Here is a 57037-nt window from a genome sequence, read left to right on the forward strand (position 1 = left end):
TGCGATTCCAGCTCAGTAGTCCTCAAGTCCAGCCACTTCTGCCCCTTTCAGACTGAAGAGACTGCTATTCTGTTCGTTCTAAAAGCCTTCCAAGGCTTGAAATAGATTTGAGCTTTGCCAAACTCGAACGTTGGTATCGATTTACAGCTGAAACTTGACAATTGAAGTTGCTGACAGTCTAGTCTAGCACAGGCATACCCAGTCCAGCCTGGATCAGAAGCATATATTCAGGCAGAAATGGGAGTCCAGCCTTCTTTTTGTCTTTCTAGAGCTGGTTTTTCCCTTTTGAGTTTTGTAAAAGACAGTTCTACCTAAAAACAGTTCATTTTCTAATCATTTATTCTGGCCAAAACTACCAGTTTTATACTGTGAAAAATTATGAAGTCCTCATCAGTTTGGGGCAAGAAAAGAACTTACTTGGGAGATATTCCTCACCCAAATTCACAACTGCTTGGTTAGAAATCAGTAACTTAGGTCGCAAGTTATCTATTTTTAAAGTCTGCTATGATTTCTCATTGCTAGCAGTGGCATGCTTGCACACTAAAGAAAGTTGACTTGTTGACCAGCCAATGGTTTTCAAGGCAATGGGGAACTTTGCCCTGCCATCACAAAAACAAACATAAAACGGGTGAACAATTTGGCATGCCTAGTGTGACTTCTCAGTATACATACTCCTAGATAAATTTTTCTAAAGTATATGAATATTGGAAGTTCTAGCCAAAACCAACGCTGCGCCATGGAAGGAAATCAAGTAGTTCTCTGAGAAGGACTGGAGTCATAAGAAAGTGATGCGATGCAATCAGCCCATGGCAGAACCAGGAGCAGACGTTCCAGGTATGGCTCCAGAAGATGAAATCAGATATAGGAAGCTGTGTTCCGACAGGAGGCCGCAGCGCAAAGGAGCCAGGATAGTCTAAGCAACATGACAGCCATGATGCAATGGCAAGTTAACAGGCAGTTCAGGAAGGACCGTGAAGCTGCTATGGCCAAGATTCCAAACCCAGATGTTGTGGTCCAGCAGCTAGACCCCCTTACGGCCCTTCACCAGGATTGGCATGGCCATACCAAGAAAACCCTCTCATCGCACAGATGGCTGAAATACCAGGGCATTGAGAGATCCAAGCTAGACAGAGGGGGAGAGCCATTCCCGTCCAAGAGCATGAGGTTCCAGTTCAGCAAGAAGGCACTGCACCAGTTCAGGTCCCCTAGAATCAGCCAGAACCTCCACCTATTCCACAACATGTGGCACAACGTGATCAGCCCTTGGCACTTCTGCCTAAGGCACTGGCTGTGTTGCCCTACAGACCCAGAAGGATAGACCCCAATCCATTCCCTCCACCAGCAAGAGGCAGGAGAAGCAGATGGGGAATTAACCTTTTTGCCAATAATGACAAGAACAAACCGGGGTCAAACTGGAGGAATTATCTAGATCTTGAAGAAGAGGAAGAACATAAGGAGGAAGCTCTGCCCAGGCCATGCAGAATGGAGCACAGGATTAACCGTGCCCAGCCAGAACAGGGGCGAAATCCACACCCTGTCAATGCTTTGAATGACATGGGGGCACTGCAGAGAATGATCAGGGAGATGATGGAGCCTGAAGTCAGAAGAGGAGAAAGGCCTATCTATAGAAAACCATATCTAGCTTACATTGATCATATACCTCTATCCCCAGGTTTCAAGGTACCAAACTTCACCTTGTTCAACGAAGAGGATCCCCATGCTTCATCAGTTGAGCATATAAGCAGATTCTCTATCCAGTGCATAGCCATAGAAAATAACCCTCTGTGAAAGCTGAGGCTTTTTGGAAATTCTTTCTCTGGAGAAGCCTTCACATGGTACACCAGTCTACCAGCTAATTATGTTCAAACCTGGGAGCAAATGGAAAGTGTTTTCCATTACTACTATTTTAGGATCCAGCCAGAAGTCACCATCAGTCATCTTGTTGCCCTAAAACAAAGTGAAGATGAGCCTGATCAGGACTTCATAACCAGATTCAAAAAGCTCAAGATGAAATGCCGGATCCCTATGGAAGAAAGGCACTTCATCCAGATGGCTTAAACCGCGCTTAAAATCTCTATGAGAAAAAGGTTTGACGGGATGCTGTTTGGAGACCTGGCAGAACTGGCAGACAAAGCATCTAAATATAAGGAATGCTTAGGGAAGAAAAACATAAGAGGAACTCTTCCAAAGGCATATACTACAAAACCCCTTCTTCTTTTTCAGTGCATCTGGTTAAGGTGGAATCAGAAGAAGACATAAAGGACTCGGAGGAAAGAGAAATTGCAGCAGGAATGGCAAAGTTGAAACATCCCATTAGCTGCAAGGCTCTTACAAAGCCACCAAAGGACCAGAAGTCGCCACCGTTCACAAGGGGGTTTATTCCAAACAAACCAACACAAAACAAGGTCTATTCCTTCAATTTGACCAAGGTTGATGCTTTGTTTGATGAAATGCTACTACATAAGGCAATAGAGACACCCCACAGGTTGCCCAAGCCAGAAGAACTCAAGGGCAGACAATATTGCAGGTGGCACAACTCTTGGAACCATTCCACCAATAGTTGTGTTGTTTTCAGAGATATCATACATGAAGGAATAATAGCAGGAAGGCTAAAACTGGCTGAGAAACCTCCCTCAGTTACAACAGATCCTTTTCCCCAACCCTAAGTCAACATGGTCAACTTAAATTGGCCAGAACAGAGTAGAGGCAAACCAGCGACAGAAGCTAGCTCCAGCAGAGACAGAAGAGTCACAAGGGAGACTAATCAAAGGCCAAAGGCAACCATCTCAGCTGTGGTAGTATTGTGCAGCAGGTGCAAATGTGAAAGTGAGTTAGAAGTAACTCTAGACAGGTAGAGTCAGCCCGCACCTAGCGTGTTTGACAGGATTGGAACATCATACCAATAAGGCCCAGTTCCAGCTCTATCTAAAGACAGAGCCAGACAAAAGGACTATCTAAGGCTTGCTCAGTGCAACAAAAGAATGACAGAGAAGCCAAAGAAAGAAATACCAATCAGAATGCCAGGAAATGACAAGCCCTTGGCAACTATCATAGAAGGCAAATGGTATTCTGTTGGAAAAAGCAGTAGACCAACTATGGAGCTAACCAGAACGTAGAAAATGAGAGTTCAAAGGCAATACTGCACCTTCCTCAAAAACAGGGGTGAAACACAGGTACTTCCAGAGACCAATTCTGCCAAAAGAGCGAAAAGTGCAAAAGTAGCTCATCAGGCAAAACAAACAACATATCAGCCACAAGAGCTGATGAAGACAGAATCTCCAGGCAGACCTTCTATCCATCTTCCCTCATCCTCAATCAATCGGCTTGAACCCCCACAAGTACAAGGTGAATCCGAAACTATTCCAGTGTAATGACAAGAAGACTGGACTGAAGAATATAAAGAGGAGCAGTTGGACTATGAACCATCTACAGACGACCAGACTGGGCTCCTCGAAACAAAATAACAAAAGAACTGGACAGAAGAGTATGAGGAAGGACAGATGGAGTACGATGGAGAACTGGATGAAGAAACTGAGGCTTTTGGTGCAGAATTAGAGAGTTTATTGCAAGGTGATCTAGGGATTAACATGGTGTTCATCTTGCCAGAGAAATTCATGGCGGCAGAAGGACAAGAAAACACTATGGAGGGAGACGTATTCTCCGAGGAAAGTTTTGAGTGTAGGTTTGCAGAGGTAGAGGAGGCACCAGAACAGCAAACACCTACTGTCAAAACAGGCATAATTGCCATAAAATTGGCTGCAGAACAGCTTTGTTTCTCCAAACCAACCAAGGAAATGGCTAATCACCTCAGACCTCTGTTCGTATCAGCAAACTTTGGGGGTATTCCTATTCCCAAGATAATGGTAGATGGAGGTGCAGCCATTAATCTTCTACCTCACAGATTGCTGAGCAAGATGGGCAGAAAGATCTAATTCCAACGCATCTGACTGTCACCAACTTTGCTGGGGCATCACCAGGACTCATGGAATCCTAGATGTGGACGTCATAGTTGGAACCAAAGGACTGAAGATTGCATTCTTTGTGGTAGACACCACTTCTACCACTTACAATGCATTGCTTGGCAGGGACTGGATCCACCAAAGCCAATGTGTTCATTCCACTCTGCATCAGCAACTAGCCCTTTGGAATGAAGAAGGTTACATGGAGATAGTAGAGGCCGATCCACGACCATTTCTACCATCTACTATGTGTTTTGAGGCAAGGTATTATCATGATGACCTTGGCCTTTTCACATTCTTTGGAGTTAACCAGAACGGCCGCCCCCATTGTGTTATGGCCCAAAGACTCATTAAAGATGGTCTAGCCAGTTATCTAGAAGACTGGAATAGGCCTTTTGTTCTAAACCTCCAGAACTCTGATGTTTAGTTCCAATCAATAGGAAAAGGATCCAGCTGCAACAATCCGATCCATTACAAAAAGATTGTTGATATATTGGGAAGAAACGAAGTTCTTTATGCGCAATCCAGCCATTAATATGGCATAATTCACCCATGAGAGTACTGAAGAACAAGAAGAAAGTTTACAGGATGAAGTACTAGATTTTGCACTAGCAGCACTAGATGATTCTTTAGCAGAACTGGAAGATCCATTACAGGAGATAAACTTAGGGATAGAAGAGGATCCAAGACCCACTTTCATTAGTACGCTGTTAAAAGAACCACTCAAGAGTGAAATCATTACACTTTTGCATGATTTAAAAGACTGTTTTGCTTGGCATTATCATGAGATCTCTGGATTAGATAGAAAACTGGTGGAACACAAGCTGCCAATTAAAAAGGGCTACCTTCCGGTCAAACAAGCCAGAAAAGGATGTCTAAATGAAGCATCCCCCAAGGATGAATATCCTATGTCGATGGTAGATATGCTAGTAGATGGAGCTACTCATAACCAAATGCTATCTTTTATTGATGGCAATACAGGATACAATCAGATTATGGTAGCAGAAGAAGACATCCATAAGAGAGCCTTCATGTGCCCAGGACATATAGGTGCTTTTGAGTACACTGTAATGCCCTTTGGCTTAAGAAATGCAGGAGCCACTTATCAAAGAGCAATGAATTCTGTTTTCCATGATACGATAGGGCATTCTCTATAGGTGTGTATACATGATGTGGTAATTAAATCACCAGAAGAAGGAGATCATGTATCAAATCTAAGAAAGACATTTCTAAGAATGAGACAACATAAATTGAAAATGAACCCCAAGAAATGTGTTTTTGGAGTTTAAGCAGGAAATTTCTTAGGTTTCTTGGTCCACCAAAGGGGCATAGAGATTGACAAAAATAAAGCAAAATCCATCATAGAAGCTTTACCACCTCGGAATAAGAAAGAGCTGCAGAGTCTCCTAGGAAAAATTAACTTTCTAAGGAGATTCATATCCAATTCTGCAGGAAAAATCCAACCCTTCTCCTCTTTGCTAAGGTTGAAGCAAGAACAGACGTTCAAGTGGGAAGAACAACACCAGCAGGCTTTTGAGGAAATCAAGTTCTACCTCTCATATCCCCCAGTTCTGTCCCCACCAAAGAGAGGCAGACCACTCAAACTCTATGTTTCTGCATCAGAAGTGTCTATTGGGAGTCTATTAGTTCAAGATAACGAGGAAGGGAAGGAACATACAGTCTACTATCTGAGCAGAACTCTGACATAAGTAGAAATGAAGTATTCTACAATTGAAAGTCTTTGTCTAGCCTTATACTTTACTGCTGTGAAACTCATAAACTACATGCTGCCATTCACCATCTACATCATTGCCAAGACAGACCTAATCAAATACATGCTAACAAGGCTAATGTTGAGAGGCAGAATTGGAAAATGGACTCTGGCTTTGACAGAATTTTCTTTCAGATATGTTCCTCAGAAAGCTGTCAAAAGACAAGTTGTAGCAGATTTCCTAGCAGACCATCCAGGGGAAGAGATTGAAAACATGGACTCTTTGGATATAGCAAATGCAGATCTGTTGACTAGAGCTCATACTTGCCTTAACAATCCCATCTATTCAGTTCACCTCACACCTTGGAAGCTGTACTTTGATGGATCAAAAACTGATGTAGCCTCTGGGCAGGGATTGTTTTGGAGGAGCCACTAGGGATCAGACACTGTTATTCTTTCCAGTTAGATTTCCAATGCACCAACAACAGGGCTGAATATGAAGCTTTAATCATTGGCCTTGAGATGCGAGTGGAATTAGGAATCCAATCTGTAGAGATCTTGGGAGATTCTATGCTTGTGTTAAAACAGATTGCTGGAGAATACAAGTGCCTAAATCCTTCTCTAGCTGTCTACCTAGTGGCAACCATAAATCTTTTGATAGAATTCTGGGAAGCTACTTGGGAACATATCCCAAAAGAAGAAAACTTTACAACCAATGAATTGGCTCAGATAGCAACATGGGTACAAATGCCTGAAGACTGTGTGCAAAGGATAATCAAAGTAGGAAAGAAAAGTTTACCATTTGTTTGGCCAGAGGAATAGGGATAGATTTCAATTCTACCATAATCACTGAGGATGACTGGAGAACTCCCATCATAAACTACTTACAGTATCCGACCCTGCCGTCTGAGAAAAGAGTCAGAATCATGGCTTTAAATTACCTTATGTGGAATGGAGATTTGGTCCGAAAAAGCAAAGACAAGGTACTTTTGAGGTGCCTGGGAAAGAAAAATGTGCTGGTTAATTAGAAGGTATGGCTACTTCTAGCCAACCATGATGAAGAATTGCATTAACTATTCCAAGGGATGTGAGGCTTGTCAAAAGCATGGACCAATCCAACAGGCTCCTTCAGTTCCCATAAATCTAGTAGTCAAGCCATGGCCATTCAGAGGATAGGCAATGGATCTCATTGGAAAGATATATCCAGCTAGCAGCAAACAACACTGTTTTATCATTGTAGCTACATACTATTTCACCAAATAGGTGGAAGCCAAACCTGTTAAGTCCACTACATCTCAAGATCACACCTTCATAGAAGAGCAGATTATACAAAGTTTTGGCATTCTAGAATCAATCACAACTGACAGGGGATCTTCCTTCATATCTGGAGAAATGCTAGATATGGCAGAGGCATTCAAATTTAAGCTGCTCCAATCCACTCCTTATTATGCTCAAGCTAATGGACAGTCAGAATCAAGTAACAAGGTGATCATCAACATTATCAGAAAAATGCTTGAGAAAAATCCAAAGCAATGACATGAGAAGTTATCAGAAACTCTATGGGCATATAGGACTTCAAAAAGAGAAGCAATTGGCATGACCCCATATGCTCTAGCTTATGGTCATGATGCAATTCTGCCTATGGAAATAGCAGTCCAATCTCTCATAATTGCTTATCAACAGAGTCTGATTGGAGAAGACTACTCTTAAGCCATGCTGCTAGAACTGGAAGGATTGGATGCAAGTAGGATTGATACTCAACAAACTCTTAGCAGGAAAATAGGCTGTATCAAGGGCCTACAACAAAAGAGTTAAAAACATGAGTTTTGAAGAGGGAGAAATAGTCTGGAAAACAGTTCTGCCCCTTGGAAGACATATAGCTGGTTATGGAAAGTGGTCACCTACATGGGAAAGTCCTTTCATAATTAAGCAAATCCTTGGACTAAGGGCATACACATTACATGATCGAGATGGAGACATTCATGCTGCACCAATCAATGGCAATTGGCTGAAGAAATTTTATCTAACTATGTGGGATTCAGAGGCTGTGCAAACAGATCCTGGAATAGAGAAGGAACAAGATAGAATTGTTGTTTGAATTTTGTTCAGAACTGTACTTGTAGATGTTATTTTTAAATCTGTTTTGTTCCCTGCATTCTTTTATTTTCAGTTAAACTAGAAAGATATCAAAAATGCAAAAGTTCCACAAAAAATAGGATTTATATTAAATATAGTCATTTTCCATGACTAAGTTTAGTACATTCAAAATCTGAAAATTTAAAGCCCTAGCTTCCTAAGAGTTTCTTGCAATCCGGCCTTGTTAGTAGAGATTTCTTGCTGGAGAAGCATCCCTTGATGGAGAGAGGCCTCAGAAATTTCCAAAGCTGGTCTAGAAGCTACTACCATGTTCTGCACAAGAAAATGGCCTTGGTCTTGGTACGTAGCCCAGCCCCAAGTTTGTTCTGTCTCTCCCTCAGCCCAGCAAGCTGTTTTTTAAATTCTTCAATTTGTTTCTCCAGCTTGTCAGCAGCAATCTTGGCTTCTTTATATCCTGTAACCATCTGATCCAATTATGTTTTCTACTTTATATAATCAGCCAAGTTGGCTTTATGAGCAGCCTTACAGAACTCGGAGGCTTTAAAGGAGGATTTGAGATCCTCATAGCGGTTGTGGAGATTAAGCACGTGTTGCTCTCAAGGATAGGCCTAGGAGCCATGTTTTCCCTATGCAACAGGTCCAAGTCTTTCATCAGTTGGTCAACAGCTTCTTGGTTTTCATCCAAGTCCAGCTCAGTGGTTTGCCAGATCTTCACTCTGTCCACTGCCTTGGATTTTGCCTTGCCAAGAGTAGAGCTAAGCTTATCCAGTTTGTCCAGCTGGGCATCCAGGTCCATAGCTTCAAACTCTGCCAATTCTGGGTTAGCAAAGGAGGCCATGGTAGATGAACCTGGGAGGGAATGAATAGGCATCTGCAAAACAAACTCAAGTCAGTTTTCAGATAAAGTCAAAATAAGAAAAGAAAGGAGGACACAAAGATACTCACAGCCACAATGGGAGGCCTGAAAGGACTACTCACCACAGCTAGGACCCTAGCAGTCTTGTTCTCCATTACCTGAAAAGAAAAATAACAAATTAGAGAATATTAAGACAAACAGAACGAAAAAGACAAGGCATAAAAAGACTGAAAATACCTCTGGGATAGGAGCAGTAACAACATCAAGGTATTCTGTTTCCACTTCAAGCTCTGGGGCAGTAGGAGAATGTTCTGCCTTCACATCATCAAAAAAGGCCAATTCTGAGCTTGTGGGTTCTGCCCTTTGAGCTTTTTCTTGTTGTTTGGCCAAGGCAATGCTTTCTGCTATTACCTCAGCAGGAATCTTGAGGGCAGCAAGATCACTGATGGTGACTTCTGGCTGGATCCTGAAATAGTAGTCGTGGCAGACATTTTCCATCTGTTCCCAGGTTTGAACAGAATTGGCGGGTAAGTTGGTATACCAGGTGAAGGCTTGTCCAGAGAGAGAATTTCCAAAAAGCCTTAGTTTTAACAGAGGGTTATTTTCTATGGCTATGCACTGGACAGAAAATCTGCATATATGCTCAACCGATGAAGCATAGGGGTCTTCTCCATTGAACAAGGTGAAGTTTGGTACCTTGAAACCCAATGATAGAGGTATCTGATCAATGTAAGCCGGATATGGCTTTCTGTAGGTGGGCTTTTCTCCTCTTCAGGCTTCAGGCTCCATCATCTCCTTGATCATTCTCTGAAGTGCCCCAATGTCATTCAAAGAGTTGACAGGGTGCAAATTTCGCCCCTATTCTAGCTGGATGTGGTCAATCCTGTGCTCCATTCTATATAGCCTAGGCAAGACTTCCTCCCTGTGTTCTTCCTCTTCCTCAAAATCTAGATAATTCCTCTTGTTTGTCCCCAGTCTGTTCCTGTTATTGTTGGCAAATGGGTTAATTCCCCCTCTGCCTCTCCTGCCTCTTGCTAGTGGAGGGAATGGATTGGGGTCCATTCTTCTGGGTCTATAAGGCAACATAGCTAGTGCCTCAGGCAGAAGTGCCAAGGGCTGATCACGTGGGGCCACAGTTTGTGGAATAGGTGGAGGTTCTAGCTAATTCTGGGGGCTTGAACTGGTGCAGGGCTTTCTGGAGGAACTGAAGCCTCATGTTCTTGGATGGGAAGGATTCTTCCCCTCTGTCCAGCTTGGATTTCTCCACCTCCTGGTATTCCAGCTATCTGTGCGATGAGAGGGTTCTCTTGGTATGGCCATGCCAGTCCTGGTGGAGGTCTATAAGGGAGGTCTAGTTGCTGGACCACAACATCTGGATTCAGAATTCTGGCAATAGCAGCCTCATGGTCCTTCCTGAACTGCTTGTTGACTTGCCATTGCATCATAGTTGTCATGTTGTTTAGAGTATCCTGGCTCATTTATGCTGTAGCCTCCTACCGGAACACAGCCTCCTGTATCTAGTTCCACCTTCTAGAGCCAGACCTGGAATATCTACTCCTGGTACTACCATGGGCTGATTGTCTAGCATCACTTTCTTCTGACTTAAGTCCTTCTTGAAGAGCTGCCTGATCTCTTTCCATGGCACAGCCGTGGATTCTGGCTAAAACTTTTAATATTCATACACTTAGAAGATTCTTCTAGGAGTATGTACACTAAGAAGTCCCATTGGACGTGCCAAATTGTTCACCCGTTTTATGTTCGTTCCTGTGATGGTAGGGTAAAGTTCCCCATTGCCTTGAAAACCGTTGACTGGTCAATAAGCCAACTTTCTTTAGTGTGCGAGCGTGCCACTGCTAGCAGTGAGAATTCTAGCATACTTCTTAAAAATAGATTACTTGCGCCCCAAGTTACTAATTTATAAGCAAGCGATTGTGAATTTGGGTGAGGAATATCTCCCCAATAAGTTCTTTTCTTGCCTCCAACTGGTGAGGACTTTCACAATTTTTTACAGTACAAAACTGGTAGTTCTAGCTAGAATAAAGGGAGATTCACTATTATACCCAATATAGGGGCCCAAATTATAAAAATATCCTAATGAAATGGACTTTAGAAACACACCCAAAGCCCATTTACAACATAACAAATAGGCTTTTAACTTCTTATAAATTATAAAACTGCCATCAATTTCTTAAAACAAGCCCAACCCCAAAATCTCATAAAAAATACCTAAAACACTTAATAAGGCATCAAAGTAATTTAATAATTAATATTAAATTCAATAATCCAGTTGTCATTTTTTGGGTTTTTTTTGAGTTTGTTTATAAAAATTCAATGGTGTAGGGTTTATCTATAATATTAGTGCTAAGAATGGGTATTTCACTAAATATCTCCAAAATAAATGATAAGATAGCGAACTGGTTTAGGCAGAAGTGCCTTTTACAAAACTCAAAAATAGAAGACCAACTCTAAAAAGACAAAAAGAGATAGCTGGACTTCAATTTCTACCTGGATAAATGCTTCTGATCCTGGCTAGATTGGATATGTCTGTGCTGGACTGGACTATCAACACTTTCAACTATCAAGTTTCAGCTGTAAATCGATACCAATGTTCGAGTTTGGCAGAGTTTTAATCTATTTCAAGCCCTGGAAGGCTTTTTAAATGGGCAGAATTGGAACCTCTTCAGTCTGGAAGGGGCAGAAGTGGCTAGACTTGATGATTACTGAGCTGGAATTGCACTGTAATACCTGTTCTACTTGATCAAGGCTCTCCATAAATTTGTTGAGGTTTTCATATTTGTAAAACCCGAACTCTGCTTGATTTGACTTATGCTGGACCAAATTTGTAACGAGAGAAATCTCGTTTTGAATGACTTATTTCTCTAAGTCTGAACTAGAGTTGGAAATTTTGATTTGTAACTGGCTTATTTCTTGTGGCTCAATGAGCTTTTGGTTGCTTCAGTGTTTTGAAGGTTTTTGAGATCTTGATCATTTTGAGTTTTTGCTTTTGATTGATTTTTTGGTTGTCCTTTAATCTATTCATCTCCTCTCATATTTATAGGAAATGCTGGAGTGGGTTTTTTAATCTTTAAAATGGGCGGCAGATCTTCAAAAAAATCTTTTCTCTTTTCAAAGCCGTAAAAGAAGCAAGTCATTGTTTTGGCAGATAAGAACCATCAACAATCAGCTTTCATAGAGGTCTTTTCTTTGCTTTTCTGAAAAAAAAAAAAAAAAACCAACTCCTTTTGTTCTATGTTTGTTCCTTATAAAGAGAAAAACTCAATCTGCCATGATGGTCAGTTTGTTTTCCCTGTTTGAACAACTCCCTTGCTCCCTACTTATCACTTGAAATCGTAGTCTGCTTATCTTTTGGAAAGGCCACCTATTTTGGTGCAGAATTGTGTATATAAAAAATAAAAAAAAAGGTTCTGATCTTTTGGCTGCAGAGTTTCAGAGAAGTCTTTCTGTTAATGACCTGCTTTTATTAATTACCAATCAACTCTCTTGTGATAGTTGAAATTATTGACTTTTCAAAGTTAGGTAGTCACGTGGGTTCTGAGAATAGACTTTCCAAAAAATCTGTTGATCTTGTACTCTGGGTTTTGAGATAAATGGTGAGTATTTAGAGGTTGGGCCGAATCGAATTTTTTTTTATTGATCTGCTCTAGTGGTCAATTGCCATTTAAATTGGCATTTTTTACAACTCTGCCATTTCGTGAAAGACGTGGGCCTCTGATGTGTTTTTGGACTCTCTTTTTTTGAATTAAAGCCTAGTCCGCTGTTCTTTTCTGTTTTGTGGGCTTTTTGATTTTGGACAGGGTGTGCCAAATTAGGTCCAAACACTTGCACATGGGCTGAGTGAGCTCCATTGAAATTTTTTTTGAGTCCAGACAATAGCTGAACTGCTATTTGGCCCCTTCATTTTCTTGGTTTAGAAGAAATTTTGGACTATAATTTGGGATATTTTGAATTTGACCTCATGAATTGGAGATAACCTAATAAGTCATACTTGAAAAAAAAAAGTGAAGTGCATTTGGTAACTAGAGAACATTGTCCACCATCGTCTAGTATATTCACATGAACTCAAACAAGCCACCCATACTTGCATTATTGTTAATTATTTTTCATTTCATTTCCATCATTTTTCTTGATTTTTAACCATTGTTATTTTTCTTAAATTAATATTTTCATCAAAATTTTCATGTTTTTAAACTCCTGTCCTGTTGTGGACATCTACATTAATTACATAATTTACAGTGGCAACAAAAATAAAACATGGGTTATAAAGTAGATTTTTCATTCACTTTTCTCGCACGATGTTATATGATAAAGTAAAATTATACCTGTTCCCTAACAACAACGTTGATATGGCCGAGTTGGTCTAAGGCGCCAGATTAAGGTTCTGGTCCGAAAGGGCGTGGGTTCAAATCCCACTGTCAACAAATCTTTTTTTATTTATTAAAATTTTCATATTTGCGATATAAATAACCTTATCCCCCTACCTCTCTCTCTGGTGCATATATCGGAAAAGAGCAAACCCATGACGAGCTTGGCCATGGCTTCTCTCACACTCTCACTCTCAAAGCCTGCCTCTTCTTCTTCCTCCTCCTCCTCCTCTCACTTTTATCGACAATTTCGAACCAGAGCTTCTTCCTCTGCTGCTCCCGGTGTCGAACTCAACACCCTTCAATCCGCCATTGCAAAGGTTCTTCTTCCATTACGCTTTTGGTTTTCATTTATCTATTTTTATTTTTATTTCTAATTTCTCATAAAAATTGCGCCATCACTAATTGCTATGCTACACTTCGTATTCGTAATTAAAGAATTAAAAAAATATATTTTGATTTGAGGAATGAAAAATGAAACTGCAGCTTGTATTGAACTCTTCCTATTAAATCATGATTGCATTTGTTGGTTAAGGCATACTTAATCAATGTACATCCTTTATCATGAGTTAATCATGAAATTTAATATCAGAATGAAAATCAGCTGGAGAGTTAATGTAAATTCTTCCTCCTTCTCTCCCATTTACCTTCATTTCTATTATCTTTATTCGAATTCGTAGATAATTGTTTTAGTTTAAATTTTCAATCCCCTTGCTATTGCTAAATAGATAGAGAGAACATCATTGATTGTTGACGCACATATCTTTGAGAAATAGATCGAAGTTAAATATCGCTATGCATTTTATGCAGAAAGATAGCAGTGCGGTTAAAGAGGCACTTGATCAGCTAAGTGAAGTTGGTTGGGCCAAGAAATGGAGTTCTCAGCCCTATGTCTCACGGCGTACGGTCAGTCTCCGTTACAAGTGTGAAGTTCTGGGAAAGTGCTACTCAAAAAATTACCAACATCTACAAACAAACCCATGCATACATGTACTTGAATGATGATCATCTGTTCAAAGTATTGACTCTTTCAAGTTTCAACATTTATGCACCAGACATCGCTTAGGGAGCTGACAACTCTTGGAATTAAAAATGCAGAAACTCTTGCAGTTCCCAGCGTCAGAAATGATGTAAGTATTCATAAAACTAGTAATTTCTTTGGGCTACTTGCATTCAGAATGTGCGAAAATTGCATACGAAACACGTTCTTGGATGTTCATTACCTCTTCATACAGTGTGCAAGATTGTTTTGCAAAGCCTCAACACCACATTTACTTATCTATCCTTTTTATTTGTGCTTTGAACTTTTATGAAGTTAACTCTCATAGCAGCAAACCCTTACCCAAAACGCCCAAACCAATTCTGAGTAGGATTTAGAATTGTCAGCATCCTCTTGTAAATTTTTCTACCTATTTTCTTCTTACATGTCTTTCAGCGAATCTAATATGATATGGGGAAATATGGGATACTTTACATCTAAATTGGGAATGCAGCTCTTTCTATATGCATTGGTCTCAAACTACTTTTTGTAAATTTGATATCGTTCAGTGATACAGGCGGCTTTTCTATTCACCGTGGTGGGGACGACAGGATTCTTAGGTCTTCTTGCTGGCCAACTTCCTGGGGTAAATTTGATTATATCTCCTTGTCTCTGTAAGTCCACATATAAATTATACATCAACTATCTAAACAGTGTGATTAGGAGGGATTTTCGTAATCCTATATTGTTGTGTAATGAATTTTTTTTTAACTTTCTTTTTCTTTAGCAGTGTATAGTTGATAGTATTTTTCTTTATTTTTCTTTTTCATATATTGGCATTAAAAAAATGCCTTTTTCTACTCTTACACAAATATATGAAATTTTAATCTGGCAAGTTTTCTTACTCTGATCTGGAGGAGGAGATAGGAATATGGTTTTTGGATTTTACAGTTGCAATCTAACCTGGATCACATGATTACTTTTGCATGAAAGTGGAAGGCATTTTCAAAGTCCCTTTCTTGTGTCTGTGACCACACATTAAGCATGTATTGTAGAGCTCTGGCTATATAAGCAGGGCTGAAGAATCCAATTATTATGTAAGCTACTTTTTTTTTTTTTTTGGATGAGGACCTATGTCAGTGCAATTGTATTGCTGCCAGTCTAGCACAAGGCGTTGGGGGACAGACTGGATAATCGATGGCCACTTTCATTTGATAGTTGAAGTAGACAAGAAGACCTCTGTCCAGGATGTCACAAATTAATTAATTACAGATTGTCAACATTTTTACTAAAACAAAGAACTTAACTTCCTTATGCAAACAACTTGAATTGTAGTAGAACTAAGATTAGGATTGAAAGTGAAATGGATTCTTTTTCGCCTTTGTATCAGCCAAATCATTGCCTAGTATTTGTCAACTGCATTTTAGGGATAAAGGTTTACTTGAGTTATTTCCAAATATCATCATTCTTCTAGAACTATTAGCTTAGGTCAATTGTACAATTTTCTTTTACATTACAGAGAAAAGAAGTTGAAAAGCTTCTAGCTCTACTAACATTTCTTGGGTTTGCATAATACTGTTCTTGTAGGACTGGGGCTTTTTTGTGCCATACTTGATTGGGAGCATCTCTCTAGTAGTTTTGGGTGTGGGAAGCACTGCCCCTGGGTAAGACTAAGGTTTAGATGCAAGTGAATTTTTATGCCTTGATGACTTGTGTATTTTTAACAGCATTTACGAGTAATTATCAATATTGTATTTTCTTTATATAAAGTTATCTTCATCTGTACTTTAGGCTTCTTCAAGCTGCCATATCTAGCTTTTCATCATTTTTCCCAGATTATCAAGAAAGAATTGCTAGACATGAAGCTGCTCATTTTTTAGGTACTTCATTACACCACATATTATATACTTAATATCATTAATAATGCATAGATTTTTGTTGCTTGCTTGACATACTGATAAAGTGATTTTTTTTCTTTGAACAGTTGCTTATTTGCTGGGCCTTCCTATTCTGGGGTATTCTTTAGATATTGGCAAAGAGCATGTCAATCTTATTGACGAAAGGCTGGAAAAGCTGATATACAGTGGGCAGCTTGATGCAAAGGAACTAGACAGGTACTTACATGATGGCCATACCTACTGGAATTTAAGATTTTTCTTGAGTAATTTTTCACTTCTTAAACTGTAACAAACGGGCTCTCAGTTCTTTTGAAATAGTGCATCTTTTCACTGTGTCGGGTTCATTGTTTTCTGATAGTATTATTTGGTTTATGCACAACCCGTCAATTTGCATTAAAGTTCTGTTGCAATGTTTTCACATAACTTTATCAATACAAACGTAATACATAATTACACACCACTGCTGGAAATGCCATTATAAATTGACTGGTGGAGAAGAATTAATTTTTTAGTGGTCTTTTAGGTTGGCTGTGGTAGCAATGGCTGGACTTGCAGCAGAAGGTCTGACATATGACAAAGTGATTGGTCAATCAGCTGATCTTTTCAGTCTTCAGGTTTATAACTACCATTTTCCTAAGATCAATTGTTTTCTAGATACTATGTTAACCCAATCTCAGAGACTTCATTAAATTTTTTCAGAGATTTATCAACAGAAGCAAGCCACAGCTTAGCAAAGAACAGCAACAAAATCTTACTAGATGGGCTGTAAGTTCCTCAGTTATACAACCTGCATGCTCCACTAACTTTTTATTTATTTATTTAATGTGATAGAGTACGGATGAAAACCTTGGTTCTTTCACAAATAATTATGTTTTAATTTTTTTGTCACAGCCCTTTTATGGTTTCCTCTGTTAACTGTTAAAAATGATGGAAAAGAGATTTAGTAATTGCACATTTTGTAACAAATTCTGATGCTGGGAAATGTATCGCAGGTGTTGTTTGCTGGGTCTCTCTTAAAAAATGACAAGGAAATTCATGAAGCCTTAATAACAGCCATGTCAAACAAGGCAACTATACTGGAATGCATCGAAGCAATTGAGAAAGCTGCTTGATTCTGCAGTCAGGAATCCTGCAGGAGATTCACTTTCACATGGGACATGCGGTAGGTGCTTAACCCTCATTCTTAATCTGCAACTAAGAAACTTGTACAATTTTCTGTAAGTTACCTTTGCCCTACTGTATATCACAAGATATTCATTCTGTATCAACAAAACTTAAAAAGTTATGACGATGAAATGATTCATTGTACTCATACACGAGCGACTCGAATGGCACTTCATACATTTCCATTTCCATGGGACTTAAATGAATAAGCCCTGGTGATCAGAAAATATTTTGTATAAAGTTTTGCTTGTTTTTGACCAAGTCAGAAAATGAGAAGTTGTTAATTTATTACCCAGTTAGTTGGGAAAAACAGAGAAGATGGTGAATGTTTTTGTATAAGCTGCTTGATCTGCAACTAAAAAGAACTTATTTTGTTGTCTTGGGGTTGATCTTTCATGTAAACAACATACCAATAGGTTTTAAAATTTGGCACCTATGGTTCAATTTTAAAAGGAACTAGAGGTCTGTAGCTTGAAAAAATGGTTGAAAGAGAAGCCTATCCAAGTATCCAACCAATAGGTTTTAAACTTTTGTCTCCTATGGTTCACTTTGTTAAATTTCATCACTGCCCTAACGCAGCAACTTCCTCCCACCTTCTCTCTAATGCATATATGTTAGCCATCTCCACGAATGGAGCTGCATCCTGGGGCTCCAACTCAGATAGACGTCGACGTGCATATTCACCGATCTCTATGTTACGGTGAATCTTGCAAGCACTAAGTAATTATGCACCCCATATTCCAACATCAGGTTTCACTGGCATGTTCTTCACAAGCTCCACAGCTTTCAACCTTTCTTTATGCTCAAGGATTTATATAGTAGACTTTTATCATCATCTCAAAGAACTCCATTCCTTTCTCAAAATTACCTGCATGAGTGCAAACTTAGAATGGCAAGAACTGTTTAGTGGTTTGGTAAACACAACCAAACCGGTTTCTAATGTAAACACAATTTCTAATGGCAAGAAATTAAGACTCATATATTGCAACAGGTCTTGCAAATTTTGACCTACCATATAAACTTCGCCATTTCTTCTATCTAAATCTTAACGTGCTTGCTATACTTGCCAACATGCAAATTAGTTTCAAAGTATCCAGCTGGAGAACCCATATATTACTGTACAAATAGATTATCTGAATAAAGGCCATTTTATTCAACTGAAATTGATACGAGTCCAACATTTTTATTGAAGTAACGTATTTTATTAATCTTCTGTAGATTATTATTCTGATACAACAACCTGTCTGTAGTTCATGACCACCTGAACGAAAACGTTATTTAGCACCCTTAATTTACAGCCGCCCATACATCGACAACATTTCCCTCAGTTGCATAGCTTCTGTCTCCAAGCTATCAAAGCTCCTGGAACTAGGTATCCTCCAACCCCAATTTCCAAACTGTGCAAAGTAAGAAAAAAATCATTGACATGCGGTGTCAATATGTTAGGTTGCATATTTCTACAACATATTATAACCACACACAAAAAAAAAACAAAAAAAACTTAAACTTTTGGCTCAGAAGCAAAGATTCCTGACTTCTATGTGTGGTAAAATGATGGGGGAAAAAGTATGCTCTTAAATATCAGAAAGAAGGAAACAAAAAGCCTCAAATGTTTTCGTCTTGCCTCTTGCCGCCTGAGTAGAAACCCAGGAGCACATAGATTTGGATTTTATAATTTGGCCAAAACATCCAGGTTGTAAAACAGAAAAGGATAGGATGGGAGCACCCCAACCATGCCAAGAATCCAATTTGGCCTATATTCATCTGCATTTTAACTCTGGAGTCTAGACCCTAACCATCAATGTGCTGCAGACAACAAAGACTGTCGACCACCATTCTACTGCCCATTACCAATTTATCGCATCTATGTATGAAGCTGTCATTTACCTGAGTTGCAGGAATGTTCATCCTCGCTGAACTTCCTAACCTAAGAATATCTTGCATAGGTATGATTGCTGTTCGGGCCACAGAAGATAATGCAGCTTTTGCGAGTGCCCATGAGATATCATCTTCTTCAGCAATTGAAAGATACTTCAGGACCTGGGATTACAATAAAACTGTAAGGAAACACAAAAAGAAGCTACATCTTGTCTAACATGTAGTGTGAAATTACATATTCTAGTACGAGATTTTTCGAAAGAAAGAAAAAACAAAAAACAAAAAGGAACCCACATTGGACTTCTCTTCTTGCTTCAAAACATCCCACCACCCTCGAATCTGCAAGGCAATCAAAGAAACTATTAGCCAGCTTCACTACAAATGGTGAATGCAAAAAAGTTAAACAGAAGTCATGATCATGGGATTGGAACAACCACTACAAGAACTACAAGAATATGCTCTGCCAGTTATAATTTAGTAGCAGAAAGAAAACCTCCAGAATAGTGGAAAGAAGGTCTCGACAATCATTTGAGGACAAACCCAGAAACATATGGAAAGAAGCCCATGGATGGATGAATTTACCGTGTCATTATCATGAGTTCCAGTGTAAACAACTTGATTGGGCTCATGATTATGAGGTAAATGAGGGTTAGCAGCATCACTTCCAAAAGCTACATAGAGAATTTACAGAACAGGGCAAGAATATCAGGTCATTTAAGCTTAAGGTTATTTCTCAAAGCTAATTATATAGACTACAGTAGTATAATAAATGGGCAAGAAGTCATTACCAAACTGGAGGACAGCCATTCCAGGTGCCCCTACGGATTTCCTTAGCTGAATTACATCCTCCGTGATAACTCCCTGTCATGCAATATGAGAACAAATCAAGCAAACGCTCCTGAAAATGTGAATAAATGGGTATTTACAATAATAATCTTCGCAATGATAAAAGGTTTATTCGTTTACCACTATTCTGGAAAATTTAAGTTGTTAAAATGCGAGCCAACAATTATTTTATATGCTAATAAAGCTCCTCTTACACTAGAGGCGAATTTTAACTTACATAGAGGTTGTAATTGTAAGGTTTCAAATCAGGACCTCCTGCTCCGATACCATGATAAAGTTTTTTTGTTTGAACACTTTCCCAAAGCTTAAGCTGTTAGGATGTGGGCCAGCAATTATTTTATATTCTAGCAATCATCAATTGGTACAAATAGCAAAGCATCTGAATCCATAAAATTACTGAGGTCCAGTTACAATAAGACGGTAACATTGTAATAAACTTTCTCAATCTTATCATTGCTTCACCGTATCAAAATTTAATTTCATAGCACCAGGATCCATCACATCAATAATGCATCTTACATGTCAAAAGATCAATCAGACATCTACCACATAAGCAGTTTTCTTCTTCTTTTATTTTTAATTTTTTTTTCGTTCTATTTTGTAAGGACACCAGTGTAATAAAAAGAATCATTAAATCAGTAACCTCATAGCATCAAAATTTACTCCCATAGTTTTACTCTTTTTGTTTTCTTCTCTTTTTATTTGAAGGATTGAGCTATTATGTTAAGTCGTCCCAACTGCTCTGGATATGGCATTGAAAAAGAATTTTGTATCCAACCAGCTAAAACATACCAAATCTTCAGCTATTATGTTAATCTTCCCAGCTGCTCTGAATATGGCATCAAAAAATGATTTTCCAGGTCCGGCCTACCATTATTTAAAATAAAATAAAAAGTTTCAGATTGAATGATGGGATAATAAAGTACACAGAATTATAACTAGAAAACAATTTAGTCAAACCTGACCTTCCATCGTCCAACCATGGCAACTTTTGCTTCTGTGAACACGCCATATATTAGTGTGATAACAACATAGACATGCTACAAGATAGAAGCACAAGAAGTCTGATCTGTAATTTCTCACCAGAAGGAACAGCCCAAAAGCCAGCAAGACCTCTAAAGTGGTCGATCCTGAATTCGTCATATATATTCTGTGCTCTTCGCATGCGGCGTATCCACCATGAAAATCCTTCTTTCTCCATTGCTTTCCAATCATATAGAGGGCTTTATTTCAAACATTAGGTTTATCAGTAAGCTCAATGATATAGCTCAAACCACAAAGCAAACTTGAAGCATTATGCATGTGTTGTATAAACCTGTCCCAGAGCTGACCAGTTTCACTGAAAGCATCCGGGGGAACACCACTAACTTCAAGAGGAAAACCATTCTTGTTCTGAAAAACTAATATATGATCAGCAATTGACACCTAGTACAGCATGCTGTGTTATGAAGATCACCCTTTACCCACTAAAAAGTACTCACCAGCAGAAAATGTTTTTTATTAGCCCAAACATCTGCACTGTGATAACCTACGTAAATGGGCATGTCTCCCATGATACTGATTCCCTTCATCTGTGCATACTTGCGAACTTTCTGCCATTGCCTTTGGAACAAAAATTGTTCAGCAATGAAGATATTTATCTGCAGAAACAAACGCATAAGGGGAAATGGGAATTAAAGGGGCTCCTACCATTAAGTATGCATACAATAAGAAACTATAAATCAATAAGTAATAGTCAGTCACCCAGATCTCACAAAATGCTGTTTGCTCTGGTAAATGTCTTCCAAGGCTGCAAGATGGCGATTTTTCAAAGGTTCAGGCCACTCGTACCAACTGAAAGCATTTAAACTGCTGTCAATTGCTGCAAAATAAGCTGCATCTTCAAGCCAGCCTACAAAAATGTGAAACAAGAATCACACGTGAGAGAGGGAAAAATGTCCACACAAGCATACAAAAGCACTCTGGAGATGCATTCTTTGTGCTTGGTATTTTCACCAAAGACCATTTGGACAAGAAGTTCTACGAAGTAAAAGACAGTAATTTTTTAGTAAGTTAGTAACCAAAAATTTGGTGCTTTCCTGAATAACACGTGTATGTATGTATGTGCATACATTCAACTAATAGATCCTAGCACAGTTAGAATTACACCATTCTGAAGAGTTGTCGAACCAGAACTACAATATAATGTCAATTTACAACCAAGATTGTCAAATTATAGCACATACAAAATTGTCACGGCAGTAAAAGTATATTATAAAATTATTAGTGCACAAATAATATGAAAATCTCACTTGATATATCCGGGTCATTACGGAAATCTTCAAGCTCACTTTTAAGTTCACCTTCACTCCTAATAAGCCTCTCTGCAGCCTGACAAAGCGCTAAACTAAGAAATAGTTTTTGGTGTAAGAAATGAAAAACTGTTCTGAGTTAAGTAAAAGTCATGGAAAACTGTTCACGATGACTTTTAAGTCAACCTTCACTCCTAAATATCCCAACTTCAGTTTCACACAGTTCAACATGAAAAACTGTTCTAAGATTGCTGAAGTGAAAGTCATGGAAAACGCACAAAGACGAGGAACAGTAATGCTGTTCGCATCATTTACCTTAGCTATCAGAGGATCCTTTAAGTCAGCAACAGTTGAGTAATTCACGCGGTCAGAATCACTGCATGAACCAGTACACCACAATCCCATAAGACAAATCCATGTAGAAACCCATATAAAAAACTCAATATGATGGCAGATGCATTAATAAAGTTTTCCTCACACTGGTTTTGGAAGCTCTTCCTTTGTCAACAAACCATCATTGACAAGCTCCTCAAGAGATATCAACAGAGTGTTACCACAATTTGCATCCTGACAAAATCCCATCAACCAAAATTACCCACAAATTCAATTATAAATCACAATGAGGATATGCCACACTACAGCCAATCAAAATATTAGGCTTTACACAATTCACATATGAAATCCAAGCTGTGTGTGTATATATTTTATAGATATATAAGCAATTGGGTAAGTTTTGACAAAAAAATAAATATAAAGCAATTGGGTAAGTATAATTTTACCTGACCAGAGTAAGGGGAGCCCTCTTCATTGGCTTTCCTACCGGGAGGAACCAGCGGAAGCACCTGCCAGAGGGAGCACCCGGCTTCATGAAGCCAGTCAATGAAACGAAACGCCTCCTCCCCAAAATCTCCAATGCCGTGGGGTCCACGGAACGACGTCGGATGGAGGACCACGCCAGCTCTTCTGCGCTCGCTCGGATCAGCCTGGGGGAACACGTCGCCATAGTCTGGAGGTAAGTCGTCGCCGACACCAACGACGGCGGAGGCAGAGGTCGAAACGACGGAAACAGGGGTCAGGAAGACGCCGTTGGTCATTTGGAAATGTCGGAAGAATGGAATTCGGGTTTTGGGTTGGAAGTGAGTGGAGGTGGGGATTGAGGAGGAGTTGGAGAGCTTGGGGGAGAGAGTGGAAGGGAGGAGTGAGAGAGAGCTATTCACGGCCATTAAGAGAGAAAGTTGCAGAGTGGAAGTGTGGATGATGATGATGATGGTGGTTGATATTGATAAGCATTCAAACAGTACATGTGCCGACGAAGGATGCGGATCAGTTGTGTGTAATACACCCCAGTATATATACACTATATATTATAGTGGTTGTCTCTTTCCCAGAAGCGTGTACGAATCACGAGTGCCATGTGTAGTCTGGTTCTCCTATTTAGGATTAAGATTGAGAATTTGAAGATTCAAGAATGAGTCCTTTAAAAAAAATGAAAAAAGAAAACAAGAAGATATCATTGTGTTCCAGGCCGAAGTGGTCAGGTCCGAACCTGACGAGCAAAAACTTCAGACGGTTTACAGATTTCCAAATATTGTCTATCTATTAAGTTGACCCGATCCGACCCGACCTGATGTTCAGTCCTTTTTGTTCTTTCACTTTCCTATCTTACCCTTAGTAATGTGGCTATACTCCATTTTTGCATTTAAAAAATTAGTATGGCATCGGCCTCTTTGACACGTGGGCCAGCCTTTTTTTATACATACACGTAATGCCTTCGGTTTTGATTCCTTTGGCAAGCAGGTATTATATTTAATTTTCTTCAACAGCTATACTTTCTAAAATCTATTTCCTTTTTTTTTTTTGGGTATTTCATTATTTAATTAATTATATACCTAGTCCACTTAGAAAAACTTCATTGACTTTCCTGATCTATTTCCCTGTTTGCCTTTCACCCAAACCTTCCTAAGGCAACGAGGTTAACAAAACCACAAACTATATATACACAGTTATTAATGGTTCGTCAGCTAAATATATTTTTTTGTTAACCTAAAGCACCTCTCTATAAGCACACTAACAAGATGAAGAGAAAAGCTTCAGAAGTAACAATGGAGCAGAAAGAAGCGAAGGTGTATAAAAACAGAAGGTATGTGAGCTTCTCAAAGAGGCGCAGCGGCCTGTTTAGCAAGGGTAAAGACTTCTGCAAAAAGTTTGAAGCAGAAATTGGCATTGTTGTGCTCTCTGAAGCAGGCAGGCCTTACTGGTCCCCGGACAACCCTTCCCTCGACGCCGTCCTCGACCGCTTCATGCAATCAGACCAGGCACCTACTAACGCCATTGATTTCAAGGTTAGACTACAGAAGAAGAGGAAGAGAGAGGAACCTGATAATGAGGTTCAGGGACAGCTTGCGGAGGAGGTGAAGTCATGTCGAACAGTTAAGGACATGTTTTCGTTGAGAGACAAATACTTGGTGCTTCTTCAGGACCATACCAACAAGAGGATGAAAGGTTCACATGTTTTGGAGAAGGGTGAGGCAAAATGTGTCTCTACCTCACCATCAAACCTAAGTTTTGAGGATAGTGTTTGGGTGGAACCAATTTCAAGGCATAAAGACATATGTTCTAGTTCAACCCTAAAGCTTGATAGTCAACATGATCACCGTCTTGGGAACAACAATGGTGTCCGCGGCGGCCACGATGACGGGTGGTTTTGGGATGAGATTTTGAAAGATGGTTACACACAAGGTGTTCTGAAACCAATATCAAAATCCGAAGACGTTTTGTATGATTCAACCATAAATTTTGAGAGTGATCGTAATGTGTTTGATACTCATCATGGTAACATAAATGGGGGAGAGGGATCTTCTTGGTGCAAAGATTGGGAGAATGGTAAAGCGCAATGTGCCTTGATGCAACCAATTTCGAAATCCGAAGAGGTCTTGCATAATTCAACCCAAAATTTGGAGAGTAATCGTAATGTTTTTACTGATCAACATGGCAACAACAATGACGATTATGGAACTTGTCGGGATAGAATTTTGGAATATGATAAGACTCATCAACTAGCAAATTCTGAAGACGTCTTGTTTACTTCAACCCCAAATTTTGAGTGTGATCGTCTTAACAAGAAAAACGATGGTGGCGACAACAACATATCTTTCTGGGACAAAATTTTGGAAGAGGGTAAATCGGAATGTGTCTCTTTCCAACCAATATCAGAATCCGAAGACTTCTTGTATAATCCAAGCCTAAATTTCGAGAGTGATAATCGTGGGTTTGATCATTATCAAGGTGACAACAATAGTGGTCCGGAACTTTGTTGGAATGAAGAATGGGAACATGGTAAGGTAGAGTGTGTCAAGACACAACCGATATCAAAATCTGAGGACATCTGGGCTAACACAACCCCAAATTTTGAGAACAATCATGATCATGTTCATGGTGGTAAAAGACAGTAATTTTTTAGTAAGTTAGTAACCAAAAATTTGGTGCTTTCCTGAATAACACGTGTATGTATGTATGTGCATACATTCAACTAATAGATCCTAGCACAGTTAGAATTACACCATTCTGAAGAGTTGTCGAAGCAGAACTACAATATAATGTCAATTTACAACCAAGATTGTCAAATTATAACACATACAAAATTGTCACCGCAGTAAAAGTATATTATAAAATTATTAGTGCACAAATAATATGAAAATCTCACTTGATATATCTGGGTCATTACGGAAATCTTCAAGCTCACTTTTAAGTTCACCTTCACTCCTAATAAGCCTCTCTGCAGCCTGACAAAGCGCTAAACTAAGAAATAGTTTTTGGTGTAAGAAATGAAAAACTGTTCTGAGTTAAGTGAAAGTCATGGAAAACTGTTCACGATGACTTTTAAGTTCACCTTCACTCCTAAATATCCCAACTTCAGTTTCACACAGTTCAACATGAAAAACTGTTCTAAGATTGCTGAAGTGAAAGTCATGGAAAACGCACAAAGACGAGGAACAGTAATGCTGTTCGCATCATTTACCTTAGCTATCAGAGGATCCTTTAAGTCAGCAACAGTTGAGTAATTCACGCGGTCAGAATCACTGCATGAACCAGTACACCACAATCCCATAAGACAAATCCATGTAGAAACCCATATAAAAAAACTCAATATGATGGCAGATGCATTAATAAAGTTTTCCTCACACTGGTTTTGGAAGCTCTTCCTTTGTCAACAAACCATCATTGACAAGCTCCTCAAGAGGTATCAACAGAGTGTTACCACAATTTGCATCCTGACAAAATCCCATGAACCAAAATTACCCACAAATTCAATTGTAAATCACAATGAGGATATGCCACACTACAGCCAATCAAAATATTAGGCTTTACACAATTCACATATGAAATCCAAGCTGTGTGTGTATATATTATATAGATATATAAGCAATTGGGTAAGTTTTGACAAAAAAAAATAAATATAAAGCAATTGGGTAAGTATAATTTTACCTGACCAGAGTAAGGGGAGCCCTCTTCATTGGCTTTCCTACCAGGGGGAACCAGTGGAAGCACCTGCCAGAGGGAGCACCCGGCTTCATGAAGCCAGTCAATGAAACGAAACGCCTCCTCCCCAAAATCTCCAATGCCGTGGGGTCCACGGAACGACGTCGGATGGAGGACCACGCCAGCTCTTCTGCGCTCGCTCGGATCTGCCTGGGGGAACACGTCGCCATAGTCTGGAGGTAAGTCGTCGCCGACACCAACGACGGCGGAGGCGGAGGTCGAAAGGACGGAAACAGGGGTCAGGAAGACGCCGTTGGTCATTTGGAAATGTCGGAAGAATGGAATTCGGGTTTTGGGTTGGAAGTGAGTGGAGGTGGGGATTGAGGAGGAGTTGGAGAGCTTGGGGGAGAGAGTGGAAGGGAGGAGTGAGAGAGAGCTATTCACGGCCATTAAGAGAGAAAGTTGCAGAGTGGAAGTGTGGATGATGATGATGATGATGGTGGTTGATATTGATCAGCATTCAAACAGTACACCGACGAAGGATGCGGATCAGTTGTGTGTATTACACCCCAGTATATTTATATACACTATATATTATAGTGGTTGTCTCTTTCCCAGAAGCGTGTACGAATCACGAGTGCCATGTGTAGTCTGGTTCTCCTATTTAGGATTAAGATTGAGAATTTGAAGATTCAAGAATGAGTCCTTTAAAAAAAATGAAAAAAGAAAACAAGAAAATATCATTTTGATTCCAGGTCGAAGTGGTCAGGTCCGAACCTGACGAGCAAAAACTTCAGACGGTTTACAGATTTCCAAATATGGTCTATCTATTAAGTTGACCCGACCCGACCCGACCTGATGTTCAGCCCTTTTTGTTCTTTCCCTTTCCTATCTTACCCTTAGTAATGTGGCAAGTATGATGCCCGCTTTGGTGTTGATGTGTGAAAAAAATAATAACTTTTTTTTTTGCGCACCCACCCTTCCATCTTCTGTTTCCCCTCTTTCTTCAACAACAAAATCCAGATTCGGATTTTTTAAGAGTTTTGGGATTTGAGTAGTGGCTTGGCTATCGGGCGGTAAGGTCGGTGGTGGGTGCGTTGGGGCGGCGATGGCTATCGGTGGCTGGGTGGCTAGGTGCGTTTGGATTTTGAACTTGCAGAGAGAGAGGCGGTGGCCGAAAAATTTTAAAACGACAGTGGCGGTGGCTACAACACTGAAAATCTTGCCGTTGAATCTTCCCTTTAAAATTGACAGCTTTTTGGTTGTGAGATACTCAACCAAACCCCTTCTGCCTCCCACATCAGGCTCCAAGACTTCAACCCTTTGGGTGGGCACCCCCATCACAGAGCATTCGTGTTTTTTTTCACGTCGGCACTAACGACAAAACTTTATGGTTCTGTTGAGGGGGACGGAAGGGGCGAAGAGACAGAGGGTGGGTGGGGTTTGGGATTTGTTTTAGAATTCTTTTTTTTTTTTTAAAAAAAAATACATCAACAACTAGGTATCTCACTTGCCACGTCATTAAAAGTGAATTAGAAAGATAAAGAAAAAAAATGAAAAAAATTAATTTTTCTTTTAAAAAGCGAAGAGGCACGACAGATAAAGAAGAAAGAGAAAAAAGAAGAAGACGGGAAAGAATAAAATAAGAAGAAAAGAAATAGGATTCCATTAAGTTCGGTTTTGGTTTTGACAACAACAATTAAAGAAAAACAATGAAATTTCTGGAAATTTTAAAAAAATTATTAACAATTTATATAAATTAAAGAAAAAAAACAGATTTAGCCATTACTTCTTTCGTTCATGTAATTAGATGCAAGCAATTAATTTCACAAATTCAACTGACAAATCTTTTGTACCGTTGATAAAAAAAACATATTTTATATATATTTTGTACCAAAGTTGTTGTCAGCACAATTAAGCCAAGTTTTCCAAACTATGATTACTATCCAGATTATCGCATGGGTTAAATTATGATTTTTGCCCTTGAGGTTTTGTTCCACGTGGTTTTCTCAGTGAGGTTGTCATTAATATGATGATTCTCACTCTATAATATTTCATGATTTTTAATGGACAGTCCCGATCTTTTGAACTATGGAATATCTTTTCGTATAAAAAAAAAATTTAATTAAAGCATCACGTAGAGTTGCAATTCAAAATCCCAAGGGGCCAACGAAACATACAACTTTATTTATTTATTTTTATGCCACAATCAGATTCAACCATTAGTTCTTTCATTCATGTAATAAGATGCAAGCAATCAATTTCGAAAATTCAACTGGCAAAGATTCTATAGTTATGCTGTTCTCAGTACATTTAACTCAAGTTTGCCTAAATTATTATTACTATCCATATCATGACACATATCAAATATTTCTATATATAATTTATGGTCATGTTTAGTTGGCTGGATTGGATTGGATATATTCAATTAAAATGAACATGGGTCTAATTTATTTTTTTAATGAACTTAATTGTATCACAGACTGGATATTGAACATTAGATCTAAATCCCAAATAACTATGGCTCTAAAACCCCAACTCCGATCCAATCCAATTCGATTCAATATCGAAATTTTTATTTATTATTAAAAAAACAAAACACCCCAAACCGAACATGTCAATTCAAGTTACTCAGGATACAGTTTCAAATGCCCAGCTCTAATAAGGACTACGTCTCCGGGGATTAACGAAACCACGGGGATGTATGTACTTTAATTGAATCCCAAGTAAGCCACTGGCAATTGGCACTTTGACCTCTTTGTAAGATTTGCAAAATGGGGCTTACGCCAGCCACCGTCCTTGTTTGCTTTGTGGCCTCAGCGACTAATTTAATTTGCCTTCTTTCTGGATGGTTATTGTTCATGGCGCATATATGACCATATAATATATTATAGAATTTTTTTATTTTTTTATTTTAATACTTGATGTTTGTCAACTTCCCAATTTAATACCTAAATTGTTATTTGTCCCATTTAGACCCAAGTATCAAATTTTGAAAAGGAAATTAGTACAGGCAATCGGTAAGGGAGTTAATACAAATATTTATTGGGTGTCCGAGATTTCGAAACTCTGATCGCTTGATAAAAATTTTATTTGGCTACAAATCTGAGTCACAGTAGCGGTTAAAATTTCACAAAGGATGAACTCAATGCCATTGCCATTCATCCAACACTCCTCAATCTATACTATGATATATCACTATAACATTCACTATTAATTATGGGAATTATACATATAATTTTCCAATTAATTAATCTATCCCGTTGACTTTCAGATGCAGAAACGTTGACCACATGGTCACCTTTCTTCATCATCACACCTCATCAGACCAATCGCTAAGGTCTGTAGTCTCATAAAACAAGCCATCCACAATCTGATCAATCAACGAATCTATTAAACCGTTACAGCTTAAGCTCAAGACCCGACCCACGTTCTTCCGGTTACTGGATAGCCAAGCAGAGACCGCCGCGCAAGCCACAGCAGCCAAACACACCCCCGCCGCCTCCGCGATCCCCTCCACCTCCACCTTCCCAAACAAGGAGTTTCCAGTCACCGCCTCCGTCGCTACCGTCGCAGCGAAAATCACCATGGCCAGCCGACCCGACAGGATCTCGAAGTCTTGGCTCTTCTTCGAGCTCTCGATGTACTCCGACAACGCCGCAAAGAACGGCGACGTGTCGTCCTTCTTCGTCCTCATCAGTCCGGCGAGATCTGAGCCGTACGATCTCAGAGTACAGAGCCGCGGCTGCAGCACGATCTTCGCGGTCTTCGGCTCCGGCGCCACGGGTTTCGGAACCGGTACCTGAACTGGAACCGCCGGGTCGCGCCTGCTAACCGCCGGGTTTTCCTGCCTCTGCAGCTCGCAGCGAATGGCGCGCGCCGCCGTGGCCATGGAATTAGAGGAAAGTTAGTGAGAAGGTGCGTTTTGAGGAATTGGCTCGATTCCCAGAATCCGGGGGTTTTTGAGTATTGGGGATTCGGGACGTGTATTTGAGATTCGGTGGGTGGCGGTCTTGAGCCCACGTCTTGGATGGGTTGTGAGGTGGAGGCTAGCGAATGTGGGACCCTCTGTTGGGACGTGGCAGCTGATATGCTCGATAATGTAGTTTTCATTTGGAGGAAAAAACAACAGGGTGATTAGGTTGATCACAGTCCTGTCGTTTTTATCAGGAAAGTCATGGATTCTTCTTATGTCCGTACGAAGAGGAAGGAGCTATGGATTTTTCTGTGAACAGGAAGAGTAGATTTTTTTTGGCCCAATACCCCTCAACTACATCGATTGTGGAATTTAGCATTCTGAATTATTTTTTCAATTAATTTAGTCCTCGGCTTATTTTAAATGATCAATTTAGCCCCTCTCGTGAAATTTTTACACTTCCATTCAATTTTCCCTTAATTATAAGGGTAAATGTGTCATTTTACAAGGTATAGTACCAAAAACAAATAAAATATGTAAAAAATGAAAAAAAAATTCAAAATAGAAAGAACAAAAGAAAACCAATAAATCCCCACCCGAACACCAACTCCCCTCTCCTCGTCTACCTTTTCACACGAGGAGCCTTTCAATTTTTGCATTCTCATTTGCCATTTGGAAATTTCACGATTTGCTTCAAGGGAAATTAAGGTGAATATTGTTTGGGTGCTTCTGCTTGAGCTCCATACGAGCTCTCTTGGTTGGTTTCTTTGTGGGTTTTGTGTTACATGTGATTTGGTTCAATATTTTGGCAACTTGGGGGAAGAAAACTTATGGGTTTTCTTCAATTCTTTATGTTGTATTCAGAGTTCAACTTCTCATCAGGAAAACTTTCGTGGGTATGTGAAGATTTTCTTATATATGGTGGAAATTGGGATATAACATGTTTTTTTCTTAAGGAAAATTGAATTGGATTGGTACCAAATCGTGAAAGTTAGAAGGTTTTGTTTAATTTTGCGTGATGAAGCTTGTTGGGAGCATTGTCGATACCGTCGCCGTGGCTTGTTGGACTGGTTTATGCCATGCATAGTTGAGTTTTTAAGCAATGAGGATTGGACTGTGCAGAAGGCCGTGGCTAAGGCGCTTGGGAAGGTGGCCTTGGTGGAGAGAGATTTGACGACGATGTACACAAGTTAAATTAAAATAAAGAAATCATTATCTAATATGATTGTAAGAACTAAAAAATGGAGAAGTAGGAGATAAAATATTATTTTGTTAAAAAGGAAAAAAGAGAACTATGAACATAGAAAAAAAATAGAGACATAAACATAGAGACAACGAAAAATAAAACTATAAACTTTTTTTTATTTTTAAAAAGGGAGATAAACATAGAGAAAAAAAAGTAAAAAAAGAAGAGAAAAACAATGTAAGCCCATTTGGGCCCGGTTCGGTGAACTTTCTCAGGCCTAACCCATGAAGCTTGGCCTGCCCTGTTAACTGAAGTCCAGCCCAGCCCATTAACGATCTTTATTCAAACTTGGACATCTCCAACTTCTATTTTGTAGTGGCTCATTGTCATTGTTACTACTTGACCCTCTGGCTACAGGGAGCTGCTAGAATGCAGAGGCTATTATGAGGAGGTTATGTGCGGAATGATAACAACCATCAATTTTAAATGAACGGTTCAGATTTAAGTAGGAAGTTTTTTTACAATCGGGTTAAAATTACCCATCACAAAATAAGCAACCCGGAACTTCTCTCTCATATCTCCTATTTTCTTTGAAACAGAGGTCCAAAGTCCTACGTCTGAAACTTCCTCTAGAGACAAACAAGAGCTGCCCCTTTTCAACTTCCAGAAGCCGAATTTGCTGCTCCAAAAAGAAAAAAAACGAAGACACTCAGATGTGGAGGACGTTGCTGAAGAAGAAGGAACAAGGGTTGAAACCCACAACTCAATTCTTTCACTGGTATGTGATTTTTCAGCCCTATTGCAAACCCTTTTATTCAAAAAATATTCTGTTTTGTTAAACCCCTGTCATTAATGTTGCAGAAAATGGTTCATCATTACCCATTACAACAACTATAACCTAAGAGCTCTCTTATTCTGTCTTTGTGTCACAAAAATTATTTGCAAGATCTTCATAGTAGAGAGAAAAGAAGAAAAAGAGACAAATGATATGTTGAAAGAGCCTCCAGTAGTCTCTCACTCGCCTAACTTTGCACTCCGTTTCTGAACAAGTAATACCCAAGTTTTGAAGAACTTGTAGTACTCTTCTTCAATTCCAATTGCGATGGTAAGTCAAACACTGCAAAACCACTTCTCTTTGTTTCTTTATTTCACTGATTTTGCTTTTAATGTTTTCCAATTTCTTGTAATCATTATTATTTTTTATTCTCTTTTGTATTTATATTTTATTTGAAAAATTGATTTTTACAGTTTTTATTTTATTTTCATACGTAAATATTCTTTCTTGCGTTTAACCCCTTACTACTTTGGGTTTTATTATGATGCCTTTAGTATATTGGCTTTAAGCTTTGTTGAATCAATAATTAATAAATAATGAAAATAACAACACGTTAATCTAATGGTGATCTTTATGGGTCTTGCATACATACAGTAAAATTAATGTTTGTAAGTTTTATGAGAATGTCAATATTTTAACATACTTTTGATACTGTAAAGTTGGCATATGTTGGATCTTTATTTTCTCTATTGTTTTGGTGCAGTCTACAATCCTCAAGGTTGGTATCATGCCAAGGTTGTGTTGGTGCCGTGAAAAGGGTTCTTGGAAAACTTGAAGGTTTGTTGATAACTCTTGCATTTATCTAGTTCCATTGTCTTGCTCTTCTTCTTCTCTGAGACTATGCTTCTTTAACTGTTTGAACAATGCCAAATGCACTATTGATGATTTCCTAATTTGTATTTTTGTTCGCCTGCCAAGACACACATTCACTTCACCCATGTTTATTACTTTTGAATTGCAATTGAGTAGTATGAAATTGTGTGCATGAATATGAACTTTAATTTTGCAATGGTACTGTCTTGTGAAAGTTTGCCATATGAAGAATTGGGTCATTTAGAAAAGCCAACAATCTATATGAATTTCGGTATTGGTTTTTGTTTTGAAATTGGTTTTAGTTGTGATTGAATGTTATGTTTTTGTTTCCACTGTGATTGAATGATTTGCTTCTAATATGCATTTTTGATCCATTTTATACAGATGGAAGATTGTCTTGTTTCAATTGGCGGCGTTCTTTTGGGGAGGAAATTGCTAACTTTCAGCTTAAATTCGGGTCTAAGAGGACATGTCTTGGAATTTTTCTTATACATATGAATTGTGTTAAAATTCTAGACCAAGAGGAGATGAAATTTTTTTGTTTTTTGCCACTTTCTTATGTATATCTTAAGATGTAATGAGATAACATTGTTAGTTCATCAATTTATGAAAGTCAAGTTAGAAGGAAATTTGTCAATCTCTAGTTTCCATGGTTTTATCGTTCCCCTTGCAAAGAAGAAAAAAATACAAATGTAACCAAATCAATGATTTAATTGGCAAATGCCAGGACTGATATGTATTGCATATGTATTGCACATGTATAGCTATTTATTGCTTGTGTATTGGCCCCGTATATCTTTTTTTAAAAGTATGTTGGAATAAATTTATAGGGGGAGTATGAAGTTTGTGTATTGCCATTGTATAGCCTTTTATTGCTTGTGTATTGCTACTGTATTGCCATCGTATAGCCTATTATTGCCTGTGTATTGCCCCCGTATATCTTTTTTTTAAAGCCTTGGAATAAATTTATAGGGGGGGTTTGTGTATTGCCATTGTATAGCCCTTTATTGCTTGTGTATTGCTACTGTATTGACCTCGTATATCCTTTTTTTTTTTTTTCAAGTCTGTATTGCGGGTATGAATGTGGGGATGGGGGAAAAAAGCTTCACGGGGATGGGGATGGGAATGGGATACCCACCCCTGATTTGACCCATTGCCATCCTACAAAGGCAAGAAGAATTAGCTATATATACACATAATGTATATAATGTGCTCTCTTCAATTAATAATATAAATAAAAGTATTTTTCCATTGCATACACTTGCAAATATATACAAACAACATATTCAAGACTGAAATTTCTCAAGTAAATTAAACTCAATTTCATTCTACGAGGACTAAATAATTACATGGTCTGTCTGACACACAAATAGTTCCTTAATTACATGTTTTTTTTCCTTATAACTATAGTACACTTCTTGCAACAGAATGGAATGTTGTCCCACCCCAAATTGATGAAGGTTCTCAATGACAACAATCTTCTAGAAGCCAACAATAATCTTGCTCCAACTGTTATGAAAAAAAAATGTCAATTATCTCAAGACTTAAGAGTTAGGGTTTCAAATCGCTAGAGACCAAGCTTGTGGGATATGGGCCGTGACATGATCACGTACTCTACCAATTGTTGCTTCACCTTCCCAAATTCATCCATCATCTTCCTCTACAACAGAAACAAAATAAAGCAATATCAATATGTACATATATAAATATGTATATACAGAGTAATACAAAAGACAAATTGGTACTAATGAGGTAGATCTTTGATATGCTCTATTGGAACCATCACTTTCCTTTTATTGCTATATATGCAGATGCGCAAAAGCACAAACAAGCCCAATTTAAAATCTCCTACTTGCGTATCAAGAAAAGACTCAAAGCAGACTAAGTTTCTTATAAAAATAGAGTTCATTGTTTTTCGTCTGTGCTTCATTCGTAACTTATAACTCACATGGTATCCAAAATTTCACGCAGTGCATCAAAACTCAATCAAGTTAACTCTGGAACAATGAGAGAACAACAATATTAATCAATGAAAGAATTATGAAAGAGGCTACCATTGATCAACAACATTAACTCCAGAACATAGACACCACAGAGGTATGCAGTACAATTTACTTTCATTCAATTTCTACACAAAAATAATCTTTTAGATTGATATAGTCATTCATTGCAAACTGAAATTTCACAGCCATGAGAATAATGCCAAGAGGAAGAGTATCATATCACCTCAAAATTGGAAAACATCTAATGGACGAGGAAAAGCAAATCTACCAAGCACAAGACGAAAAGCCTTACTGCTCAAGCTTGATCAGTGCATATCTACATGGGCGTTAACCCTCGTATGATCATATTGCTTATTTTTTCTATTCTTGGCATTGGCTTTGCACCATTTATGTTTTAACAGTACATGAATTGTTCCAAATTAAAAACTTCAAACCGCAGGTCCTAATTATAGGCAGTAAATTATGACTTAATAAAAAATAGTCATTGGAGTTGGATCTAGGAAGCTGAAAGCATCACATGGTTCAAAGAAACCAAATCAGGGGACCACGTACAACAGGGGCTGTTGTGCTAGCTAGTACTGCAGGGCAGGGCAGGGCAGGGCAAGGCAGGGCAGAGCATGGCAAGGGACATTTGGATGCAAATGCTAGAGATATAGACCCTTTCTTTTAGGTAAATGAGGAAGACGAAGCAGCAGAAAAACCTGGCCATGTGAAGTAGCAGCATCAGACCCTTTCTATGTTTCTTTTGTTTGTTCACATACTTTTTTGTCATATCATGGCCCTTAAGATTCCTGCAAAATAATAACATGAACTTTATTTCTCAATTTCACAATGACACAAAACAGTGTAGTATTAACTTGTTCACAGCACAAGTTAAATGGCGATGTCGAAATGAAAGAAACTCAAGGCATGACACAAAAGTTGAAAAATAAGAAAATAAATCTAATAGAATTCCAAATATCAAATGACACAACCAAGTATCCATTCACTATAAACTGACATAATATGGCACCTGTGTAAGTCTTCATGTAAAAACAGGGACATTTCTCAAGCATTGTTAAAAGGTAATTAAACTAATGTCAATGGCGATCTAACAAAACCATTATGCACTGTAAAGACATCTTCGTAAACAAATTATAATAAAACTCACATGTGCTTCCTTCCATTTAGATGGGTTCATTGGGTCCTCCTAGAAGTTCACCTTTAAGTATATACCATGAGAATTGTCCCAATTGGTTTGTATCTCAAAGAAAACCATAGTGCGCCTCATTAAGGTGATTCATCGAACACCTACAGGCCATTTTTTCATGCACTCATCAACTCAGCCTAACCAAACAAATAGAACCATATATTTAGAACAAGCAAATAAGCATGATAAATAAAACGATGTAGCAAGAATTTGGATTTTGAGCAACTTTCTAGACCACTATATGAAATTGAAACAATCAGAAGAAAACCCAAATAACATATGGGTATGAAAGTAAAGGCGAAAAGTTGAGCTGGGTACCTGGGACGTCATCTCTAGGTATATGGATTTCAGGAATGCTGAAGAAATTGAGAAATTTATTGAACCGGAGGGGAAGAACGGCGGTTGAAATAGGTGACAGAGAGTGAAAGATGGAGGTGGAGAACAGCGGCCGAAAGAGAGAGAGTGCGGTCGTCGTTGCTGATGTGGGTTCTGAGGAGGTGACAGTTGAGTACTTCGATTGTGAATAGCATTGCTCAATGGGTAATGCCAACCCGGTTGTAGCATAAAGAGGATACTAATGTCAGCCATTTGATCAATCTAATGGCCTAGTAAGTAGTCCCCACAAATAACCTCCGCATAGAATCTCCGCATTATAGTCTCGCCGTCTGGCTACATACATATATCCAACAGGAGTAGTTCTGGGCTAGAATATATCTAATTTTTCTAAGTGTAAACAATCTACATTAATTAATGAACAGATAATGAATCGAAAGATATGAACAAAGAAAGATGCATCTTTGTTGATGAATCAAATGAATCGAAGACACCCTTCACCGTCATTTCATTAGGCCAACGTCTTATCTTGGGTAACAATTCTTGTTTCTACCCTAATTCATACATAAATCACAATAAGTCTACTTCTTTCCCTTCCCCTAGTATAAGTTACAATGTCACATATACTGTCATATCCTTACAAAGAAAATACTGAGCTCAGGCCCATTATTTCCTTCTGGGCTCAACATGTACAAGGTCTCTGAGTCCTTCGAGCCCACAATGCGTTCGAAGAGGGCCCGCATGTACACCATCTCGCCATCCGGGCCCTCAACCTCAGACTTCCCGGGTAAGACAGCTGCGCCCATGGTCACAGCCTTGAGAAGCTCCATGACACTCAAGTCTTCCTCCGTGGCCTCCCTCTTCACCGCATAGCCACTCTTCTTCCCGTTGCAATACATGGTCCACACCGGCTCGTCCAAAAGACTCGTCTTGTCCCTATCCGCTCTCTTCTCGCATTCCAACGCAATCCTCACCATCCCAGACCCCATCTCCTTCTGAAGCACGTTCGTCTGCATGGCCAGCTCAACCACAAGGCTTGGGAGACACCTAGGGGTTTCTTGAATGGACAGGGACACGCGTCCTTTACGATACCCGAACAGCGTGCCGCTGACTCGGGTTCCAGAGGAGGCGGTCTTGCTGGAGTCCATCCTCCCCATGGGGAGTGATGGCATCCTGCAGGCGGGGGTGATGATGGGGAAGGACCGGAAAACAGAGCGAAACACTCGGATGACTTTGCTTCTACTTTTTCTATTTTGGGATGGTTGGAGGAGGGAGGAGGGTTGGCGGGGTAGCGGCGGAGGCAGTGGTGGGACTGTGGATGAGGAGGATGCCGTTTGATGAAGCTGATCTTGTGATGGAGATTTTGGCTCCCCCATTAATGGCTTTGATGACGAACCAGGAATGGGAGAGTGCCATGAGAGAGACAGAGAACTGAGACGGACAAAGAAAGAGGGAGAGAGAGAGAGAGAAGTGGGAGCGCAGAGAGAAAGGGCCTGTGTCTAGTCGTTGGGAAAGTTTGTTATTGGATTTGCGGTTTTGGATGTGCTTGCGAAGCTGAAATTCCGGTGGTTGACCATATCTATTTTAGTATATTTACCTTCTATATATGTAACGCATATTTTAATTAATTATGAGAGTAATTAAATCACATTTGGAGGCACTTTTCATGTATGTTATTGGCTTATGAATTAGAAATTGGAATGACAAATATTTTACGTGAGAAATTGATTTTGCTTATTGCACTTTTGAAGACACTTTTCCTTTTGTTTTGATTAATGTCTTGCATTCTGGTGGTTGACTAAAAACACGCAAAACATAAATGTGCACGTTGAATCCATTGATGTTTCAGTTTGAAATTTGTATGGTTTAACTGATGTAGTGTATTCGAAATATGAACGATCATGATTATGTGGTGTATTCGAAATATGCAAAAAATTACTCCCGCTATGGTAGTGTTGCTACATAGTATCATGTTTTTTTAAGAATAACTACAAAGTTGCCTAACGCCATGTGTGTAGGCCAAATACTAGGCTGTAGTTGAGACTACTGTCCCAAGTTAAAGCATCTGCTGCAAAGTTTGCCCCTCGATCCAATATTGAACAAAATCCAAAAGGAATAGCTCATGCAAGTTTAATACATCTTTTGGAATGTCTTAAAACAGCACCAGCCGCGACTCACGAACGATAGAACCATCAAATTTTAGCTTTCAATGATAATCATAAGAGGGATACCATTTTATATTTCCCTTGTTTCTTAAGACTAGTATTATGAATGTTCCAAAAAGTGAAAGAAGGTGTTTTATAGAAGGAATTGAAGAGATATCAATAAGGGCTTTTCAATTAAAAATGACCTGGTTATGTTGAAACCAAGCATTATTTGTTAGAGATATAATGAAAGGCACTTTGATCAACTAGAAGTTTTGGGTCATTTGGGACAATGATCACACCCTATAAGACTGGGCTGTGTATTTATGGGCTACGGAATTTTAAGTTTGGTACTCATAACCCATATGACTTAAAATGATCTATGTGAGTTATCAAATGGGTCAAACCCACCAACTTCACTATATGGGCGATTTTGGTTCTCTATTGGGTGGTTGGAAAAAGAAAACCCAACAAACCAAAACTGAGACCATGAATGTTAGCTAAACATTCAACAAAAGAATATCCTTCTTTTAAACATCGGACCCACTTTTTACATGGGTTGATTCATCGCAGCAGGATCCACCATCTCTCGAGGTTTCCCAGGCATGATTGGAAGCATCGACTGCATGCATTGACAATGGAAGAATTGCCCAACTGCTTGGCAAGGAGATTATGGGAATATGATTGGCCAAAAAAAGTATAATTCTGGAGGCCGTTGCATCATTCGATACATGGGTTTGGCATGCCTTCGGAGTTACCGGATCTCAAAATGACCTCAATGTGTTTGGTCAATCCCTGGTATTCAACGATGTCTTGAGAGGTCATTCCCCCCAGATCACGTATCAAATCAACAATACTGTATACTCAGGAGGTACTACCTAGCCAACCAAATTGTTCACCCTTTTATGTTCGTTCATGTGATGGTAGGGTAAAGCTCCCCATTGCCATGAAAACCACTGACTGGTCAACAAGTCAACTTTCATTAATGTGTGAGCATGCCACTGCTAACAATGAGAATTCTAGCAGACTTCTTTAAAATAGATTACTTGCGCCCCAAGTTACTGATTTCTAAGGAAGCAATTGTGAATTTGGGTGAGGAATATCTCCCAAGTAAGTTCTTTTCTTGCCTCAGACTGGTGAGGACTTCACAATTTTTCACAGTATAAAACTGGTAGTTCTAGCCAGAATAAATGATAAGAAAACGAACTGTTTTTAGGCAGAACTGTCTTTTACAAAACTCAAAAGGAAAAAACCAACTCTAGAAAGACAAAAAGAAGGCTGGACTTCCATTTCTGCTTGGGTAAAGGCTTCTAATCCGGGCTGGATTGGATATGCCTGTGCTGGACTAGACTATCAATACTTTCAACTATCAAGTTTTAGTTGTAAATCGATACCAATGTTCGAGTTTGGCAGAGCTTTAATCTATTTCAAGTCTTGGAAGGCTTTTTGAATGGGCAGAATTGGAACCTCTTCAGTCTGGAAGGGGCATAAGTGGCTGGACTTGATGATTACTGAGCTGGAATTGCACTGTAGTACCTATTCTACTTGATCAGGGCTCTCCATAAATTTGTTGAGGTTTTCATATCTATAAAATCCGAACTCTGCTTGATTTGGCTTATGCTGGACCAAATGTGTAACGAGAAAAATCTCGTTTTGAATGACTTATTTCTCTAAGTCTGAACTAGAGTTGGAAATTTTGATTTGTAGCTGGCTTCTTTCTTGTGGCTCAATGAGCTTTTGGTTGCTTAAGTGTTTTGAAGGTTTTTGAGATCAAGTGATCATTTTGAGTTTTTGCTTTTGATCGATTTTTTGGTTGTCCTCAATCTGTTCACCTCCTCTCATATTTATAGAAAATGTTGGAGTGGGGCTTCTAATCTTTTAATAATAGGCGGCAAATTTTTCAAAAACGAGATCTTTTATTTTAAATGCAAAGAAAAAGGGAAGTTATCTGTTTTGGCAGAGAAGAACCATCAGTAGTCAGTTTTCGTGGAGGTCTTTTCCTTGCTTTTCTGAAAGAAAAACCAACTCTTCTTTATTCTTTGTTTGTTCTTGGTAAGGAGAAAGAACACAATCTGACGTGATGGTCAGTTTGTTTTCCTTGTTTGAACAACTCCCTTGCTTCCCACTTATCTTTTGAAATCGTAATTTGCTTATCTCTTGGAAAGATGTTGAAAGGTGTTTTGGTATCCTGCAAGCTCGTTGGGCAATTATTAGGGGTGCTGCTCGTATGTTTGATGAAGAGGTGCTTCGGAGCATTATGTTGACTTGCATCATCCTCCATAACATGAATGTGAAGGATGAGTATGATTATGATGCCCCAGTGATGTTCGAACCTGATCCCATGAACATGGCATTTACAAGAATTTATGAACAGCCCGTGGGAGCAAATGGATAACCATTGGAGCACGAATTGTTGATTAGGGACGGTCGATACAACAACTGTATGATTGACCATTATATGAAAATGCAATCTTCTTATGTTCACAAGAGATGTCAAGTTGACTTGATTGAGCACTTATGGGTGATGAAAGGCAATCATGGTGGATGAAGTCAAGTTTAATGCTTTGTTTGGAATTTTGCTTTGTTTTAAATTATGCTTTGTTTTGTGTGTGGTTTGTAATGAATTAAGGTTTGTTTTGATGAATGAAATAAATAGCTATATTATTTAATGCTTTCTTTATTCAATAAAAGAGAAACAATACAACAAATTAATACATATGACAACTCTTTCAATACAACCTAATGGTTTTGATCATTTAACCAATCTGTGTTGCTAGGTCCATAGTCATGGAAAAGCTTTCTTCTCATAGCATCTATTCGTTTTAGCTTCCAATAGGAATTTGTTTCAGGAGACATATGGCTAGTATCCATGGCCATGATTTTTATCTTTATCCTCCATGTCTTGCTGTTGTGCATGCTGCCTTTCAATTGCATATGCTTCATATCGTGCCTTGTCAGCTTCTTCTCTTTTCAAGTCTCTCAATTCTCAGTGCGTCGTTCTTAGCAATTTGCTCCAAATTTTTTGTACATTTAGTGTTCGAAGTGCTCCCTCTCTTGGCCTTTGCTGCCTTTCTCTCAATAGGCTTCGGATCATGTTGGATTGGTAAGTCTTGATCCATTGGGAAGTCCAATGGCGAATCGGTTACCGGTGAATCGTGGAGCGACGTCTCATTCAACACAACCGTTGGACCAGTGGAAATAATTTTGAACCTCGAACAACTCTTCACAACATCCCAACATTGGTGATTGATGAAACTTTTTTTTCCTTGGCCAATGACACCGAACCACATTTATGCTTGAATAATCTATTAAAAAAATTGGAAATGCAAGAAAATATAAATAAAAAAAATGTGACATTAAATTAAATAAAACGGCATTTAGAAATATTTTACCTCGTCGCCAAGATTTTGACCGCTTCGAATGTTCTCCCTCGCTTTTGTTAACTCATCTCTCCATTTTCCTAACTCTTTGTTCAAAATTTTCCACCTACTAGCTAAGGCCATTTTCGTATGAGCCGAACCCGATCTTTCACAAAATTCTCCATTAATTTTTCTCCACATATTAGAGGACTTCATCTCATTGCCCCTGATCGGGCAATGACCAACTACGACCCAACACTCACACAACAAAATATCTTCCACGGTTGTCCACGTGCCTCCGGCTTCGATGGAAGAGGCCATTTATATTTTTACACAAATGGAATGTAGTAGTAGAAAATTTTGTGTGGAAAGTGAAAAATATTGGAAGGATGAATTTGTATGAAGATTTGGTGTTGAAAGTGAATAATATTGGTAGGTATTTATAGAAAAAGAAATTTTTTTGATTTTTTTTTTTACAAATTTTTACAAATTTTTTCAATTTTTGGTAGCTAAAAAATGAACATCCGTTGGATTTGATAAATTTTTTGGATTGGAGGCTCCAAGAGAAGCCAGTGGCTTGTAGCTGCAGGTCAGCAATGACGTCAGCAGCTCGAAGGCAAGAAGACTGGCTAGATCTCCCTGTGGACTTGTCAGGGCTCATGGATCCTACGTTTTGCCCGAGCTAGATCTTGCACGCTAGAGTCTCCTTCTGGGTCTAGGGCCCCTTCTTGCCTGGGCTAGCCCCTGGCGGTGGACTTGCTCTTAGGGAAGATCCTACATTTGATTAAGTGTAGGGAAGATCCTACACTCAACCACATTTATCAATTTATTTATTTTATTTTTAAAATATGTAATGGTAAAATTACTAAAAGATGCATGTCACGCCATCAAAGTGAGATTCCAAATACTATTCTATAATTTCTCAGATAATGTGAGACAAAAAATAAAAATACAAAAGACAAAGTGAGCTAGTTGAAAGTCTAAAAAAAAAGGGAAATTTGAATGAAAATATTTAGAGGAAAATAACAATTAAGCTTTTTACTAAAGGAAATGTGTCTTCTTCTTCCTCTTTATTTTTTATTTTATTTATTTTAGAAACAAAAATCCATATAACAAGGGCAAAGTACAAGTATTTGACAAGAGGAATACACCTCTTAAGTTGGTTCTTACATACAATAGAGGTATGAAATAGAAACAGCAAGACATTGAGAAAATTAATTACATAAATTTTGAGTTCAGCTCACTTAGAGTTGAAAGAGAAAGGATCCAAATTGCAGCATTAGTGCTCCGTAGAAACCATGGTAGAAAATCAAGAGCTAGGAACAAGAGACACCTACAAGTGAAAGGGCTTTACTAGGGGTGTATATCGGTTCGAAACAAATACAATTTCGCCAAGCCGCATCCAATCCAATATAGATTGGATTATGATTTTTCCAATCCAATCCAATCACATTAAAGGTTTAAATTCAATCTAATGTGATCCAATTGATACAGGATAGGGTGATCAGTTTTCATAATGCAAAAAGATAATAATGAAATGTGAAACATTTATCGTCAAGTTTAATATAATCAAACATTTTAATAGACATAAATGTAAAATATAAATGAAAGGTATTTTATCGAATTGCCCTCTGAACTTGTATCTAATTATGAATTTACCCCCTGACCTATTTTTTTAGAAAATTGAGGACTCGAACTAACTTTTATTCTCAAAGTTACCATTGTCGTCTAAATCGTCAACATTTCATCTAATTTGCCATTAAATATAAGGACAAATTGGTTATTTCAAATGTTAAAAATAATTAAATACTTTACAATAAAATAATATGACCTAAAAAATGAAGAAAAACAAATTATTTTATAAACAGAGGGGTGAGACCCACCCACCCCCTCCACCTCCGCCTCTCCCTTCTGCTCTCTCTCTCTCTCTCTCTCTCTCTCTCTCTCTCTCTCTGTGCGCGACCCAAGACCCATTTGTGCCTCCCCAGCCATATCCACCCCTGTTATCTCTTCGCACCTACCAACTCTGTGACCCTACAACCCTACAACCCATTGGTGCAATTTTCATGGGTCTGTGAGAGAGAGAGTGAGAGAGAAGGGTTTGGGGAAGGGGCTCTAGGTTTCAAACAACCCAGATTTGAAGTGGGGCGTGGAGGTTAGTTGGAGATCAAGAGAGAAGGTGGCGATGGTGGACATTGGGTTGTGATGTTGGTAGAGTTCGAATCTATGGCGGGGAATGGGCTTGTCACTGCCTGCTCGGATTTCAATCGAGGATTTGGGTAGAGATAGAAGGTTTGACAAAAAAAATTGAACATGTTTCTAGAGAGAGAGCATTGGAATGGCTGAGTTGGGGATGGGGAATTATTATTCAGGGTCGATGAGATGAGAGGTTGGCTATGCTGATTAGGTGTGTAGAGTAAAAAAATTTAGGGAGTAGATAGAGATAGTGTGATGGTTGTGGGAGGGTAGGCTGCTGATAGGGGAGGCGGCGGTGGGTAAGGGGGTGGTCTTGGGTCTGGGGTTGGGTTGCCAAAGGGGATTCGGCGACAATGGAGATATGGATGGTCTTGGGTCTTGGGGTGGGTTTCGAAAGGGGAGACGACTACGGGTGAGGGGAGATTTTTTTTCTCTCTCTCTCTTTCTCTCTCTCTCTCTCTCTCTCTCCTTTAATTCTTTCCAATGATTTAACATGAAATTGAATGAAATGTTCCGAATTTGGATGACATGAGGGAATTTGGCTACAAGTTCAGGGGGTAATTTGGCTAAATACCCTAACTGAAATGCTAGATAAAATAATTTTATTTTATAATATATTAAACATAACTCCATCAAATTACTTAAAATGTTCATAACGTTCTTAACGAAAATTACCTAATTAGCAAAATAAGCATGAAACTATCTAGATTGGATTGGATTGGATCCTCACAAGCAAATATGTCATCTGATCCAATCATGTCGGTTTTGAAAATTAGGGATCCAATCTAATCCACCAAATCATCGAACCATATTAAAATTGGATTGGATCAGTCAATTTGGGCGGATTGGATCTTGCACACCCCTAGGATTTACCGCTAACATCCACCCAGCCATTAGAGCTGTCAATGGAGCAAATTTTTACCCGAATCCGATGAAATTAATAGGAAATGGATCTGAAGATATAATATGATTATGTTCCGAACCGGTTAACCTGTTAACTTGTTAAGTTAATGGAATGAATATGGATTTGGCCTAATCCAATCCAATAATAATCCAATCTGATTAATATAATATATATTTTTACTCAACATATATACACTAATAATTATTTTACTATTTATTTTTATTTTCTTAATTGAAAGGGCTGGAAAGCCCAATAAGAGGACAAATTAATCCACAAGACACAAACGAGAATGGACACATGTGGGCAATATTTATAAAAACAAAAAAAAAACAAAAGTGAGGTTCACTAAAAAAAATTAAGACAACACACGGCTCCCTCTAGGGGTGTTTTCGGTTCAGTAACCGCATCGAAACAATGGAACCGACAACCGACCGAAAGGCCGCAGTATGGCTAAAATGCGAACCACCACCACACCGCCGTCAGCCGATTACCGGTTATTTCAGTTGTAGTTGTTTGGTGACAATCGGTTGTTGTTTAACCGCAGTTTCACAAAGAGAGAGAGAGAGAGAGAGAGAGAGAGAGAGAGAGAGAGAGAGAGAGAGAGAGAGAGAGAGAGAGAGAGAGAGAGAGAGAAAGAGAGAGAGAGGTTGAAAGAGTAGAAGTTAGAGACAAAGTGTTAGGGTTCTCTTTCAACCTTAAACACCCCCCCCCCCCCCCCCCACAAAAACCCTTTACCCCCATCTCCTCCATTGCCTCTATCACCGCCAGCTTGTCGCAGCCAGCCTAGTGCCGTTTCCACCACCTACTCTGTCGTCACTATATTATTTTGAAATTTCACAATACAAGTTAGTTCTAAAACCCTAAGCCTAAAATAATGTTATGTACGTTGTATTTAATTGAATTGAAAATGAATTTATGGGTTGATTATATTGTTTTGATTTATTAGATGATTTATTTTTTTGATTTGTTGATTAATTGGTTATATTAGGTTGGTTTATGAAATTTTTTTGTGGTTAATTCTTAATTGGTATAGATATAGTGTGTTCTATAATTTATGTGAGTTATTATTTTGATTAATTTATGTGTAGAATTATGGAACAATTTTTTAAGAGAAAATCATCATTTTCATCGGTTAGTTCGGGGAATGTGGGTAGTTCAAGAACTTCAAGTTCAAGACAAAGAGGGTTAGATAAGGTTTTCTGGCTAATCTTTAGGCAGACCTCGGACTAAGAAACCGTATGATTGATTATGATACTAATATTAGAGATGAGGTCCGAAGAGCATATCTACAAAAAGGACATTTTCAACCAAGAGGTCATGCCTTCCCATAAACTAATCAAGAATTAATCAATGCTTCATTCCCTAATGGTTTGATGAATTTGATTGACTAGAGTATGGTGTATCTAAAGATGCTGCATTTTGTCTTTATTGCTATCTCTTTAAATCCAATTTTGAACAAGTGGGTAGTGAAGCCTTCACTAGAGTAGGATTTAAGAATTGGAAAAAAAGGGAGAGAAAGAATGAAGGTGCATATTGGACAGGTTGACAGTTTTCATAATAAAGCTAGAGAAGCTGCTACAAATTTGATGAATCAAAATACACATATTGAAATGGCTGTGAGCAAACACTCCAAACAAGCTCGTATGGCTTATCCAGCATGCTCAATTGCATCAATCAAATGCATTAAGTTTTTGTTGCGACAATATCTTTCTTTTTGTGGCAATGATGAAAGTATCACTTCAAGCAATAGGGAAAATTACTTGGAGCTATTGCAATTCCTTTCAGACAATTATGAGAAAGTTAAAGAAGTTGTGTTGGAAAATGCTCTGGGGAATCTCAAGTTAGTAGCTCCTTGCATTCAAAAAGATATTGTCAATTCATGTGCCCTTGAAACACTTGAAGTTATCATGAGTGGTTTAAATGATAGATTCTTTTCTATATTGGTGGATGAAGTACGTGATGTTTCAGTAAAAGAGCAAATGGCTCCAGTGTTGCATTATGTGGACGACAAAGGGCATGTAATTGAAAGATTTTTGGGGGACCAACATGTTATCGACACCATTTCAAGTTCACTAAAGGATGCCATTGACACATTCTTTTCTACCAATAGTTTGAGCCTTTCCAAGTTACAGGGACAAGGTTGTGATGGGGCTAAGCAATATGAGAGGTGAGTTGGATGACCTTAAAACATAGATTTTGAGAGAACAACCTTGTGCATATTATATTTATTGCTTTGATCATCAACTTCAACTAGCAGTTGTTGCCATGACAAAGAAAAATATTGACATTGCCTTTTTTTCACGACGGCTAATAATGTGGTCAACCATGTTAGAGCATCTTGTAAGCGGGCGTGAAGCACTTAGAGTGCAACTCTAAGAAGAGCTTGTGATAGCTTTTGAAAATGATTGTTCTATAACTGGGCGAGATTTGCATCAAGAAACAAGTCTTAAACGTGCCAGTGACATACGATGGAACTCACATTATGGTACCTTGATTAGCATGATTTCTATATTTTTATCCGTGATTCATGTGCTTCAAATGATTATTGATGATAATCTCAATGATAGTGACGGTGAAGAAAATAAGTTAATGAGAGAAATGCTTACTTTTGAGTTTGTGTTTTACCTATTCTTGATGAAAGCAATATTGGGACTCACAAATGATGTGTCACAAGCATTACAAAAAAAAGATCAAGAAATTGTGAATGCAATGGCTTTAGTGAAATCATGCAAGGAAAAGCTATATTGGATAAGGAATAATGGGTTGATGAGGTATCTTCCGTTTGTAACAAACATCATATTGTTATTCCTAACATGGATGAGGAATTCGTACTTCCACCATGCCCTAACATGGATGTGGATCTTTTTATTTATGTCATTAATGAGCAAATTACGAGGTTAGATAATCGTTTTAATGAGGTAAATACTGAGTTGCTTGTTTGTTTAGCATGTTTCAAGTCCGAATGATTTATTTGTAGCTTTTGATAAACAAAAGTTACTTCGCCTAGCTCAATTTTATCATCAAGACTTTTTGGAAAGGGATTTTTTGGCACTTGAAGATCAACTTGAGCTTTATATTCATCATGTGCGTTTGAGTAGTGATTTCTCTCAATTACAAGGGATTGGTGGCCTTATGAAACAAATGATGGAGACAGGATGCATCGATCATTCAATTATGTGGATTTGCTTATTACGTTGGCTTTAGTTTTACCGGTTGCAACTGCTTTAGTCGAGAGGGCATTTTCCGTCATGAATATTATAAAAGGTCCACTTCGGAACAAAATGGGGGATCAATAATTGAGTAATAGCTTGCTTGTTTACATTGAGAGGGATCTTTTTGCTTATATTGAAAATGAAGCTATAATGCTTCGTTTTCAAAATATAAAACCACGTCGTGGACAATTGTAGCTTGTAATGATGTTTTTGACATGAATTATGAATGAAAGTACTATTGTTTCATTTCGATGTTTTTTTTTGTGTGGAACTTTTACACTATGATCCTATGAGGTAAGATTCCTGGATCTGTCATTGGGAGTAGGTTTCAAACCCAAAACCTCCAACTTAGCATGACAAGACCAAAACACTACTATGTCAAACTAAGTTGTGATATTGGTCGATCGAAAATATATTTAACGGCTTATAAGCCCAAAAATATATATATAAAAATCGGGTTATAACTTATAACTCATATCAGACCAAAAAAAAAAAAAAAAAAACTCATAACTCATAACCCTAATTATTATTATTCTTCTTCATCATCAAACCCCACCGCGGTTTCTTCTTCTTCTTCTTCTTCTCTCTTTCTCTCTCTCTCTCTCTCTCTCTCTCTCTCTCTCTCTCTCTCTGTATTGTACAAATAGCAACCTAAAAATTAAGCAACTATATGCACATTTTAACTCACAAGTGCACAAGATCAGATAAATAGTATAGATAGCAAATACGAGATCATGCCCATGAGGATGGGATTAATATGTGTTTAAAATTAATTTCCCAGAACTACTAACTAAATGGCACAAACTAAGAATGCAAAAGTGAAATAAAATCCTAAAACACTTATTACAAAACCCTAAGATTTCTAATCAAAGTTAAGGTGCAATACACAAAGGCACTCTGTGTAGACAAGGTGTTCAAAAGGATGATTTTAAGATGATTTTGAAAACTGAAAATTTCGAAACAAAATATTAAGAACAGCGCTTGATTAAACATAGAATTGGATTGAGGTCAAAACAATGAGAAAACCAGTTAGGGATTCGATGTTCACCGCTAATCTTCTTCCTTAAGCAAATGACATGCACAATGCTACAAAACAGATTTTAGATGCTCATGTTTGTCAACCTAAAGGCATGATATCTCCTCTTTAAATTATTTATTTTCCTAAGCAACAAGTTAGGCATGGGTATCTACGCTAACTCTTTTCATTCTTAAAGTGTTTAGCATGGTATTTACTAAGTTGCACTTTAAGAACGCATAACACAATGGAAATCGACAAACACACAACTCCTAGAACATAGTATCTATTCTAGTTATTCATGATGATTATTTTCAAGAACTTATAACTAGTTCTTTTATTACTCTCTCACAGGCACAAGACTCGGTCATCTAATTTACCTATGTAACAAACTCAATACACAACATGCATATGGTGATCAAGCATAACATAACGTATGTAAAGAGTAAAATATAATATGAAATTAATCAATTAAGCATCACAAAAGTAGTTTATGGCAAAGGCATATCAAAATCCTTAAAGAAACATGATTAGGGCTTCAATTGAGCCTTAACAAAAGTACTTACTACCATAATTTAAATAGACAGCAAGAACATACAAAACAAAAAATAAAAAGAGGAAGAAGATAGCTCTTTGATGATGTGTTGGACAGCCAGAGTTATTGGATGACACCTTGACATTCCACCTTACTTCCTAAGCCTTTCAAACCTTGGAACCTTGAAGGATGCAGGAGAATGCGATGGTGTGGCTGCCCTCTTCTTCTCCTTTTTCTTTTTTCTATTTTTACTACTCAAAAATCAGCTCCCCTCTCGAACAGCAGTCGCCCTTCCTTTTCTTTTCTTTTTTTTTTCTCAAAAAAGGTTTTGCTCATTGTATTCTCCACATTTTTGCAACCCTACATATTTTTTTATTCAGACATATAAACCCTGGGAAATAGGAATATTCCTCATTGGCCCAATTGATGTGATTTGGGCCTCAAAACTTGGACTTCATAAAAGATTGCAGATTCCCACGCAGCCCGAACTACTTGAACTTGGACTTCATGACAGGACCCGACCCAAATTCACTTTGGAATCTGAGCCGAACCCTATGCGTGTTCGACACCTAGCAGGTGCCGATCACACTTGATGAAATTGCCCTTCTAACTAAAATTTTAAAAAATTCCATAGGGTTTGACTTCTGCCGAAAATTCAGCAATGTCTCCCCTGTAAATTGCTCGTTCCCAAACCTTTTCACCTGTATAACAAGCAATTTAAATATCCACAACCGTTCAGCATGCACAATAACAGAATTCATTTAACCAATCCTCAAATCTTTATGGCCTTAGGCCTCTTTAAATCAAATAAATCGTTCTGCCAACTGAAACTGATCCTAACTTTTGGAACAACATGAATACGTTAACATATTTTAAAATAACTTAACTAAACAGCTTTTCAATCACTTGGTCTCGCGGCTGCACCTATTAACTCTAGGTTGCCTACGTACCCTTAACTAGGGATCAAGCCACACGTAGTTCTTTCTCTTTGTTTTATTGACAAGTTATGTATTCAACTTTTATGTTTACCACCTGTATTGCAAAATCAAATATGAAAAGAAATTAAAAAGGAAAATAAAATAATGAGAGGAGAATAACTTTTAAATTGGAAAAGAAACACAAGGAGAACAAAACGGTATATAAAATCAAATAACGACATGGTAAAATAAAACTTCACTTAAGAAAATAATCGTGAATTATACAAAATTCTTAAAACTTAGAACACTCTTAATCATTGTCCCTTAAGTAGGAAAACATATATTAAAACCTTCACCCATAAATACCAAGATAAAATCCTCAATTTCTAGTTTAAAACATCTCAAAACTTAAAAACTCTCCATCTAGGCGTACCCCCATTCGTAATCCGTCAATTTTAGTAATGTACCGTCAATTCCATGAATTTCTATTTATTTTTCACATTATACCGTCAATTCCTTGTGTCTCATAATGTGACACATTCTTGTAGGCCTCGGTAACACAAAATCAACCCAAACCGCACTCCTCACAGAACTCGGGGGACATGTAGTCAGCCCAAGAACGCACATCCTCACTCCACATGGTTCAAGCGTCCCCGAAACTCGTGGGGCATTGTCATAAAATGCAAACTATTTCAAAGGCAACTAGGGGGCCACTCCCGTGGTGGGTTTGAAAACCATATTCCAAAACTTATCATAAAGTTTTCCAAAATCAGTTCTCAACTACATTTAAAATATGTACCACATTCTGTTAAGAACTAGTGTCCATGATTCATTATTTTGAAGCCACAGAGTAAGTATATATATACAGTCCTGATCTCTTGGACTACAGGGTCCAAGAGATTTATGGTCACTCACTGTTGGATGTAAATTCAACGGTTCACTCACTCTTGCACTCCTTTTAAAAAACTTTTTTGAACCATTGGATTAATATCCAACGGTGGGTGACCACAATCTTTTGGACTCCTGTGGTCCAAGAGATCGGCACTGTATATATATATATATATATATTTTCAACATATAATAAGATATTTAATTAACATCTCGTCCACACCAAAATTCAGTTAATAAGCAGTTCCCAATTTTACCCATCCAAACATAGTATAATACCCTTACAAAGTAAAAGTGGTTACCTAATAAATCATAAATATTTGAATAATCCAATATCACCCAATCATATACTTTAATAATACTCATCATAATAATAACTAAATAAATGACAAGATAATCTTCAAATATCATAATAACACCCAAGAATATCATAAAACACTATAACATAAACTCATAATCCAAACATAGTCAAAATAGTCCACAAACTGTCAAACCTCGTTTACATGGTCGTCTAGCACTTCCCGAGGGCGAAACTACCTCAGAAGACCTACAGTCAACTGAGGGTCAAACTTTCTAAATTGGATCAACGGGGCACGCGGGGCCCACGACCTCCGATTTCTAATTCGGATCGCTCTCTATCGCATGGTCAGACGGTTACCGTTTTCCTAAACTTTGAATTGTTGAATCGGAGTATACGGGACTCTGATTCTCGATCCGCGAATTCTTACACGATCGTAAAGGTGCCTAAATTAACATATTTGAAAATGAAGTTGATCCAACGGTCCGAACATATCGAACCTGGATAACGCCTAATATACGATATCCGATCGACAGTCAAATGGTAACCAAATTGAAATCCGAGCATACCATCGTGCTCGGGACTACGCGGGATCATTCTAGGATAAAAATTCAATCTTGACACCCGGCCAACACGTTGTCACTGTCAGTGGTGTCTAGAGCAATTTTTCGGCGATCGGAAAACTCCAAATTGTCGGCCAATAATCATACTTACATATCAAGCACATCAATGGGAGTAACTTTATACCTTGGCTCGAAGATCAATTCCACCGTTAAAGTCCTCAAACAAACGATTTTTTCTCTTGAAAAACCTAGAAAATTCTTAGTTTGAATTCGTCAATTCTACTTGAAATTGGGTCGGGTCTTCGAGGGAAATTACAAAGGGAAGGTAGAGGAGTGTTTTGGGTGGGATTGCATGGCTTTGGGTGGCCGGAGTTGGTTGGAAAACTCGTCGGATTTCTTGTTTCGAAACAGCTCATTTTGGGCTTGATTTTGGCTCGGTTTTGGGCCGAATTTCTGGTTTAATTGCCTGGAATCAAGGCTAGATATAGGTATGTATGGAAATAGGAGAGAGAGATGAAGAGTTTGCACATGAAAATAGGAGAGAGATATAGGTATGAAGTTGGGTGCTCCAAGAGGACGCGAGAGAGAAGAAGAAATCTGGATTTTTTAAAAACTGAACTTCAAAAAATTTACGATTGTACCACTAGACTTCTTTTGATCGTAACTTATTCGTTATAACTTCGATTTGAGCCCACTACGTGTCTACGGACTCATCTCGACGTGCTCTATGCAACAGTACTTATAATCCCCAAATTCCTTCCCAAACAAAAAGTCAACTTTTAAACCATTAAAATATTCTCGGGGTAAAAATGTATTTTATGTGAATAAATTAATAATTAAATATTAATTTAGGCTTGGGTTATTACACTTAAAAAAGGATTGCAGATTTCCGCGCAGTCCGAACTACCTGTACTAAAACCACCATAACTTCCTCTAGAAAAATGATATTCATGAACCGTAAAATTTCCCAGAAAATAGACATCCATAGCTTTCCAAACATATATGGTTCAGCTTCTGGTTCTTAGTGAGTCAATACAGTATAATCCATGAACTTGACTGATCTGCACAGGCGTTTCAAACTCAACTTTCTATTTTTAGCTTATTTTCCACCATTTGCTTGTGATTACCTAAAAAAGTAATAAAAGAATGTAAAACCTATATAAAAGAGTAAAATAATGGTGTAAACATGGAGAAATATCATAGATAAATGTCGAATTTATGAGCACATCACTCTCTCTCTCTCTCTCTCTCTCTCTCTCTCTCCTCTGGCTACATAAATAATAGATCTCAATCGGTTGCGGTAGGCAACGGAATTGGTATCTGAGTACTATAACCGATACCATCACTGGTTGGTCCGTTGTCTAACCGCAATTACATTGACTTTTTGGCTAACCACAGTTTGTCGACAGAAAAAATTGGTTGGTAACTGGCGGTTTGCAGTGCAACTGCACAGCCCTAGCTCCTTCCCTTACTCTTTATTTTATTTATTTTAGTTTCATTTTTTTCATTAGCAAGGGCAGATGCACGTTGGAAAGAGAGGGTCGCACGACCCCTTGGAATGTTGGAAATATCGATGAAGGCTTCATGAGTGACACTTTGGACAGCAGCGAAGCAACCCCTTGTGTGCACACAAGGTGTTCGATGAAAGTCCCCTGCGGGGCTTGACTTGCACTGCATGCGCGAGTCTAATATTTTTTTTAAAAGCCTAAACGATGTCGTTTGATCCTATCACGGCCCGATTCAAAAATAAGGAATTTTCCCGAATCATGGTGTGAGTCATACCGTAGTCATAATAATAAAATCCTACAACCATGATATGATGAGAAAAAGAGCCACAAATAATACAAATTTACTTAACAACACAAAATTAGAGTTGCAGTTGCTCGTAGTTAAATACACACTAAGATCTTTATCAAACGGTTGACTACTTACAAACATTGATTACACAAATCAACAACAAAAGCCTAGCAGCTTAGTTGAAACCCGCTTCCTCAAACTTCGCCTTAAATTTTGCACAATCTATTAGGGTATAAGCATTCTAATGTCCAGTAGAATACCGTCAAACCCCTCAAGGTTAGCTATTACAATTAATCAAAGTATCATGCATCAAACAACACAAGATACATAATATATGCAACCAGACCAGATAAGTAAATTTGCATATACGGTGATGCCATAAACTCACTCCCTTCTAATCCCACTAATTCATACCTTAAGGCAACAAGCATGTTTGTCCCGTACATGCGTTTTACCACTGTGGCTCCGAATACCCTAAACCTAGCCCATCTGTTCCTTAACCCATTTTTCTTTTGTTTACGAATTTCTCAACTTTCACTTTTCATTAGAGGCTCTGCTCTCATCATCTCAATATATTCAAGCCTTATTCCCGTCACTTGAATATATTCCACATTTTTACTCATATATATCTAAGGCATTCTCCCACCCCTTAGATTTACCTTAAACGACACACACACCCCAAATACTACTGTATTTATGATGCATATGTAATGCAGGGAAAACATCATTTATCTATGCAGAATAATAATACAAATAATAACAATAATATTTCAGGCTTAATCATATGAATAATAATATTCACTCAACGTCAAAAATAATATCCATGGAGAAACATCAATAATAATATTCACAAACATCAAATAATATTCACCGAGTAAAGCAACAATAATATAAATATTTATAGTACCATATATAAGCACCAAGATTAAAAGTGACATAGCCGAATCATCGAGAAATCAGAAAACCTTACCTCACGTCCGACTAGTTAGATTACCGAATTATCCTTCCAATTCTTCTATTTCCACTCGAGCCTCAATCGAACAATAAGGACAAATAATAATTAGTACTTTTGCTTAACATAATTTTTGGTCAAATAGTTACAGGTCTCGGATGGTATTGAAACCAATGTTAACGGACTTAAAAGGAAAAACCAAGCTGGGGAGGATGACAAACGACACCAACATTGCACCACATGTGTTGAACACACATATGACAACTGCATGATACTATTCATCGTCTTCCTCGAAAGACCATTTTTTCCCCTGTTTTCCATTTTATTTTTGGCATAACTAACAATAGTAAAACTTTGCAAGACTATACTTAAATTGAAGCTTGTAACCTTAGCTTTCTATACATATAAAGATTTGTGAAAATGGAGCTCAGGTTAGTGAGAAATTCGAACCCAAAGACAGACCCAAAAAATCTGAATTTTCGTTTTCCAGCTTCCTCTATTTTGGCAATTTTGAAAACCTAACTTCACTTCAATATTTGATCCCCCAAAACTTAACCAAAATCAGTGAAATCAAAAAGGTTTTGTACTTTGCTATTCCTAGTTTCCAAAACATCAAAACCTTTCAAAAATTACTTCACAGATCAAAGGAACACAAGAGCCAAAGTAAGGTCCATGAACTGAAATTTCTAGAAAAATACTAAGTTTCAGAATTTTCTCAAAAGTCTCTTTCAACACATCTCAAATACCATCCTTAAGGCTCGAAATCATACTCCAACATCATATCCTTGGCCAAAGCTTCCTAAAAACAAGATTTGGATCTAAAGTTTGAACAACCAAACCCAAACATTTATTAGCACACCCAAAATCTGAAAATCTTGATTTCAAAATTCTTCTTTTGATTTTCTTATGCCTTAAAAGGTTCATAAATCATTCTCCAACTCAAATACAACTACAAATCTACTCAAACAATTAATTATACAAAAACTCAAGAATTGAAAATGAACTTAGAACAAGAATCCCACCTTTCATCCTTCCAATTGCTTTAACACTTAACCATTTTCTTTTCTACCTATCACATTTCTTTCTTAATTCTCTCATGGATGTAATAGTAATAACCTCCATCTTTTTCTTCTTCTTCTTCTTCTTCTTCTCTCTCTCTCTCTCTCTCTCTCTCTCTCTCGCCAACAACTCACCTTCCTTAGCTGTAGAAAAAATTCAGCCTCATTAAGGAAGATACCTTAGCCTTGGTGAGTCATAACTTTAGGTTAGGTGACTCACTACTTTAGACTAGATGACTCACCACTTTAGACTAGATGACTCACCACTTTAAACTAGGTGACTCATCCTTTCATAATGGTGGACTTGAAAGCTTGAGGCAAGGGGGAAGAATGGGAGGGTGGGCTGATGCCCTCCAAGTGACGGCTCTCCACCGGCATGGACGT

The 57037-nt window shown here is 38.3% G+C and overlaps 5 protein-coding genes, 1 long non-coding RNA gene and 1 other non-coding gene across 9 annotated transcripts; 3 read left to right on the top strand and 4 right to left on the bottom strand.

Annotated features, from left to right (window-relative positions):
• TRNAL-AAG lies at positions 12982 to 13062 on the top strand. Its single transcript has one exon. It is a non-coding gene; the product is annotated as a tRNA-Leu (tRNA).
• Positions 13100 to 17198, top strand: LOC18773192. The gene is made up of 10 exons (XM_007205491.2): positions 13100 to 13325; positions 13816 to 13911; positions 14061 to 14135; positions 14562 to 14630; positions 15572 to 15648; positions 15776 to 15864; positions 15969 to 16098; positions 16406 to 16496; positions 16582 to 16647; positions 16875 to 17198. Exons 1-10 carry the CDS (start codon positions 13161 to 13163, stop codon positions 16992 to 16994), a joined length of 978 nt encoding a protein of 325 aa, XP_007205553.1. The 5' UTR covers positions 13100 to 13160; the 3' UTR covers positions 16995 to 17198.
• LOC18772517 (4-alpha-glucanotransferase, chloroplastic/amyloplastic) lies at positions 18176 to 23584 on the bottom strand. 2 transcript variants are annotated; one of them, XR_002272034.1, is made up of 15 exons: positions 22841 to 23491; positions 22540 to 22628; positions 22377 to 22437; positions 22062 to 22140; positions 21525 to 21661; positions 21252 to 21410; positions 21086 to 21162; positions 20854 to 20993; positions 20736 to 20767; positions 20563 to 20637; positions 19713 to 19822; positions 19507 to 19595; positions 19219 to 19263; positions 18934 to 19086; positions 18176 to 18443 (listed from the first exon to the last, which is right to left on the bottom strand). XR_002272034.1 is itself a non-coding variant. In XM_007208234.2 (15 exons), exons 1-15 carry the CDS (start codon positions 23282 to 23284, stop codon positions 18339 to 18341), a joined length of 1758 nt encoding a protein of 585 aa, XP_007208296.1. In that variant the 5' UTR covers positions 23285 to 23584; the 3' UTR covers positions 18176 to 18338. The 2 variants fall into 2 exon arrangements, 1 of the variants encoding a protein (XP_007208296.1); XM_007208234.2 differs by having other exon boundaries at positions 19713 to 19785; positions 22841 to 23584.
• On the bottom strand, positions 25570 to 28144 carry LOC18773417 (4-alpha-glucanotransferase, chloroplastic/amyloplastic). 2 transcript variants are annotated; one of them, XM_020565931.1, is made up of 4 exons: positions 26547 to 28144; positions 26244 to 26332; positions 26080 to 26140; positions 25570 to 25859 (listed from the first exon to the last, which is right to left on the bottom strand). In XM_020565931.1, the coding sequence occupies exons 1-4, from the start codon at positions 26988 to 26990 to the stop codon at positions 25824 to 25826; spliced, it is 630 nt and encodes a 209-aa protein (XP_020421520.1). In that variant the 5' UTR covers positions 26991 to 28144; the 3' UTR covers positions 25570 to 25823. The 2 variants fall into 2 exon arrangements, with proteins under 2 accessions (XP_020421520.1, XP_020421519.1); XM_020565930.1 differs by having other exon boundaries at positions 25570 to 25843; positions 26547 to 27995.
• LOC18772842 (stress enhanced protein 2, chloroplastic) lies at positions 29567 to 31071 on the bottom strand. Its single transcript, XM_007205892.2, has one exon. The coding sequence runs from the start codon at positions 30430 to 30432 to the stop codon at positions 29854 to 29856; it is 579 nt and encodes a 192-aa protein (XP_007205954.1). The 5' UTR covers positions 30433 to 31071; the 3' UTR covers positions 29567 to 29853.
• On the top strand, positions 32005 to 33919 carry LOC109949874. The gene is made up of 4 exons (XR_002272181.1): positions 32005 to 32420; positions 32504 to 32747; positions 33181 to 33254; positions 33675 to 33919. It is a non-coding gene; the product is annotated as an uncharacterized LOC109949874 (long non-coding RNA).
• Positions 37287 to 38441, bottom strand: LOC18772891 (protein MIZU-KUSSEI 1). The gene has a single exon (XM_007207005.2). The coding sequence runs from the start codon at positions 38189 to 38191 to the stop codon at positions 37445 to 37447; it is 747 nt and encodes a 248-aa protein (XP_007207067.1). The 5' UTR covers positions 38192 to 38441; the 3' UTR covers positions 37287 to 37444.

Source organism: Prunus persica, chromosome G6 (assembly GCF_000346465.2).
Source record: "Prunus persica cultivar Lovell chromosome G6, Prunus_persica_NCBIv2, whole genome shotgun sequence".
Taxonomy (NCBI): domain Eukaryota; kingdom Viridiplantae; phylum Streptophyta; class Magnoliopsida; order Rosales; family Rosaceae; genus Prunus; species Prunus persica.

Bases quoted from the DNA above. Each gene is read 5' to 3' on its own strand.
- LOC18773192 (XM_007205491.2), top strand. From the start codon at position 13,161: ATGACGAGCTTGGCCATGGCTTCTCTCACACTCTCACTCTCAAAGCCT. The intron at 14,136-14,561 runs GTAAGTATTCAT...TCAGTGATACAG, and splicing joins TTCCCAGCGTCAGAAATGAT to GCGGCTTTTCTATTCACCGT. The intron at 15,649-15,775 runs GTAAGACTAAGG...TCTGTACTTTAG, and splicing joins GTGGGAAGCACTGCCCCTGG to GCTTCTTCAAGCTGCCATAT.
- LOC18772517 (XM_007208234.2), bottom strand. From the start codon at position 23,284: ATGGCCGTGAATAGCTCTCTCTCACTCCTCCCTTCCACTCTCTCCCCC. The intron at 20,638-20,735 runs GTCAGGTTTGAC...AAATAATGGTAG, and splicing joins CCATGGTTGGACGATGGAAG to GCCGGACCTGGAAAATCATT. The intron at 19,087-19,218 runs GTGGGTTCCTTT...TTGTAATCCCAG, and splicing joins AGCAAGAAGAGAAGTCCAAT to GTCCTGAAGTATCTTTCAAT.
- LOC18773417 (XM_020565930.1), bottom strand. From the start codon at position 26,990: ATGGCCGTGAATAGCTCTCTCTCACTCCTCCCTTCCACTCTCTCCCCC. The intron at 26,141-26,243 runs GTGAGGAAAACT...TGGTTCATGCAG, and splicing joins GAAGAGCTTCCAAAACCAGT to TGATTCTGACCGCGTGAATT. The intron at 25,844-26,079 runs GTAAATGATGCG...GCGCTTTGTCAG, and splicing joins AGGATCCTCTGATAGCTAAG to GCTGCAGAGAGGCTTATTAG.
- LOC18772842 (XM_007205892.2), bottom strand. From the start codon at position 30,432: ATGGCCACGGCGGCGCGCGCCATTCGCTGCGAGCTGCAGAGGCAGGAA.
- LOC18772891 (XM_007207005.2), bottom strand. From the start codon at position 38,191: ATGGGGGAGCCAAAATCTCCATCACAAGATCAGCTTCATCAAACGGCA.